Source organism: Drosophila kikkawai, chromosome 3L, assembly GCF_030179895.1.
Source record: "Drosophila kikkawai strain 14028-0561.14 chromosome 3L, DkikHiC1v2, whole genome shotgun sequence".
NCBI classification, from domain to species: domain Eukaryota; kingdom Metazoa; phylum Arthropoda; class Insecta; order Diptera; family Drosophilidae; genus Drosophila; species Drosophila kikkawai.
Window position 1 is genome coordinate 15238028 of NC_091730.1, and position 59131 is coordinate 15297158.

Below are 59131 nucleotides of genomic sequence, written 5' to 3' on the forward strand. Positions count from 1 at the left end.
AATTCATTTGCGTATGTGAGAAGGGCCCCCCTAAGGATTTTATTCCCATTGCAATTACTTTACTTAAGAATTCAGGAAATTGAGAGCTCTTGAATGAGATTTATTATTTAAATTTTGCCAGCTTTAGAGAAAGACAAAAATAAAGGACTTGAATTTACTTGGGCTTAATTTTGACAAAGATAAGCTTGTTAATTATTTTAAAACCAACAGAAAGCTCAACATTGCTATTAAAGATTCTTAAAAAGTAAAGGTTTTAGTTTTCCACTTATTCTAATAAGATCGCAACTAAGTATATTCCCTTTGCTTAACTTTTAATATTTCAATTTAATCCCAGCCTCAATGCTCAAGGCTTTTCACTTTAAAAACAAATCGCAATTCCAGGAAGGAAAGCTCAAGAGCTTTAATATAAATAAGATATTGACCTTTTTTTTGGGAACTTCAAAAGGACTGTAAAGTCTGCGGAGGAGCTACTCTCTGATTGCTTTGACAAACTTGTCAAGTTGTCGCTCTGCAAATCCAACTTCAAACTATGGATTTATCTGGGTACTGGCAACACAGAAGGAATGGCACGCACTGTAATAAATAAAATCAGGAAATATACATAAAGTTCGCAGCGAAATGCCATTTCGTCAATAAAATATTTACAGACAGCATCGAGTGGCAATATGGCATCCGTAAGAAGAAGAACCCCACTCAAACCCAAGCACTCGGCCAGTGACAAATGTTATGAGCCCCCAATTACCTTCGGCATTAATAAGTTAACGCGTTGACGACGTATCTCTAACACATTTCGTTACGCAATGGAATCTTACCCAAGTCGGCAGAAAATATACGAATTACGTATACGCAGCGTGTGAGAGGGTGTGGAAGGGGCCTTAATGCCAAATTAAAATGTTTACGTGACTTCATTACATATTTGCTGTTTTGCTGAAAGGCACAGCTTCTCCAGCTACCAAAAATTGGCTGTCGTATTCCCCCGACATCTGCCGTGGAGGCAGGCTTCATTTTTCGCCGACTGCCGCCGAGTGCGTTTGTTTGTTTGTCCCGGGATTTACCACTCGACTTGACTTGTTGGCAAACATTTGGAGTAAATTACTTCGCAGGAATGGCTTACAAACTGCCAGTCGTTTGAGTGAATTTGCAATAAAAGATGAATAAATTAGCCATCAATTGGCGAGCGATTTTGATGCCTAGAAAGTGCTGACAATTTGTCATATTTCTAGATAAACAAAGTTAGCTGGAAAATGTGTAAAAACATAAATATAAAATATTTGTTATTATTTAAAAAATATTATTTATTCGGTGACATATTCGGTACTTATTCTAGTATCAAATAAATTACCATTACTATGGAAATATATGGTTTCCCTTTAATTAATTTATAGCTTTTATATTTCCTATATTTTTGTAACATCTCTAACCTCCACTTTTTGCGTTTTGAGTGCAAACCTCAATCGAAATTCAAATGCAGACCGCATTCGCTGCACTTGAATGGAGTTAATAAATGATTACCAAGCTGCAGATGGAATTTCATAAATTTCTATTAAGCGCCGAATTTGCATTATCGGATATAGTTTAGTTCGTGATTTTGGCAATAATTACATTTATGGTCTGTCGAGCTGCCAAAGCCTGGGTAAAATGCTCTACTGAATTAATTAAAATCTCAACCGAGAGAGCAACCGCAACAATTTTCGGCTGTGTGTTCCTTTGGCAAACATTAATCATAAGCCATAAGTGTGTGTGTGTGACACAAAACAACAAAAGGTAATTTCACTTGTGTGCCGCCTCCGTTTCATCTCAATTTTGGGAAAAGATTCTTGGAAAGGGCAACTCCCAGGGCGATCGAAAATGTGAAGGGTACAGAGAAAATTATAAATTGAAATTTATTTAAGAGAAGGTGAATAACATTTTTAAATTGTTTGGTTAATATATATTAATATATATTACCCAATAAAGAGTATTTTTAATGGAATAAAATAAAACAAGAAAAACAGAAGCCTTAATAGAAAAGTTCCACATATTTATCACATTTGTTCTATATTTTATATTCCTTATTTATTTTAATATTTTAAAAGTTTAAATATTTATTATACATTCACTTTTTTCTCAGTGCTTCCCACGGATACTTCAAATAATATTCCCTTCAATCGCTTCTCGAGGACGTGACACACACCAGTTGAGGAATCAAAGCCAGATTTACTCATTAATAAACATTAGCCCAAATATGTTTTTGTGGAAAATTCCCTAGAGGCGCGCTAAGCTCATTAATTTTGAGGCCAACAAAAAGGGAAACAAGCTCAAAAAAGAGTCGCCAGTTCTGTCAGCAAGCCTTTCTTAAAACTCCTCCATTTTGAGAATTTCTCTTTTGTGACTGCAGAGCAACGTGCGCGGCCTAGGGCATTCGGCAGGCTATAAAATATTTAAAGTGAATCCAGTCTGAAAAAAAAATAAATAAAAATATGTTTTAAGAAGCTGCCGGCGTTCCCCGATTCAGCCCGAAATGATGTTGAAATGTTGCTCACGCCATAAAAAGGGATCAGCAATGGAGTCGTCATCAGGGCCTTGTGGCATCCTGCCATCCTTGCCAGGCCCTGGCCAGTCGGGCGAGTCAATTGGCTTATGATTTATGCTGTCCATTAAGCCGAAAGCGGCTCATTGGGCCTGCGGTTCCACGACCCCAGTCCTCGACCCGTAACTGACGAGGGATGAAAGTGTGGGTGACAAACTGGTGACTTTAAAATGGGTCCAGGGGACCCATTGTTTCACTGCGGCAAAGAACACTTGAAGCCGTAGGCCTGTGCCAGTGTTAATGTGAATTTTATGACATAATTAGGCAAATATTATATTGGAAGGAAATAAATTCAAAGGCTACATCTGTTGTTTAACAGTTTTGTTTTATTTATACTTTGTCTGGGCTTTTGTTTTCTGGTTTTATGCGAATTTTAAACACATTGAACAAAATATTTTCTGCACCTTATTTCTTTTTGTATATTAAATCCTTGATATATTTTATGGCATAGGTTTTTTTTACCATAGGAAATGATTTGAGGAAAATAAGGCAAGTAAGATAAATAGTATCAAATTTCCGTCGTCACTTAAACTCTTCCTACAGCTATTTTTGTAGATTTTTCTCCTTTCAAATGTATGTCCTAATAACCAGCTAAAATTCCTTCTCAAGTTTCCATAAGCACTTTACATATTCCAGAATTTTTACTTGGCATTTTCTTATTGTTATTCTTGGTATTACAAATTTTATGACATAATTGGGCAAATATTTTACCGTCTGCTATGTACTTTACATTTATTTATTTTCCATTTCATATTGCCCCTAAAATATATTTCCATTTCAAGCATATTGAGTTACCAGGAAGTTAAACTTTACATTTGCTCACTTGTTGGCGACTGTCCATTTTATTTCGCTGAATTTATTATTTGAATTCATGGGATATAAAAAAGTAATGAAACGAAAAGCGAAAAAAAAGTAAATTAAACAACAACTTGGAAAAACAACTGAGAAAACTCCCCGCAGGCCAGCGACGGTGCCGAATTATGCAAATAAATTTGCGGTAGTTGATGTCAGCATAAAAAGTTTGCCCCAAAAAGTGTGCAAGGGAAAGTTGTAAAATTGCCAAAGAGCGCCGTTAAGTATGCAGTAGATTAACACACACACATGAGTACTTGGAGCAACAGAGCGCCAATTAGCTTTCTCTTTAGCTCTGCGGTTAAGTGTATAATTAACTTTATGCAGGAAAGTCAAGCCAAGCCAAGTCAGTCAGAGAGCAAGATGCCGACAGTAGCAGGTGTGGAATCTCACGCCGGAAGTCTCTCTCCCGGGTGACACGGCGAAAATGATGATAATGGTAATTAACCGCAGGAGAGAGCGCCAGCAAACAAAAGAGTCAGCCAGTCGGAAGTGGGGAAGTGACTTTAAGACTGGCTTTAATCGATGAAGCAAACGTCCCTGAATTAATTTCAATTTATGGCGTTTTATATGGCGGATGCTAGATAGCTTCCCCTTCCTCCTCCCTGTTCCCGTTCCCGTTCCTTATTCACACTTGGCCCAACTTCCGAGCTGCCTTCGTGGCTCCTTCATCAAAAGATATTACCCCAGTTGCAAAATTGCTCATTGTTTACAGCTTGCCAAGATGTTGAAAGCATTTTCGAAAATTTAATTTCGATTGTTGACCCAATGGAATGTCGACCACGAGAATGCCAAGCAGGAAGCTCTGCTCTGCTTCTCGAGTGGAACTAAACACCAGGCGAGAGACTGCTGCTAGAAATTAAACGCTACAAATTTCTATGCACACTCACATCCCCGGACATAGCCAGACACGTGCCAGCCTTATGTCGTGACGACTAGCAACACAAAAAACTTTTCATAACTAAAACACAGAAAAGGAAAACTTTTTGTTTTTTAAAGCGGAATGACTTAGTTTCTGGGAATTTCAAAGAAGATTGCCAGGGGTATTAGTCAAATAGGGTAAGAAACTTTAATAGTTGTGGCTTTAAGCAGAGTTTTGCTTGAATGCCAAGACAAAGTATTACATATTCTTCCTTTAAATAACTTCTAGAGTTACAACCTTCCCCTTCCCTTCTAAAAATATTTGAAGGCTTTAAAAATACCTATGCTTACCTTGTGTCATTGTCTCCAAAATGACACCTTGGCAGAACTCATTTTAAATGTCCCATTTCGCCCACTCTTTTAGCTACTAATTCGATTTATGTTTAGAATTTTTATGAGTGTGGCGCAGTTGCTGGAAATTGAAATGAATGTTCTTGTTCTGGTACTCGCTTGGCATTTCCATGTGACTCTTGTGGGTGTTACATTTTGTTCTTTGCGCCTTTAGGGCTTATTTATGCGGTTTATTTATAATTCAGTGCACAGAATGGATTGTGTTGTCACACGAGGCGTATGCGTAATACTTCTGGCAACGAAACAAAATGGTTTTGCAGAAGCTGATTTGAAATGCAAGGATGCCTTGAATCTTATTCCTCTCAGTCTCCCCTCCCAAGTGTCAGTCAGCAATAGAGTTAATTTTGATTATAAAATCCTACAGAGATTTTACACGATCATTGTGATTTATTTGGTAGCAAATATGTACAAATATTTTCAGCTCTATTATATAATTGACTCAAATTTCTTGGCACTGCGGCCTTCACCCCTTTTTAACTTTACTGAAGGCAAAAACCTTACGGCAAACTTTCCAGCGAAACGAATTTAGCTGCCATTATAATTAATTTTGCATGAGCTACCAGCAAAACTTGCATTTGGGACTAATTTGTAACTTTTATCCAACACTTTTATCATTTGATTTAGCGAATGAATTACTGAATTACTCATACGCCCCGTACAACAGTCGCCAGCAGCTGCAGGGCTCACGCGTTCCATGATTAAATTATACGACGCTGAGCATTTAAATTATGCAGCTGTTGCTTTTAATTAATACGCGCCTAGACGTCAAGACTAAGGTTGAGAAAAATGACCAGGGCCAACACAGTGGCCGTAGTGCAAAATGGAAGGAAAACAATTGAAAAATGTGAACTGGCTTTGCCAAAGCCGGAGAGGCCCCATTACGCAAATTTCTCCAAGGTACCAAGGAAAAGCCACCTGCCTTGTCTGGGAAATGGGAAAAAAAACTGACCACAAGCGAAATTGCTGCGGATGTGTGTCAAAATGCACTGGAAATAAATAAAAGAAATTCTCAAAATAAATTTGGAAAGAAATTAATGTTTTATTTTGACGAAGCTGTAACAAATATTATATACACTAACTTTTTATTTAAATTCAATTCTGTCATTGGCTCCATATTAAGTTCAGTGTAATGGCACCTGACCAGCTTACCAATAATCTGAAGGGATGTTGCCTGCCCAATGCAGTTGCTGTTAACATTTATCACCGCCGCAAGTAACCCTTTTTCGGAACTTGTAAAACTAGCAGTTTATACGCAACGCATCCTTAAAGTTGACATTCTCAAATGACCGTTGTTTACTCAACTCCTACGTGATGCCTCTCCTTTCATTTTCAATGATGCCCAAAACGCATGCCAGCCAGCAGCCAGACTATCCAAAAATCCAGATTGATTTCGGCAGACGTCCAAGTCCAAGTCCGCAGTCATTGACACGCACACGGGAGTGTTGTTTGGTTCAAGGACCTCCCAAAGCCAAAGTGACCGCAAATTTTGCGTGGTGGCAGGCTACGCCTCCGTTTGAATTAATCAACTGAACAATTCGGTTTTATTGTTATTATGTCCGTGACCCGATTTACGCATCCGCTGCTCCCTCTAAAAAGTAGAGCCGAAAAATAAGAAAAGAACTAACTTACTCAACTTGCAAATGACACAACATTTCACTTAGCAGCGGAACATGACAAACGGAGGAGGAGCAGCTGTCGAGGACGAGGATGAGGTTGGTCCTCCTTAATGAGCTTTTGTTTGAGCGGAGCAGGAAAAACACACCCAAGTTGGTTATAGCAAATGAACGGCAACAGCCTTGGGCACTGCATTTGGGGTGTTTTTTTTTTTCCTAAGCGGAAAGATACAGTCAAGGAGGAAAATTTGTTGCTCAAGGACAAGACAAAACCTATTTGGAATTACAGTGGTGAGCAAAAAGCTTCTGAAGAATATGATAAAAGAAGCAGAAGAAAAGCTACAGGGCTTGTATAATTTAATTTGTAAGATCAAACAATTTAATTTTACGAAATTTAATATAAATTCTAGATTTTAATAGTTTAAAAAGTTTTTGGTTTTGCCCTTAAAAATCTCTGATCTGCCAGCTCTATTACTTGAGCTGGTCTTCTTCGCTTAAAGTTTCTGCTTAACTAACCACGGACTCTGGAAAATTTGTTGACATTGGCCGGGCACTAAAACTGAGGACTCCCAGCTGCAGGTTGTTGTCTCTTTCCATCCCTTTTGCAGGCGCCGCTTCCGCTTCCGGCACCATCTTGCGGTCGCTCGCATAAATTAGTTCCCTCCTCTGCTCATCTAATAAATTTAAATCTTTGGCCACCCGCCCGGGTATTAAAGCAAATTTGGGGGTCAGCAGCACGTTGCTACCATCAACCGGAATATTTACTGTCGGATTTCGCTTCCTTATTCTTTATGTTGTTTATACATTTTATCCGTCGAGTTTATATTTGCCTTTTGTGTTTGCCTTTTCAGCATTTTTAATTCGTGGAACTCATTCCTGTGGCTTTGCCTGCTTGTGACAATCTCGCCCACCGCCTGTGTTGTGTTATTTTCTTTATTTTACTTTTGAGATTTTCCATAATTTTATGTGCGGCCACGCCTGCTGCTGCCCGGTGTATGTTCTATGTTATTCCTGTTGGAAAAATGTCCTTGTGGCCGTAAACGCCAAACGCCAACGCCAACGCATCGAATAAAATGCAAATCGAAATCGCCACGACTTATTGCCGCCTGTTATTGTGTAAATTATTTTGGCTTCGGCTGTCGGATATTTGTTACATCCCCGACACATCCCGAGGGGCGCAGGGCACGGCAATTCTATTTTATACGATTTATATAGCTTTTTGTTTACAGCATCGCTTTAGGTTGGGTGTGCTCTCACTCCCCATTGGTTTTTTAGAGGCGTTACGCCGCTGTCCACCGTTCAGGGGCGGTTGTATGTATAAGCAGGAAAAAGAGGGGTTGTGGAAAATATATCCTGAATAATCCAGTGGTAAGGTAATTTGGCAAAAGGAAAGAGTTAGGAGGCTGCGCCAATTCTTCGCTAGACATTTGCTGACACATTTCTCTCGATTTCTTTTCCAGAAAGAAAATGTTTAGCATTCAGCTGACGTTTTGTTTGTAAACAAATAAATGCACTTCTCCCATTTCTGGTTTCCAGATAAACATGGCAGCTTATTCAGCATAGTTTGGCAATCACATTTAAAGATTTAAAGATTCATTAACATTCATTTGGCGATTGAGCAACGTGATAAAGCTTAGTTTCAGTATTAACAAGTGAATTAATTTTAATATTCAGATCATGTTAATTAAGCTTAGATTGGTGAGGGAATAATTGCAGTTTTTCATTAAAATTTGTATTAATATTATTAAAGCATTTAATTTTCATTGAAAATAATTATTAAAGGCCTCTATATGAGGCTGCCCACATTATTACATCAGCCACAATATGAATTCTGCAACATGGCAACAATTTCGATTTTGCGAATAAAGTTTTTGCGGATTCAGGTCATTCAGGAAAACCCCTGCTTAGGCCACGTTGATTGGCATGAACAATACGTAATAATATGTGCGTATAACGCAAAATTGTGGCCAAGCTGTCAGCGAAATGCCCACGCATTCAGAGCCAGAGAACAGCTAAATAAATAAAAACGGTGAGAGAATAAAGCAACACATTCAAATACTCTGAAATATTCATTCAAATTTAAATCAAAACGGATTAAAACACTCTTAAATCCTCAACAAATCAACTTAAACAGAATACATGGCCTTGTGTAGTTGAAAATGCCATTAAATCTGTTGTTTAACATTTTACAAAAATTCTTTTTAAAATTTTTAGCAACCCATATTTACCTTTGTTCCGAGAATCTCTCCTCTATTTGCTTTTCCTTCAATTTCCACATTTATTTCTTTATTTTCTATTCACTTTGCCAAGCTCACAATACTTTCATATACGCTTGCGCTTCGTTTGCCAAAAAAATCCCTTGTTTTTTTTTGTTGAACTTTTTTAGCTTTATTATTTATGGCTGCAGATATTCGCGAAATATGCAGCGATAAATTGTTTTATTTAATTGAAAAACATGCCAAGCGATGTAAGTTTTATGGCTGTGGAGCACCAACCCTTGATACACTTTCGTGGAAACCAATAAAATAATGGTACTTGATTTCAATTGGTTTTCATCAAGTGTTTTCAGTTGCATCATTTTTGGTGGAATGTTATATTTGATGTATTTTTGAGCATGAGTGATTTTTCACATTTGTTTTTCTTGAGAGAATTTAGTTTTACGCGTAATTAGAGCAGATCCGCCAAATCTAATCGCTGCATTAATAATTCACAGTAATTCATTGCTTCCTCCGCCAGTCAATAGCCTCTTTCCCTCTCTCTCTCTGCCTGAGTTTTCCCCCTTGATTTGCATTTGGCCTGGCTTTTCCAAGCTTTTCCCTAATTATGCAGTTTGTTGCAGTTCCACCCACTTCCTGCAGCTGCCGGGGGAAACTATGGCGACCGGCACTTTGCCTTTATTAGGTATCAGGCACCCCTCAGCCACCTTTTCCCCGACAAATAAGATGAAAAACGTTGGCACATTATGAAATATTTGCTGCGCATTTCCACTGGCCAATTTGGTGGCTCGAAATCCGGAGGCGTTCGCTGCGGAAACACTAACGAGAAAAGTCGGTCACATGGCACTAGTTTTCAAAGCTGATTTTTCGCACAATTAAAAGTTCAACTAATTTTGAAATTCCCAAAATTTGTATGCCTTCCTAAAACTTAAGTTCATCTAAAAATTCATAAAATCCCTCCACGTGCCTATAATTATATACTATTTTTTAATGCATTTTGTAAGCTAGTGTAATTTCCGGTGTCGTGGGCAAACAACATTTTGATATATCTACATTTTTGCGGCGCATCCTTGGAAGGCCCGGCATCATTTAGGCTGATTATTCGCAATTTTGGGTCCTGCACTGCAGGGCCTGCCATCGCCTAATTGTCGTAGGCGTACAGAGGGTAGCCTCCGCCAGCAGCATTACAAATTCAATTTGGCCAAAATCAACAAGAGAACAGAGGGCACTGTGAGAGAGGACGACTGCTGTGTGGGGCTGACAGACGACGTCTTAAAGGATTAAACAAGTAGAAGCAAAAGTGATTGTCATGCGCCAGGAACATGGCAGCCAGGCGACACTTTCTACAGTTTCCAGTCTCACTTGGGGGAGCACCAGCAGCAGGAGCAGCTTTTTGCCTCATTTGCATAAAGGGAACCGGCCATAAATTCAGGACACAGACGCAGACGGGTCGGCACTCGTCTGAGCCGCCGCCAGAATCTCGGAATCTCTGGGTGTTTGCCTGACAAATGGCCAGCTATTTGAGGCTAGGTAAAAGACTAGGATCTACAGGCTACAGATTGGCAGCTGTTTTTGGGTTTAGTTTAACCTTAAAAAAAATCTTTATTTGTGGCTACACTTAATTCACCTCTTGCTGGGTTTCTTTTGGGAATTTTCAAGGATACTACGAAAGAAATTTGCCTAGTTTAAGTTTTAAATCAGCATTTATGGCTTGAGTTTAAGTAAAGGAAGCAGAAATAAATAACTGTGTATTCTTTAAACTTCTAAAGGATTTTTAATTAAGTTTTTTATAAGCTAAAGAACTCTTAATTTAAATTACTAAATGTCATTTGTGAATAGATGTAAAGAACTTTAAATTACAATTCATGTGAGCCATTAAAAGACCCCATAAATTAAAGTTTGTCTAATCTATGAATTACTTTCTCTCTCAACTAAATTATCCTTGCAAAAACAATGATTTACAACTACCAAGTAGACACATAAATAACGCATTAACCCAGGCCACAGATCATACATACTACATGTAGTATTTAGCTATACCGTTGCCGTGACATTATTAAACTTGACTTGGCCACAACTCTTTATTCATAAATAAAAGTTTTTTCTAATCTGTGAACTACTTTCCCCGCTCAGTAGTAGCTCAAACGATGATTTATACATGTTACTGGCTGACTACTTCGCAGTATTACGCATACGCCACGTGGCCAACGACAGTGCATAAATTAGTTGAAGCCATTACCATTACTCCAGGTGCTCCTGGGACCTGTATCCGTATCCTTGTTGCTTTCCATGTCCTTGCGCGACGAAGACGCCATCTGTTGTCGCAATTTGAACTGACCTTAACCTCGCCGCAAGCAAGAAAACTGGAAAACACGAAAAGTGAAAAGTGAAAAGCGAGACGCGAAAAAGGAAAAGGCAAAACTCCTGACGACTGCGAAAAAGGATGTCAAAGGAAGAATCCATCAAAACATAAACAAAGTCCAGCGAGAACAGCTGTTGGCGCCCAAGGAACAGCTGTTCTCGCAGGACGCCTGCGCCAACTAATGGAAACTAAGAGAGTCCCTCCCAGGACTAAGAGAGTCTGCAAATGTCTTTGCTAACGAGTCCTGACTTTGCCAAGTGTCTTTGCCTGGTGGAACGCAAGGATATGGTCCACAGGAAGCAGTTGGCAACGCAGCAGTAACTGGCAGTTAACTGCGGCTACTGCTCCTCCTGGCCGAGGTGCTGCTGCTGCTGCGGCCGCACAGTCTTCATTTTCGCTCGGTGACGTTCGCATCGTCGTCGCTTCCTCGGTTCGTTCCCAATCAAAATCAAACATAATCCTCTGCCGAACCAGAACAGACTACGAATTTTCCGATTTTCACTGCAGTCGAGTCAGTTGCGTTTTGCGTTCCGTGCGCTGCGGCTGCGTTACTAGCTTGAATTTTGCAGTCATTTAATTTCAAAAATTTTAAAATATTTTAAAAATATAAATAAATTTGTGCTTGAATTTTATATTTAAGTTTAAGGGAGTTCAATATCAAGTGTCAGAAATTCTGACTCAGAATCTAGGAAAAGTAAACAAATTATGTTTTTTTAAGACGTTCTAAAGTTTTAAAACATATTTTCTCTTTTCTTTTTTTTTATTATTATTTTCTATATTTTAAATCTTTTCTTATCTAATTTCTAAGTTTTACAAATAAATATACTGTAGGAAATATTAAAAAAAGAATCAAATACTTGTATGTTAAATGATTTTAAAATAATTAAAAATTTTTAAGGAAGAAGAATTTTATTATTAAACTAATTAAAGTTTGACATATTAATGACAATACGTATTTGTTTAAATATTTAAAGATAACGTAATACAATTTTATGTAATCTGTCATTCGATTTTTAGGCATAAAAAGTAAAATATTCAAACTAATTTAGGTTTATGTTTATTTTAAATGTTTTAAAAATATTTACCTAATAAATAATAACTCTCCTGTATTTTTTTTAGACCATACAACCATTTTCCAACAAATATAATGAACAACCCACAAAGTAAAGTGTTTTAAAAATAAACCATCAAAACAATAATGAACCCAAAACAAATCAAATAATTGTGCAAAACGCCTGCCAAAATGCCAAAATGCAGGCAATGTGTGTGAAAATAAGCAAATAATAAATACTAACCGAAAAACTGAACAGATTCAAATCGTAATAATAATGCACCATCGGGCGAGGGCAAATGTATGTTGCGGAACAGCTGCTTGAATAATTTGCCATAAATCAACGATAGGACAACACTTTGGGCCCTAGTTTTGCTGTAAGTGTCAACCGCTTGAATTATTTGTGAGACAATAAATTACCCAACCTATATCTGGGCAGTGCTATAAATATGCGAGGGTCTCTGGAGAGCATTCAAGTGCTTTTTATTTGTAAATAATTAAATTGAGGGGTAAATTGGACACGAGGCAGCACTGGGGCCAGGGCCAATTTCCAGAAATCAAACCTGATCAAGTGGCTCTCATAAATTTTGAAGAGATTTAAAGCTGCTACCGAAGGCTCCTTGGACATGAGAGCAATTGAACGCTTATCAATACAATTGCAGTCGTGTTTAAGAAGCGCATTTAGTTTGGATTTTCCGGGAATTTATCGTCCTTCTTCGTCTTAATGCCTCCGTCTAGTCAATTGGGCACTGCGATTGCTTGCTCTAGTCTTTGTCAATTTTTCGCCGGAAAAATTAATGGAGTGTTGAGGCATTTTCTCCGCTTAACACTTACTCCTCAAGTGGAAGTTGCCAGATTTTGACAAAGGGCATCACAGAGATGCCAAGGGTTCGAATACTCCAAGCTACCCACGCCCACGTCAGGCACGGCAGCTTGAGACCAAAGGGAACCCTTCAAGGATGACTCGAGCCTCGAGCTATCCCTTTGGCAGTCCATTGTCCCCGTGATTTCTCTATCATCGGAATTCTAAGCGAAAGATAAAGAAAGGCGCACAAAAAGTGACTTTGCCCTGGTCCTTAAACAATGCAAACAATCACCAAAATGGCACTAGGCAAATACGAGAGCTGACCGCTTGCACGTGACAGCGCAGGACATAAAAGGGAATTGCAAACAGCCAGAGAAATAAGTGTCGCAGCGAGAAAAAAAATATGTATACAGAGGTCCTTGAATCAATGGGCAGAAAATATGTTGAGCTAAAGTAAATATTAATTGTCAGGGCTTAGCGGTTGGCTTTCGTAGTATTTTTTCTGCCTAGAGTTTCTCAACATATCTCGCCATAAAGTTGTATCTAAAAAGTACTTAATTACACACTTTGGTGTGATTTAATTCAGCGTAAATAATTTCCAGCCTAGACAGCTTAATGTTTCATAAATCCAAGGTTCAATTTGTGTGTTTGCTATGTATTTTTCAAGGGCGTGCTAAAAATCTCTATGGCATCACATTTACAAAAATTTAATCCCCCATCGCTATAAGCTCTTCATGCTATTAGATACCAAAACCCAAATCGAAATGTGTTACAGAAAAAAAAAAAAAACAGAATGTGCGATGTGAAAAGCTTTGTCTGGCCATTGTATTGAGTTTGGCGAAATCTGTGAAAATTTGTGAATGCCAATAGCAAGCTCTTCCCCAAAGTAAACAGAATACAATTTTCCGAGAGTAGATTTTTGCACAAAACCTCGACAACCAACGCAAAAAATTGTATGTTTTTTATACAGAGCAACAAGGTTTTACAGAGATATTTTCATACTGCCTTAGAAAATCTACATAGATGCCCCAAAAAACTAATCAAAAAAGAAAACAAAGTCATCTGTCAATTTGTTGAGAAAACAAATAAGTAAAAAATACAAACAAATTTAATTAAAGGCGGCTCCATGACGCTTTCAATATGTCAGACTGTCTGTGGAGATGACTTTGCGGGGCAAAATGAAAACTTATCAAAGTTTCAGCTTTGGTTTACTTTCACTTCCTGCCGCTATAATGGGATAAGATTTTAATCAAAAATCAGTTAAAACTTTCGCCAAGTCGGTGGAAACTGCTTCGTCAAAGTTGTTAAGACACTCTTTGCTAGTCCTGCTTTTTTGCCCGTAATTTCCTCTATAAATTATAAATTATTTTCCAGCTCACCAGGCGGCGGCGACTTCTGCTGCTGCTTCTTCTCTCCTAGGAGTAAACACTGGGCCAAAACTTGTCTGATTTGCATAACGCGCGGCGGCCTATGCGGCGTATGCGTAATAATGATCGAAATCAAGTCTGACGATTTGCCTTATTGACTCCTCCGATATTACTTTATTTGCGCAGTCAAATTTTCAGCTCAGATTTCCCTCGACTTATTTCCTATTGGGGTGAGCGAGTGTGTGTGTGTAGGTGTTGTGCGCTGTTGTTGTTTTCGCCTTTGTTTCATGCACGCACAAATATTTCCTTTACGGCCTTCGTCCCTCTCGTGTTTGACTTCGTAATTTGAGTTGATTTGTGATAAGCGTGGACTGCTGATTTCGATTGTTTTTGCCTCCCATTCCCATCGAATTCTTTGTCGGATTTTCTAGGTTTTTTTTTCGTGGGTTGACCTGCCTTGACATCGCTGTGAGAGTGTGTGTGTGGTGCCTGCCTAGTTGTAAGCTATGCTTATTTTTTATGCTCGTTTGCCGTGATTGGAGAGAATACGGGGGAGGTACTTACTTCTGCTTGTGTTTGTGTTTTTAGGGGTTGTGCTTGGCATCAGATTTGTATGAAAATGATATGCCAAAAATACCAAAAACAAATCCCCCGCACGTAATGCCAATTACATTAAAATTACTTTCAGCGTTCGTTGCCAGAAGCATTTAAGATATGGCAAACCAATTGAAACATTAACTTCGGAATTTAATAGGTGATAAGATTTGACCGAAGGCTTGGCTCGGTTTTCTCATTTTTAAGCACTCAAAATAACCAAGGAAACCCCATTTAGAACAGATATCCTGAAACCCTGGAGAAGCACTTAAGATTGGCAAAACCAATTAAGACATTAAATTTGTAAAGAAATGTTTCCCTTAAGGGATTGAGAGCAAAGAAAGAGTCTAACTTTACTTCAAAATTAAATGATTTTACATTCGGAAAGGGAAAAAAGGGTACATGGAGAGGGTAATTTAATTTAAAGATTAACTTAAGAGCCTCTTATCAAAGCTACTGGCTTTTACGACTTGGGCCATTTTTGTGTCGTTGACATTTTACAATTTATTATCTTTAGTATTTCTAATAAAGGTTTGCTATCTACATTAAATTTCGGTTTGCTATTTCAAAAAAATACTTTCTTTGAATTAAATATCTACAATAATATTAAAATTTATTATTATTAAATAAACATAATTATAAGCAATATTGAAATGGCCAATCGAAAGGCCAATACAATTTAAAGGCAGCTTAGGAAAACTTTAAATTGCGAGCACATTTCCATTAAAGACATTTTTTATTTAAAGCAACTTTAAATTCATCTATATAATCCCTTAAAGCTAAATTTTTTCATACTTAATAAGTGGTCTCACATCCCGAAATGCACTGTCCTGGCAACGACCAAAAACCATTCGAAAAACTTGAACTGCAACTGCCAGTTATCCGCCGACGCAATTGCCTTGAAGCGAAAAAAAAAAAACCAAACCAGGCATAGAAAAGTTGACTCCTGTTTCGGACTTTCCAGCCAACAAAAATTTATTAACAAACAGCAAGGCACACCAACACCAAAAAATAAAAGAGTACAAACTTTTACCAACAACACAGAGATTGTGACAAAAATGTTCATGGCGAACACTTGAGGCGCTTTACAACATCAGCAGAGCCCGGGACTGAAAACAAACAGAAACGCCGGAATATTCGCGATTTAAGTTGGCATCATAAATTCAAAAAAAGCCAACGGAAAAAATAACAAGAGGACGACGACTCCTGCATAATTTATGAGCGCTCAAGTGGAGTGAGGCTGCAAAGCAGCATAGTAAAATGCAAACAAATTCGCTCAAAGCCAGAAAAACTGCCTCAAAAGATGGCAAAAACTGTGATTATGATTTGCGACAAGGCTCCGAGCTGCCACTAATTATTAAATGTGGTAAGAGCTTAGCCCAAAAGTAAACTGTGCTGTGGTCTTGGCTGTTTTTAAGAACTTAAAATGCTGAGAAAACAAAGAAAAATCAAAGGATTCCAAGGAATTTTAAAAGATTTAAAAGAGCATTTGGCAAGGAAATGTTAAATCGATATATTCAATCAAAAACCTATTGAAACTTTAACAATTTAATTACTTAAACAAAGTTTATGAACAACGTTTATAAAGCATTTAATTTAAGGCAACAAGCTCAAATAAAATCAAAATGAAATATATAAGAAATACAATTGCTCCTTTAAGTTTTCATAGGCAAAGTCTCGCACAAATCTTCCTTGGGAATGATAAATATTAAGCAAAGTTTCTCTAGTTTGTTTTATTAGTAAATACTTGGCAAAACTATGTCAAATCCTTCAAAGCTGGAATAAAAAAGAAAACCAAACAAAATTAGCCAACTTTATTTTAAACTACTTCAAAGGAATATAGAACAAGCAAAAGATATTTTGAACGCTGGCTTAACTTTAAGGAATCCCCAGCTGCCAGTGCGGGTCGTGAGAGAATAAAATGAATTGAAAAGGACATGACCATGGCACCTTAATGAAGCTGCTGCGTCAGCAGAGCCGCAACATTTGGCAACAGCGAATGGCCATTAAAGTCCCTGGAATGTGTCCAATGAATTTAACAGTATGCCAAAATCATTTCGTCCCGGTTTTTCTTTTTCTTTTCCGCCCTCCTCATCACAGTTTTATGAGACGAGAGTCGTCCTGGCAGAAGGTGCCCCGGCACTAAGTGCTCCCATTAGTTGCCGTTGCTGCTGATTATAGGATATCCCCGGGATCTACCTCTGTCCGGCTCTCTCTTCCTCTTTCTCAACATCAAGTGTCGCCGTAATAGTTGCCTTTATGACAGGACACGACGGGTTCTGGCACTTGGCCAACTTGGAAGGGTTTCCTTTTGGCCACCGAAAATTTCCAGGAATAACCTCTTGCTAACTGCTTTCGGATAGCATAAATGTCGCTGCGCCACAGGGAAGTGACCCAACACGTAGAAAAAGGGGACATGGAAAAGCGGAATCCATTTAAATTACATTTCAATGTACGGCTACGACTACAGGCATGGTTAAGTACTTTCATGCCAGGCACGTAATAGACAGCATTCTGAAACTGCAAACGCCTCTCTCATTTATTTATTGCCAAGCAATTGCAGCAATCAAATTGAAAGGAACAAGACACCAGACACACAATAGTATGCCATGCAGAGAAAGAAATTTTAAGGGAAAAAAGATGATGTAGTTTATGAAAATATTACAAAATTTAATTAGAGAAAGTCATAAAAATCTGTAAAACCAGTTGGCTTTTTGTTAATGTTTTAAAAACAAGTGCAGTCTAAACACTAATTTCTACGCCCCCTAAAAATTTTACTCCTTAAAAATCTAGCTCTAGAACAATTGCAATTATCTTTAAAGAACTTAAAGTATTTATCCCCATTAAAAATGTATTTTTTAAGTATGCGAGAACAAGTTTATACTGAAAAAAAGGGGGGCTGGCTGGCTGTTTGGTAGGTTTGGCTTCATCGGGCCGTGTGCGTGTACCATTTTGGCTTCGTGTCAGCCAAGTCAAGCAAACAAATCATGGTTTCAGCCCCACAATCCTGGGCCTTCTGCCTGCTCCTCAGCACCGTGGAAAACTCCAAAGGAGCGCACAGAGTTCGCAGCGTGAAAACGCATCGCCAACTGTCAGACACTTTGGCATAATTGGGTCATAAAGTAGTCCAAGGATCCCAGAGCCGATACATCGATGACGGCTGATGACCTTTTCGAGTGCGTGCTTCAATCCGATAAAGCGCAATCCGGCGCATAATTAAGGCAAAGAAAACAGCACGATAGAGATTTTCATGGCAAAGGCATTCCAAGAACTCTTATTCGGAGCAGAAGAAATGGGTTGAATAGACAATTGAACATAAGTACTTAAGATTTAATCAAGCTCAGAGCAGTTTGTAATTCAATTTTTAATTGGAAATAAACTTAAGGCATCCACAAAAATTACTCATAAATTTAAGGTCTTAAGGTCTTGTTTTACTTATGGTTTCACTTACCGTTAATCAAGAATCGCTTTGACCTTCACTTGACTACAATTTCCTAAATACAATAATCTGCTTTAATGATTGTTTTACCATTTCTACAAAACAAACTTTGCCATTGGCTAGCCCCCAAAGTTAATTGGCTTCTCTTGGCTCCTTGGAACTATTTCCCTATTTTTTTTGTGGTTTAAGGCCTTGGCGATACGCGGTTTAATGGCCTATCGTTCGCCTATAATTAGCAAACAAAATGAATCAATTTATGGGAGCAACTCAGCTCTCTCTTACTTTTATGTAGGCTTTGGTAAATATTTACTTGTTGTTCGTTTGCGTTGCCAAAGAATTATGAAAGTTTGTCACGTTTATGGGCAGTAGTAAAATTGCGATTAGTGTAAATAAAGAGCAATGTATTATTTACTCAGTGGATTGAATGATAACAGAATATATAGGGTGTTGCTTGGAGAGAAAACATTTAGAAATAATTCTAAATAAAAATATACAATAAATAAATTAAACGAATCAGAGTTGAACTTGGTTTTTTAGTTATTATTTAAAGTTCTTAGAACTCAAGTAACGAACACAGTTTTCCCCACAGCCCAGTGACAATTTCTTGGCCAGAACTAACCCCAAACTACATTAAAACATTACAGGCAAATTTCTCAGTTTTGTCAACAACAAATCTCCTAAGTGCGAAAACATGTTTCTCAAGCACCAACTTTAAGCCTTTCGAACTTGAAGTCGTCAGCAATTTGTACAAGTTAATGGACACCCTGTGGACTCTATGTGTGTGTGTGTGTGTATCCTTGTGTTTGTGATTGTGTCACCACCATCACTCACATAATTCAATTAGCCCGCTTCGTCCTTAATTACAACTACAAATGCATGGGGGCAAAGGGCAAGGATTCCTGCCTGGCCCAGTCACAGTATGTCCACGCCCACTTCTGCACAGTTCATTGTAATTTTCTGTGGTAAAATGCGTAAAATAATTAAAAAAACATAAATAATGTTATTATCAACAAAGCGAGATATAGATGGGCGAGAGGGGGGCGTTGGAGGGGCGAAAAGTTCGCAGAAGAATGAGGCAAAATTCGACCACCCATTGTCCTTGCCTTCGAGCTAAGTAGATTTCAAATTATTCCATTAGTGTTGATGACATTTGGCGAGAGCTGCGAACTCTGCGACGACGGACCCTGATGATGATATGTGAAGTGCTAATGCCGCTGTCCATCCATCCGTCCGTCCGTCTGTCTGCCGAAATTAGCCGGGCAACTTAATTAGGCAAACTCCGGGGCCCCCTGCTGGAAGTAGGGATGGTAAAAAAAATATAAACTATCTATATATATTGGAGTTTGGTTTGTTTTTTTTTTGGAAAATGATATACATAGTTGTTTTTACTTGATATATTAATTTTTATATTATTTATTTTATTTTTATTACAAGGATATGAAAAAAAAAATAATAAACATGTAAGATCTTGGAAACTAAATATCGACATTTATTTTTATATTTTCCTATGAAAATAAAGGCACTTTAGTCTTAATTATAGTTAAATTGCTAAGGTAAAACTTTAAAATTAATTTAATTAAGGGATCCTTATATATTTTATATATTTTTATATATTTCCACAATATAACTTGTCATACTTTCGATATTTTATTTGTACCGATATATCATCACCAAACATCCCTACCACATCCTTTAAAGGCAGCACTCCCTCAGTCTGAGGGGGAAATACCATACAATTTGTAAACACTCTATCGCCCCGACAGCGATGACGACAACTCGATCCGATTTGCAGCTGAGTCAGACAAATAATCACCCGAAACTAGATCTCAACGGGGGCTCAACTAAAAATTAAATGCAAATTGCATGCACGAACGCACCAGACTATGTGATTTATGCGGCTACATAATGCAGACGAGGAGGCACACAGCTCTCGGCATTTCGGCATCTTAGCAAATGAGCGGCCATCAATCAGCTGGGGGACCTGGGACCCAAAAATGAAACAAAGACCGAGGGAGACCGAGGTGCGATAAGCTGCGATAAGAAGAGTGAGGCCAATTTTCTACCGGAGGATGGGAGATTAATGACACAGGATTCTGCTCGTGACAGTGTCATCATGAAGTCGCATCCTGCCGAATATTTATTTACCCTGTGAGGTGGATTATCAGACTTAATAAACCGGCATTTGTATTACAAATCGGTATTTATTTTTAGCCACCCCGCCATTGCCAGGGTAACCATTTGGCCCTAGACTCGTTCTCTCGTTCTTTCGTTTTCTTTTCCGTTCACGGTTACATTTTGTCATAATTTGTTTTTTCGCCTGACAGGACAGATAAAAAGCTTTCCCAGCAATTGATTAAAACTGACAAAAAAGACATTCACCAAGACAGTAATGTTTTAAAGCCTCTGGGAGGAGGATAAATAAGGGAGGGACATGGCCAGGATAATAAATTAACTATGGCTGACACGTAGGCACCATAAACTTCGAACTGCTTTTCACTTTTCCACGCCTATTTTCCAACGGGAGCCTCAAATTTTGTCAAGTGGTCAGCAGAAAAGACCCAAACCCCAAGCATCGCAATGGCTCATGCAAAATTAACAATCTACAGACGCCCACCCAGAAAATTCACCGAGCTAAGACGGTTTTTAAAATACTCTTTCCTTTCAAAAAGAAATATATTTTTCATAGAACATAAAACCATATTCTTGGAAAGCCTCTGCCTTAAGATAAGGTATTTTCAAGCAAAAGAATTCAACTACTTGAATTGTTTCTCGGTGTACGCAAAGTGGGCTCTGGGCCACCCACTCGTGTACTTGACCTTGCTGGCTTTCATTCACTGAAGATGTCGAAGATGAAGGGAGGACCGAGAGAGCAGGCGGCTGAGCTATTTACAGCTGACTTGGCAGTATTTCTTTTTATTCCTGTGCAGCCGCAGGCAGCTGCAGGCTTTTAATTTTTTACAGCTGCTATTTAAAAAAAAAAAACGAAAAAAAGAAAACAAAATAATGGATAGGGGTGAGAGGGAATGTGAGAGTAAAAAGGCCAACCGAAGGCCCCTCATCTGGCTGCGCCATTATTCATATTTTGACAGGCAGCCCCTGTTGGACTGTTGGGGCCCACGCGGCGTATGCGTTTTATTTGCTTTCATGATGAACTTTCTGCATATTTTACGTAGGCCAAATATTTTCCCAGCTCAGCTCCAGTTTAACCCCCACTCCGCCTCCGTGAGGGGTTTTCGGGTAAAGTCCCCTTCGAAAACGAGCAGCTAATGCGCGTGAAAATACTTGGCAGCCGGCAAACCGGGGAGCCCGAACCCGAAGTTTGAGTTTGAGTTGTTAGCTTGATCTTTTTGTTTGGTGTAAAACGTGGATTGTGGGTTTGTTGATTCTAGCCAGAAGGGGAAACGCAAACGCAAAAGCAAACGCAAATAAATGCCTGGCAAAGGGTCCTGCGATTCAGTCATATTTCACGGGGTTATGGATAGCAACGAATGGAGGGGCAGTCGGATCGGGTTAAGGGAACATTCCCCAATATTGACACCCCCCACAATTTCCTGGATAAAATGAGATATTTGATGAACTTATCTCTGTTGAGTTGAATGAATGAAAATCTTATTTCTGGAATTTATTTGTGGCACCTGTACAAATTGTTTATCTCTGAAGATATCTCTTCAGTTCTGGGATTAAGATATACTGCAAAATAAATGTGGTTTAATCTTGGTAAAGGTATTGTTTGTACTTTATTTAAGACTCTATTTTTAATGCCTTATTTTTAATGACATTTCTTGTAAACTTTTTTTATTACGGGTCTAAGCCACCACTTCAGGGGGTCTTAATATCTAAAGATATTAATTTAAACCCAAACCAAGCAAATATATTCCATTGAAATTATTCAAACAGTCTGACAAACTCGTTTGCTGCTCAAAACTTTTTGATATTCGATAAAATCTAGGCTTTTATAAAGTGAAATCTTGAGAAATGTCTGCTTAATACTTTATTTAATAGCCAAAACTTCTTGGCTTACCTTTTTCTCAGACAGGCACATAAGATATGAAAAGCTTGAGTGATTTCAATTGAAACGTAGAAAACTCTTATAGAAAAGAAATTCGTATTTGAATTTTGCTGTTGACCCTGTGAACTGAACTCGCCGTCTATTCTGCCGAGCTGAACTCAGCTCAAATGTCACGAAGGCCCCGAGGCAGCTGACACAACACATTTGGGCTGACGAAAACGGGTTCAATCTTAAAGTTTAGCCCCCAAAAAAGAAATGTAGTTGAGACAAACAACCGCAAACATCTGTGGGGGCGAAACATTTGCATACCGAAAGGGACGAAAATGAGGACATGTGTTTGTGCCAGGAATTGATAAGGACACCCACTCACCAACAGGACTCTCTTTCTCTTGCATAATTCAGGCGGCAGGAACAATGGACCAACATTGATTTATGCACAACTGTCTTAAAATTTGAATATAAATAAATAAAACGGTGCCGGGTCCCATAAATAAATATGACAAACACCTTTGGAAATCTCAGGTGTCGTCTGTGTGTGTGTGTGGTTGGTTGTCCTTTGTGAAAGCCAAGTGGAAATGCATTTGTAGGCCAAAATGTTTATTTAATGAGTCGTTTCAGGTTAATTTACCATAATTTATGTGCGAATGGGTTCAAAAATGTAGAACATAAATAAGGCTTTGGGTCCAAAAAGGAGTCCCTTTTTCGGGGACTGGCGCTCATCTGCCATTGAGTTATGATTACGGGACGTCTAATGCCACTTTAAGTGTGGCCTTCATCTTGGCGCATCCTGTGTATCCAATAGTATCGGCCTCGGACTTGGCCCTAATTTTATTTGCTTTGGTCATGGCAATTACATTGTCCGACATATTCCATTTCATGTTGTCTATTTTTGTGCGGCAAATGAAATTAACACAGCATCAACTGGGCCCCGAGAAAGTGGGGAGGGTGGGCATAAAGCGCGGGGAGGAGGGCGGCAAAAAAAAAATAACAAACCAAACATACACGAATGAAAATGAGATGCCATTAAGAAGGGCCAAGAAATTTCTGGGCGGGGTCGCTGCGGGTGGTGAAATATCAATGGCAGAACAGCGGGAACTGCTGGTGCCAGGGGAAAGAAAGGAAAGGAAAGGAGCAGCGGCGAGAAGCCTGCCAGAGCCACTGCTACTGCTACTTATGCGTGCAGCCCACACAGAAACACACAGACAAACCCCAGGGGCTCAAGGACACTGAGCAAAAAGCAGGGAAAAATTCGAGAGAAAACTTAATTTGTTAAATCACAGAGAATATATTCATTTTGCCAATAAAATAACTTAGTAAAATCAAAATTAACCTTTAAAGGTCATCAATAAAAGTATTTTCTTAAGAAAAAATAACTTAAATTAATTTTTACAAATTCTGCAATCCACTTACAGCCCCCAAACCTTTCTCTCCGTGTACCTATCACCATACACATGCCATATATATGCGGATTCCTTCATTCGTTTGGCTGTCAGGCCGTCTGCTGTTGCCGCTCGGCGCTGCTCATTCATATCCATTGTGGGGGAGAAAATGCAATCAAATTACTTTGATGTTTCCATTAATGTCGTTTACTTTAACGCTGAGGAACAGCAGTAGGAGCAGTAGCAGCAGCAACAGTAAATGCGGCAAAAGCGGTGAAAACAGCATCAACTGCCACACAACTGAGCTGGAATGATAATGTTGGAATCATCTGTTTTGCAGTTTGGCTCCTTGGAATGCCTCATTTGATGTCTCTGTTTGTTCGTATTTTCAGTTGTTGTTGCAAATCAGGGCCTGGCTGCCTTGGCATTTTTATTGAGCCCGACGGGCGTCTCGAAGGACACAGTCTGTGTCCCCGGGCCCTGCTGTGGCTCTCGACAAGCAATTCATTTGAGTTATTATCTTGGTGTATCAATGGGGACCGCACCGGGTTTTGTTCCCCCCTTAAAGTGCGGTTTTTAATGTTTAGTCAAGCTGTGTGAATCCCCCCTTGAATATTCTGTGGCAAAATCTCTGTGCAAAGTGTCATTTCCGTTTTGGTTTTTATGACATTTCTCATCGTCGTCGCCATTATCTCAACCGTTTTCTTTTGTTTGCCGAAAAAGCGGAAGCAAACGCATTTCCTGCTACCGGTTCTTTGTGGCTCAAAATGCAAACAATCCGAGGCCAAGGAAAATGCAAGACGCTGGCTAAATGTGTTTTAAAAATTGCACCGCAGCTAAATGTATTTATTGTTATAACCATAAATTTAATAGAAATGAAAAAGCAAACAGAAGCGAAATGTTTTTTCCAATTATCCTGTCAACGCGCCAGCAGCAAAGATTCGCCTGAGCAAATTTACTTTTCTCGAGATCAAATTTTTAATTACTCTTTGCCATTCGCTATTTACATAATTTCATTTCGTTTTCACACCTCCATTTCCGCCCCTGACCTTGTGCACACCTTGCTGAATGGGTGGGTTGAGTGGGTGGTACTGTAAGCTGAGTGCACTGACAGTCGTCGCGTACCCACACCTCCGTTTCGACCTTGTCAAGGTCCCGTTGCGCCCCAATGCCTTGCTTTAATGATAGACGACCTCTCAGGATCTCAGAACTCGGGACTTGGAGGGGGTTGTCGTTCGTCTTCAGGCGACCCACTGAAGCAATGCCATTCCCACTTTTACTTCCACTTCCATTCAAAGTGCCTGTGCCGGCAAAACAAAATGGCTAAGTAAATAGGAAAGGCGGGCGGTCCGGTCAAGGGAGGCGTGGCGGCTGGGTTCAACCAGCCATGCACTCGACAAGTTGGCCAATTGTTATTTTCCCGAACAGCCGAAAGACTCGTAATAGCAACAGCTATTTATTATTATTATGGAGCACAAATGTGGCCAAGATAATAGTAATTCAGAGGGCTTTGAAATGTATGAAATGTATGTACTCATTAATTAATTAATTTAATATATTTATTATAATTTATATAAAATTCTACTGTTTTATATATGTCGGCGAGTTGGTTGCTAAGTGCAAATTTGGAAAGCTTGTTGCTATGGCAACAGAACTATTCGGCATGCTCAGGTATTGGTAGCCTGTAGGTGTCGCTGGCGCGCAGGCGCAATGACAGTTGAGTCGGTAACAGGAGTGTTACTGAGTGAGGTCTGTTCGTCTGTCGCAACAATAGGAGAGAATGAGAGAGACAGCTTGAGATTGTCTAGGAATGACATCTGAGTGAAAAGTAAGAAAAGGTGAAAGGGCCACAGGAAAAGTGGCGTGATGACAGATTCGATTTGACTGCGCAGGCGAACAGAACTCGCTGGCTCGACTACGGTTAAATTAAATAACGGATATCTCCGACATCAGAAGTGGGATTCACCATAGCCTCGCGGGCATTCTGATAAAGTGATTTTCGGTCGATATTAAATTCAGTGGCGCATCGAAGGCTTGCGCAGCCGCGTGGTGCGAGACACCGGAGTCGTGATAGGCAGTCAAATGCACTGGTCGCGTGTTGAGCCGGACGGTTGCAAGTGTCATCAGTGTCGGCCAGAAAATTTGGGGAAGAATGGAAGACAACAACAACAGCACACTGGCGGAACTGCGGCTGAAGTGCGGAGAGCTGGAGTGACGCACTTCAGGCGTGATAACGGTGGTCACATTGCATCTGTGTGCACGAGATGGGTATCAGCGGCTGCGAGCGGCAGCATCAGCTGCATGTAGAAGCGAGTTGATTTGTGTGATTCAACAGTGACAGTATCGGGTGAGCCCTTTCCAATTATTCTTTGATTTGGGAGCTGAATTGGCTAAAAGATGGGAATAGAGATGTGTTTGATTGCAGTGTTGTTTGCACATCTGCCTTCCCATTGGCGAGCCCTGTGCTACGATAGGTTGTGCTTAGACTATCGGAAGCAATATTCGAAAATGGTTTCGGACAGTGGCCTTTGCCGCTTATGTCAGACCCTGTGAAGGAAAAATGTTTCTGTTGAAAAATAATTAATTTAAAAAAATTACGAGTTGCCGTCTGTTTGGTCTGCCGTGCCGTTTGGTTTGAAGAGTGCATCTTCTACCTTCATCATGCAATTGTTAAGGCGTTTGGAATTTATCATGATTATTTGCGATAGTTTACATAGATGCATGTTAATCATGGCAAACTCGGAAGAAAAGGCTTTCCGAAGGCTGAAAGTTGTATTAAATGTGTTGACTGTACCAGGGTTGCCATTTAACGTTACCAAATGTGGGTTTCTTGAACCTACTACGCAGTATCTGAGCTATGAGGTGTGCGGTGGAGAAATCAGACCCAATTCCTAGAAAATCCTTACGTTAAAGGTCCGTCCTTTTAATCGGTGCAATTAAGAGACCGTCGTAAGACCATTTATTGAATTGGTGCCTTATTTTCAAAAACGTGTGCCTCGATTTTCTCAGATCATGAGACAGATTCTTCGGCTTCAAGTATCTTTAAGTGAAATGACGATATTCAGAAATTGGAACGAACGTTTTTAATATTATTACAAATGAGCCTGTAATCGTTATTTGTTGGTTCGAAACATCTGATCAAATTTGAAACAGATATAAGCTCTTGTGGATATGGTCCAATGCTAATACACCTAATTAATGGAGACCCTTATGTTGGTGGATATATTGGTAGAACTATGTGTCTTGTGGAGTCCAAGTAGCCTTTGTATGAATTGGAAATATTGGTTGGCGTGCAATTATTCTGACATTTTTGGCATTGTTTGCTCAGATGAGAGTTTGTAGTCTATACTTATTGCAGATGTAATCATTTCTAAAAAAAAAATTAACTGAAGTGCATCATAGAGTAGAGGAAGAGAAAGCGCAAGGCAATTGTGGAATTCTTTTTGTGTCCAGAATTCACATGACTGATTTAACTCCGATAAATAAAAATAAATTGACAGAAAAACGTCTGAACTTAGAATGAAATCTCAAATGACCGACTGATCAACTTCAGGATTCAGGATTTATTGGTATAGTTTATAAACAACTAAAAATAATTGAAATCAACTTGAGTTACGAAGAGGGATTTTAAAGAATACAGAGAGGTGTGAGGCAATGTTATCTGCCAGTAGTGTCCCCTAAATTTTGTTGGATAGTTATTAATCAAGGTTATAAATCCGTTATGTGTTTGGGTTGGAAAAAATAGACTCAGCAATATTTATCAGAATTGTTGGAAATGACTAAGTTTAAAGATTGTTGAAAATTGTATCATGTGTAAAGTTGTAAAGTAGTCATCTGGCTGGATACCAGGACCGCAGAGGTGATGGGAAGATGCTCTTGGCGGGGTGCAACTTGCGGCGAACTGCACAGTTAGTAGTGCAACCAATGCAAGCCCTTAAGAGATGCCAATCGGACCCACCCTTTGGGCTTGATACCACCACATGACACAGAGAAAAGTATAAAGAAAGAGAAATTTAAAGCTACGTTATGCTGGTTCGGAAAAGCACTAGTTTTGATAAGGCAAGATTAATTTAAAATGAAAAATGAAAATGGAAAATATGTTAAGAATGAGAGAGAAAGGAGAAAGAAATGAAGATGGAAAATGAAAATGAAGATCGGCACCAAACAGAGTTTATAGAAAAGCTTGATGGTGGCTGATATGTTTTGAGATATCTGTCAAGTAAGCGAACTTTTATAAGTATGCGCATGAGTTTTTGAGGGCATAGCCAAATAGACAAAATAAGCAATGACGTTGATTGATTAAAGATTAAAGTTGATTAAAGATTTAGACGACTCAAGTGGAGATGCGTCTGATTCCCATGTGGGGAATGATGATATGGATGGCACGGTTGATGCCTTGGAATCCCAAGAGGGGATATAAAGACCGCACCATAACAGAAGGAATTGTTATGGCGGGGGTCAGTGGAGACCGCACCATAACAGAAGGAATTGTTATGGCGGGGGTCAGTGGAGACCGCACCATAACAGAAGGAATTGTTATGGCGGGGGTCAGTATGTGGGTGTAAAAGGAAATACACCAGTTGATAAAGCTATGTAATTAGAGAAGTCTGAATTGTAAATTATGATTAAAATGAAGATGTAATTTGTTATGTTATCATGAAACCAAGATGCTTATTTTGTCTAAATGCCTCAATACTCATGTTTAGAAAATTAATGAAATGTTTGTTAACAATAAAATGTAACGAGTACTGAAATTTTAGAATACTGTGATTTAAAGTTAACACACGAGGACGTGTGATTTGTCAGGAAGGCCGTGTCGGATCACATGAAACAGGGCCTACTTTATTCCTATGGTCAGAATATGTGAAGCGGAGCCTTTTGAAATACGAAAAGAGCTTGTACTCTATGGTTTCGAAAGGTTATCCTGCCAAACTAACATTTGAAGACACTAGAAGTGTAAGCGAGAGATCGCCGACTGAGGCACTCGTTGGTGGAATCATTTATAAGGCTGTGAGGGTCCAGAGAGACCGTGACGCAAGAGGTGCGTGTGAGCGTTGCAAAGTGTGCAGCAAGAGCCTGTATAAATTGATGAAGAGATGTTGAGTAAGAGTTGTGGTACGAGCAGAGAAAGAAGATACAGATTTGGTACGAGAAGAGAATGAAGTGGCGAGAAGAAATAAAAGTAAAGCTTATTTGACATGAATAAAACAGATAAAATGAAATGTTAAGTTGAGACCAAAGAGAGAAAAAAGAGAGAATGATAAATGAAAATGACAGTTATGTTTAGAGCTATTAGAAGACACGTCACGCGAGGACGCGTGAATTGTCAGGATGGCCGTGTCGGCGAGTTGGTTGCTAAGTGCAAATTTGGAAAGCTTGTTGCTATGGCAACAGAACTATTCGGCATGCTCAGGTATTGGTAGCCTGTAGGTGTCGCTGGCGCGCAGGCGCAATGACAGTTGAGTCGGTAACAGGAGTGTTACTGAGTGAGGTCTGTTCGTCTGTCGCAACAATAGGAGAGAATGAGAGAGACAGCTTGAGATTGTCTAGGAATGACATCTGAGTGAAAAGTAAGAAAAGGTGAAAGGGCCACAGGAAAAGTGGCGTGATGACAGATTCGATTTGACTGCGCAGGCGAACAGAACTCGCTGGCTCGACTACGGTTAAATTAAATAACGGATATCTCCGACATATACAAAAATATAATCATTCAAATATAAGGAAATAATATTTGTAATATTCTTAATGTCCCCACCATAGTAAGGCCACAGTAAAAAAATCCAAGCTTGTGTCAGGTTAGTACACGACACACGTGGCTTGATTTGTGCTTATTGAAATGGGCGTTTATTTGCTTAATAACTTAGCCCTGGCCAAGGCCATGAAATAGATAGGCAATTACCAAACCCAATAGATGACCAAATTGCCGACAATCAAATGTCTATTCCAAGTCCTGCCAAGGACCATCTACTTCTCCATCATCATCCTCATCATCGCCATCAGTTTCGGCTTTTTGCCACTCAATTAAGGGGAGCATTGTTTCAAGTTGCAACTGCTACTGAAACTACTTGTTTCTACTCCCTACCGAAACTATTTGCACATGTGCAAAAGTTTTCGCTACAAATTGCTGGCATTCAGTTCGACCATTATGCCCTCACTCCCACTTTCACTCCCTCTCTGCCCGCAAACTTAGGGCCAACACGTTTCAATTTGGCCACAAAATATGCATCACATTCCCTGTGTGTGTTATCTCCGTTCGGGGTCCGTTTCATCTGGCTGTTTATAATGGCAACAAACTGAAAGCTAAGCTGAAATTGTGTCAAACGGTGCAAGGGGTTAGTGTAGTATACGATATCAACTCATGTGTAATTGCATTGATAAGTCTACTTTTGTATTTGCGGCCAGTGGCTGGCCAAAATATTTGGTTGGCCCGAAACAATGGCATTAATTATGGCTTCAATCTTAGAGAGCAGAGCTAAGTTTAGTTTCATTTATTTCATCATTTAAAAGGCTTAATAGGCTTGATTTTGGAGTTAAATGGAAATATATTAGAATAAGAAAAGGGTTTTTTAAGCATAAGAAGTATAGTATAGTATGAGTAAGGAAAGAATATTTTAAATAATTCAAATTAAATCATAACTAACTCAAAAAGGCAGTTCCCTATTTCGTTGATATATCCTCAATAAAAACCAGACTTCCCTATTAATTCCTAATTACTTCGAGAGTGCAAAAACATGTATTTACCCTTAATGTCTTTGCAAATTCATTAAAATTCAACTGACAAAAAGGTTTAAATATTCCCAGTACAGCTCATCATTTAACAAGCTTAATACATTGCCTATTTATAAGTCTAAGTCACATGATCTGTCTGCTCGAATTGAAGCCTCATTCTATATAACAATTGATTTTGCCAGAGACAGAAATTCAATTTCGTCTGTGAATTTCACTGCTTTGCATACTTAAAACTCTTTGAGACCAAAATTAGCCCGCAGCTCTCACTCACTGTTATTTCCATTATTTCAACAATACGGCTACGTGGGAGAGCACCTTGTTTCTTATTTCTTGAGAAAGACTCACTCAGACTGCATGACGTATGCTTGATATGCGAAATTCCAGGCGACAAAGCTGAAATAAAGCGAGTCGCATTTTTTTTTTTGGTTCGTTGTTGTCTGTCTTTGCAAATTCCATGGAATTTTCTTCTGCGGAGGCGAGCAATTTGGCAAACGAACAATGACAACTTGATGACATTTGAATTATGCTGGCGCAGCGTGTGTATTACAAGGTCGCGGTTAATGCGGCCACATGTGCGTATGAGTAATTCGCGAACCAAAAACAAAAAAAATTGTCTAGAGAACGGGAGTCGCGTGCGGCGAAAATATGTCTCTGGGATCTGTCTAATTACATTGGCCAACAACAAAAAAAAATTACTGATTCTTTCTACATGGAAACTTTCTCGAGAACACAAGAAAAAAACTTTGACAGGAAATTTGTAGGGAAGTCAGACTGACTGACATCCTGGCACAAATATTTACAGATTGTAACTGTATTTATGTTTGTCCCCTGCCCACTCGACCCAGTCATTCCTCCCCTGCGGCTAGACATCGCCAGTTGTTACAGTCATGACTGGGCAGCTTGCGTTCATGTGTGCGTAAGTGGCATCACCATCAAGTCATCGTCATCGTCATCGTCATCCTCATAGTCGTCGTCGTCGTCGTCGTCGTCGTCGTCGTCGTCGTCGTGACAAACAGTTGCAATCCCCTCTAGCGTTTTGATGAGGCACGGAACCCCTTCCTGCCCCACACACACACATCCGACAAAAGTGCAAATTGGAGGAGTCACAGAGGGGCCAACAGGGGTTAAGGGTGCTATCATACTGCGTGCGCCAACAGAGAGAGAAAATGTTACCTGAAAGCGTAAAATATTTGTTCAGAAATAAAGGCTTAAAAGTTAAGGGATTCCATTTTAATTGATTTCCAAAATACAATGTAATTTAATTAATTAAAATTGAGCAATAATTATCATCATATTTTTCTGGAAAGACAAATATTTCGGGAAATATTCCCTCCTCCCCATACTATTCCTTGCAGTGTGTCCTTGACTGTTATCCTTCTCTCAAGGCACTTGAGATCCTGTTGATGCATAGAAAAGCTGCGAGCGTTAATGGCATCGCTGGAAGAATGCTGCATACTATAATTCTAATCTCTTTGTTTTTCTCCTGCATCTCATAAGAGGCTCTTCGCTCATTAAATTCCCTTTCCCGTCAGCTTTAAGGTTTTTACTTTACCAAATTGTTGGAGAGTAAACAAACATTCCTTCCAGTTGGCTGGCGAAAGCACTTATCTTAAATTTGATCAACTCTAAGGGAATGCCCCAAACCCGTAACCGAAAACTGAACCGAACCTCCCGCCAGCTGTCCATCTTCACACAGGAAATGGAGTTGGGGCATGACTTTCATCCCCCTCGATATAAATTTCACTTCCTGCTGCTGCTGCTGCTGTTTTTTCTTATTTTTTGGCTAACCATTTAGAAAACAATTTAAAATAATGCCACTGCAGAAAGGCAAAAGCAAACAAAGAAGCGAATAACGAACAAGTTTGCTTACGTGTACAAGAAAAATGCAAATAAAAGAGCGTAAAACAAACAGCGGGCAAGGAGGGTGGGAGTAGTAAACAGGGGCAGCCGAAGCAGCGCAAAACAAGCAATCAATAATCAATATGGAGTAAATATTATTTTGAAGAGCCAGTAAATAGCAACACACTCGCTGCTGGCTTAAATCAAATGCTTCGGAGAGCATTCAAAAAGATTTCCCTCTCGGCTTGAATTTCATTTCGCTGGAATTGTTGGCCATCGTGCTGCCTTGTCCGGCTCTCCAGGACTCTGGGATATTCCTTTCCTATCTGCAGCTGCGATTTGTGTGGCTTTCTGCTCTGCACTGTGGGCGTGACATAACTGGTTTATCAGTCTAGCAGAAGGAGAGGTCCTCCCACTGGACCAAGGACCATGGAGCACGGACCACAAGGCATCCCTCTCGCCATGCGGAAATCAGTTTTGATTTCAATTTCTCTTTCACCTTTCCCCACATGATGATGATGTCCTTATTTACGCCGCCATTGTTGCTGCCGTGATCTCCGTGCCAGGCCGTGTCCAGTCGAGTGTGTCCTTTTCGAAATGAAAACGTTATTCAAGCCTCCCATTAGACTGCTTTTCATGCGCAAAATTAAGTTCTTGGCAGCAGCCACTGATTGTAACTAAACGGAACACTCAAGAAAATATTGTTTTTCTTACGTTTTGTATATTAAATTTATTGCTTTAGTTAAAAATATATATTTTTGAGACATTTTAGGATATATTACCATTAAATATAAAACTTTAAGGTGTTAACATCCATCTTTAAGTAATAAAAAAATCATAACTTTCCAACTTTTGGCTTATTGAAAGATTTATCATTTCTATTTAAATATAAAATATATATCTATATAAGTTTTACAAGTAATAAATATAAAACTTATATGTATCCAAACCCATTTCTAAGTAATAAAATCACCATAAATCCTGAAACTATTGGCTTATTGAGAGTCATATCTTTTCTATTGTGGAAAAGCCCTTGAGTCTTGTACCTTTTTTTCCACTCCACACCATTCCCTTTCTTGTGTAATCTGTTAAGCTGTCAGCCTGTGTGCGTCTGAGGCAACCACAAATGGCATTGGCATATTATTCCTTGGCATTGTTTGCAAAAATTATAGCATACATCTGCGGGCAACCGGCAGCTGTCATTCATTAATCATTCCATTTGTCACCTCCCCACACGCAGGACGACGCTGTCCGGGATGAATGGGTAACCATATATATAGCCACTATATATTCGCAATTGATATAAAATTGTTTCCGCTGGGCAGCAGCGGTTTGTATCAAATATAACGATAAAACGACCAACCACGAAGATTGCGTGGAGTGTTATGTGGTGTATATACCATATATATTCCTGCATAACGGCGTTCATCAAGCGGCAATTAATTTATATAATCGAATTATGGCACGGCACGATTTTAATTAATATTTTTGGTCATTTGTATTACAATTACATCAGTCAAACGAGCCAAAATGATCAATCAATTAATTTCAGCTCCATTTGACATGGAGCGTCACATGATGAGCAGCACTCATTTTTGCTAATTCTAGTTTACCGCCTTCCCCCACCCAAAAGAAGATTCAATTTCCCAGAAGAGTTCAAAATTTAATTTGCGCCACTTGAGAACTTAATTTGGCAAACAGCAAAAGCACCAGCAGCCTGGATAAATTAACCTTTGCCTCATTTGCAACCACCCAAAAAAATAAAGAAAAATAAGGAAGAGAAAAGGAAAATGGAAATTTGCAAATCAAATTACTAAGCTTCCTCACATTAGCCCCTCTTTTCGTCTCGGTACGTTTATTTTCTCAGTGCACGGAGAGAAATAGTCCAGTCTATGAGAGTCCCGAATTTATTTACACTTAGATTTCTGCAAAACATTTGTAATTGTGGAAATAATTAATGATCTTTTGAGTATTCTTGAAAAGAATTTTACTACAATTTTATTTTTATTTTGATTAATTTATAAATAATTAAGAAGACTCTCTAAATATTTTGTAATCTTAGGAATTGTGTTAATTAAGAATTTCTTGAAAACAATCTTAGTACAATATTTTAGAACTTGGATTTATTTAAAGTGTGTCGAGATTTTAAATATATACCAACCTTAGTAACTAAACCATAATATTTATTGAAATTTACATATACTTTCTGTATAAAAAAATTTATAAAGAATTTTCCTCAGTACCCTTGAGAGTGTATTCCTTCGTATCTCCGGGTGTGTTTCCATCTATGCATATTTAAACAGTCTGCTGGCTTTGCGGTTTCTGCGCCTCATGGAACGTGTTAATTGCAGCCACATTTCGCCCATCACGTTGCCACTGCCTTTCGCTTGCCACCCCCTCCGCTGAAACATTTTCCGTGCGCTTTTCCGCTGCCGCTGCCAGCTGCAGCCGCCGCCTAACAAATGCAATTAAAATCTTTGCGCAAAGAAATGGCTGTTGCCAGAACAGAACGAGATATGGTGGAGTAGGTACCAGCGGGGTGACAGATAACATATTGCCCACGTCCGAGAGAAATGTGCATGGACAAGAGCAAACTACAAAAAAAGATTTTTACACAAAAAAAAAAGGAGAGCAAAGAATAAATGACATTTATCTGCACTTCTTTGCTCAGGCCACGCTCTGGTCATACAAATCTAATTTGGACCGCACACGAAGGCAGGGAAACTGCTCCAAATACATTTTAGATTCGCTTTCCCCTAACTAATCCGGTCAGTTGTCCCTCAGTTCTGCGGTCTGAGCTTAGAACCCTAGAAGTTTTCTTATGACCATCCGATGAGCTCTAGCAGTTGGCAATTTTGGTTTATTTATTGCTGACATTAGGACTTGATTTTACGGGATTTTCTTAGAGCTTTATTGTTGAAATTATATTAAGAAAATAATGTGTTTATTAGGAATTGAATGGGTAAATAAATAACTAAAAGAAATTACCTATAAATCTTTGATTGAAATCTTTAAAAAGGATATGATATAAAATGTAATATGTGAAATATAACCAGTTTATAGAGCTAAGAAACTATATTTTTATTTACCCTTTAGGGTATTCTTTTAGCCTTACTTCCTGTCAAGTTGTATTTAACATCGCCTCAAGTGCACTTTTTCCCGCCTCCCCGCCTACTCCTGGTAATTAAGCTGCAAGTGGCAGCTGCCTCTCGAGGCGTTGGCCAAGTGGTAACTATTCTCAACACGAAGTGGACTATATATATATTTTCCGGCTATTCACTAATCGGCTTAGGGCAGCCACTCGATCCACACAACCACAACATAAAGCACAAAATACACACAACACAAACACCGTCAACATCCTGTGTGCATCATGCAATATTTAATCACATTAGTTGTAACGGGCTAACGGTCGTATACGCAACAATTTACAACTCGCATTAATTATACGTCATGTTGGACAAAAGTCTTACCTCTCTCCATCGTTCCCTCTATTCACAGGCAGGCGCTCCTTGGTAATTAATTATTAATGCATCTGAAGAGAAGGCAGTCCGGCAAGGCTGTCCTTGGCAGCGACACTGCTGCACTGAATGACGGCCAGCAATCACAATAGACGATAGACGATAGCAACAACAACTGGTGGCAGTGGTGGTGGTAGTGCTGCTGCTGCTGCTGCTGCAACAACTACTGCAACAATGGCCAGTGGCAACAATGAAACTGCGCCGCTCTACTGCGGCAGCGGCATGGATAATTTCCATACAAGGTAAGCGACTTTAGCCAATGTCAATGTCGAATGCCGGCGGGCAGGAAAATGCGCCTCAAGGACAGGGACAACGACATCGACGACGACAACGACAACGACAATAACAGTCAGTGCAGACATATACAAGCCAACAAACAGGACGAAACAACAACACCATTAGCCGCTATGGGGACGACAATACGGCGAATCGTTCAGAAATCGATTATCGCCTCGTCACCCCGGCCATTATCCACGTTTTCATTTGATTTATGCACTGAGACACAAAGTACAAAAATATGTGTAAAATAAGCAAAAGAAAAATGCATTTCCGCTACTTTTGCTACTTTTAGATCTATTTCAAAGTGTTTTAAGATCCCCAACAATTTCTAAGAGCAATAAAATATATCACATTTGATTCCTTAACCTACCTTCAAGTATTTCTTTCACTGCAAACAATTTTCTCGGACGATTAAATGACACAAAAAAAATAACATCAGCAAAGCAGAAAACAGATTTGTCAACAGCAAGGTCAACAAATGATGGCTGAAATCAATTTAATTGACCATTTCCTATGGGCCATCCCTGTGTCCATCTGCTGCACCCATAAAAAAAACCAAACCCCGGGGCTACAAGTATTTATATTCCTTGCATGCCAAAAGGTCGTAAAAGGTGATGATTAAAAGAGGCTCTAAAAAACTTTATGGAGGTATAGAAAATTCAATTCTTGGCTTCCTGGCCGAATCATCAGGCTGAAATTTTCATAAATATAAGGGGTAATAAATGTGAGAGGTAATCATAAATAGTAAAAACAATTGGGTAATAAAATTCAATCAGGGTCGAGCCTATAATGTGAACAAACATTGATTAAGGTGAATTTGCTGACTAAAACATAATTCTAGGACATTGGGGAGCAAAACAAGGTCTCTCCTAGAATAATGTTTTTTATTAGGAAAGGAGTAAATCATTAATGAAACCTTATGTGCTTGAATAATATATTAACTTTAAACAGTTTTTGTATTTAAATTATTTATTTTATAATTAAACTTTTGCATACTTCTCTTGATTTTCTTTTAAACTTTTCCCAAAATGTTGGGAAACTTTGAAATAATTAACCTTTAATAGCTTAAAGTGGCAATAAATTCATTATTTATTAGCCCAGTTAAGCTTGAGATTTTTTGTGACTTGGGCCATAAAGCTCCCACGCTGTCTTTTGTCCTTATTGATGGACCATAAAAATGTTCTTTGGTTTATTAGGTCACTTGTTCCCCGTGCTCAGTTTCATAGATGAAGAATATTACCCGATTGGGTGTACATAAATCATTGATGATCATTTATTTGCCGTGATTAAGCTGGTTGCTGTGTGAACTGCAAATTATTCACTCTACTGTTACACAGCACTCTGGCCATTCTGGCTTAGCTGTGTGTTGGCCTGGCCAAATGCTTTTAGTTTTAATTAGAGCCAGTCTGGGCAGCATTAATGGCCACAAAGTGGCTCGCCACAGCATCCCTGAATGCCTCGGCGCTGGGCGAGTCGCTTTAATTAAAGGTAGCCTTAGCGGTAGTCGGAGTTTGAAAGATGACTGTATGGCAATTAGATGTGTATCCAACACTTGGCCATTTACTTTTGTGTCAAAGACGTGCCAAATTGCTGGCGACGTCTTTTCCACCGAGGGCGACACTTGACGCTGTCACGCCCCAGACAGACAAACCACCCACCGAGAAGCCCAGTCTCTCTCAAAGAAAAGCCCTAAAAGCCAACCCACCCATCCATACATTCGTCTCCAAGCGCCACTCAAGCGGCAAACAACAAGAGAAGAAACGAGGGATCGTGCCAAAAACATAAAGAGAAGAATAACTTTTTGGCACAGAAGCTGGAAATACTCTTGTCTTTAAGACTATATAAAGTGAAATATACATATATGTATTGTATAGATTGGACTGTCTTTTGTGTCCACAAAGATTAGTAAATTTCATATATGTTAGACCCAAAAAAATTATCTTATTAGTGATATTTCCTTATTGAAGGTTTTCCCCTGGATTCATTGATAAATCTATCTAAAAAACCTATATCCCTAAATCACAATTAAAACAAACTCTTGAGCAAATGAACACTACCCAATTCAAGGATATTTTTTTGGCAAAAAGTGGAATTCAAACGCCAATGTGTCACACAGTCCCACATCGAACGAAACCAGCACACATTATATAGCGGCAAGGCGCAAAAGTGCAACCCTTCCCCTGGCGGCAACGTGACGTATACGCAATATAAATGGCAAGCAAGAGAAAGCGAAAAAGCAAAAGGAAGGAGCAAAAGTTTTTGGCGAACACAAAAATAAATAACGAATTGGAAGGAAAACCCGCAACAAAACACGCACAAAACAAGCAATTAACATAAATAATAAAGAACGCACGAAGTCAGCCCCTTTTGTCAAAGCCAGCGAGAAAAGCGAGAGACGCGAAAAAGGGCCGAAAAGCCAGAAAAACCGAACACCGAAAAATGTGGAAAATTGCTTTTGGCCGCTTTTTGCGGCCGTGTATTCCCCAAACAAATGAAACTGAGGCACATACTATATGCCACTGACTAACTGAGTGACTGACTGTTCACGTTAAAGGCTTCTCATTCTGATGGACAGGCAGGTGGCTGCTGCGGCTCCCAAAAGGTGTGTGAGGTGTGTGTCTACGTGGCCCCGAAAAACAGCGAAATTGAAACGCTTTCCGAAACGCCGGGCGACACTTTTCGGGCAACCCTCATCTCGGCGCAACTCTTGGGGAATTTACAACTCCATTCATCAAATTCACAAAAACAAACTTTCCGAGGCTGCCACACATTCCCCTTCGAGTTTGTTGTCGCTGGATTTTACCTTTACCTTGGTCAAAATCCCAGACTCTGTGTCCCCTACTCCAAGAATTCTTCGCTGAGTCTAATTTATGGCCTTTGATAATCCATGTTGATGAATGGCAACGGCAGCAGCAGCAGCAGCAGCAACGACAACGACAACGTCGACGACATGAATGAAGTTGAAGTTCTGGAATTGTTTTGGACCACCCGTGCCCTGCCCTAGAACCAGGCTTGCGGCTCAAAGTTATTGGCCCAGAAATCAGGCAGAGTCAGCTGTCGAAATGAACCCCCAATAAACCAAACAAGCTAGGCAAATAACCAAGAAATGTTACACAGGAAAAATGCATATCATTTTAGGTTTAAAGGTGACTGATTGATATGGTTTAGGGGTTTATTTTTTAGGAGAGTTCATTAAAAATATAAAAGTTCTTCTACAATATAACAGAATTTAAACTAAAAAGTTAAATTCTTGTTACACTAAAGTATCCTTTACATTTTGCCTCTGTGCATAAATCCTTTTGAAAGATATAACTACAAAATCGAAAGTTTGCTGCCAAGTTCTTCGACATTGTTTTTGTTTTCTTGTTCACCACCAAAAAAGATAATAGAGACATTTTTCCAACTCCCTCAAGCTTATTTCCTGGCTAGTGGAATGGTTTTTCAGTTGAATTTTTGGACTAACATTCGTGGAGATTGCAACAGGGTGTGTAATGGAAATTTTGTAGCCATAAAAACCATTAGCAGGAATTTCACTAAAAACTTGCCCACAAATTTGGCTTAGATTCTTCAATAAAACTGTCATTCCGGCCCTAGAGTCCCTTTGGTTACAGTTTTCTAAATTTTTTTCGGAGTAAATGGGAAAATTCGTACGAAAGCTATAAACAATTTAACTAAAGTCCCTGGCACTGACAGGAACAGGAACAGGAACCGAAAAAAAAAGGAGCAGGAGACACAAACGTGTCACTGGGGCCGGGTGTAGTGTGTGGAGCTGCCTGCAAGTTTATTAAACATTTTTTTTTTTGCTGCCAGTCAACCGCAGGGCTAAATGCAGGATATACTCGCAGGACGCAGGATGCACACGATTCACCCCCGGAGGCGTTAGAGTGTCGTGTTTGTGGCTCTCGCCTCGCATTTTCCTATATAAATTTTATGCTAAGTCTAATTTGTTGGCTGCAACTTGCACAAAAGGCAAAAAAAAAAAAGAAGCAGGCAGCTGCTGCAGAGGGAAAACAACAACAACTGGCTTAAAAAAAAGGCCAAAAGGCAAAGACCAAACGAAAGCGTTGAAAGCTGCTTCGGGTTATCCAGGGAAATAGGGTGAGACACTGGGAAAAACAAGAATTTTTTGTGAGAAATTATGAAGATTCTAACAAAATTTTTTGTGTAAACAATTATACAAATTTTTCTTCAATCTGTTAATAGAAATTTTCTTAAATTTAAATAAATAAAATAAAAGAGAATTATATATACAAAAAATATATATTTTTAGGGACCAAGGAGTGAATTTTTTCCTCCTTTTTTGTTTAGTGTTTTGTGGCAAATTCCCCAAAAACTTTGAGCGGCTGCCCGCCGGAGAAATTTGAATCCTATGCCCCTTTTTTCCCCCTTTCCTTTTGATTATTTTTCTCCTCTTTTTTTGGCTAACGAAAAACTAAACAAAAGCCGGTAAAATGTTTATTCCAGAACGGGAGAAGGAGGTGGAGATGTATGGCCCATGTGGGCGTGACTGGGCTTTCGCCTTAGGCCTCGGTGAGTTTATTGCCTCAACTGCTGCAAATGCTGCTGCTGTTTGCCAAGTCAACGGAAATGGCTTTTGGATGGTTTTATTGCCTGTTGTTTTGGCCTAAAAGAGAGAAAGAGAGAGTCTCTAAACGTATAGAATAACAAATTGGTTAGGGCTAACTAGAGCATAATAACCGAAACATAATTTGCCAAATGCCTTCCACCCACTCACTAGATTTCGATTTGTGTCTTCATTAGGCTTGAGGTCTAAATCTACTCCTAGAAGATTACTTAAACTAGAATTATAGGCTAAATGAATTATTTATTTTAAGCCAATGCAAAATACTTAAAATACATTTATTTCGTTTCAATGGCCTCCAGAAACTACTCTTCTTAAATATTAACTAATTTAATTAATATATTTTCTTCTCTTGCAGCTACAAAAACATGCATGGCTATGTCTCCCTGGTGGTCTGCATCCTGGGCACCATAGCCAATACGCTGAACATTATAGTGCTAACCCGCAGGGAGATGCGTTCCCCAACAAATGCCATACTCACTGGACTGGCCGTGGCCGATCTGGCTGTAATGCTGGAATATATACCCTACACCATACACGACTATATCCTCACGGATAGCTTGCCACGCGAGGAGAAGCTCAGCTATAGTTGGGCCTGCTTCATCAAGTTCCATTCGATCTTTGCCCAGGTTCTGCATACGATATCCATTTGGCTAACAGTAACTCTGGCCGTTTGGAGATATATAGCCGTGGGTTATCCCCAGAAAAATCGGGTTTGGTGCGGAATGAGAACAACTATTATTACCATAACCACCGCCTATGTGGTATGCATATTGGTGGTTTCTCCCTCGCTTTATCTGATCACAGCCATAACCGAGTATGTGGATCAATTGGATGCCAATGGCAAGGTTATTAACTCCATACCCATGACACAGTTTGTGATTGATTATCGGAATGAGATAATGATGAGTGTTAGGGCGGCGGCTTTGAATGCCACGCCCCCGAATCCATTGGCTTTGAATGAAACTCTCTGGTTAAATGTGAGTTCCTTGGTTACATCAACAACAACGACTACTATTGCGCCACCGGTATCTACCCCCTCGCCGGTGGTAAGAAATGTCACGGTATATCGGTTATATCACAGTGACCTGGCCCTGCACAATGTTTCGCTGCAGAATGCCACCTTTCTTATATACGGGGTTGTGATTAAGCTGATACCCTGCATAGCACTAACCATACTATCGGTACGTCTGATCCTAGCCTTGCTGGAGGCCAAGCGTCGCAGGAAGAAGCTCACTAGCAAACCGGCTCCGACTGCCTCGAGCAATGGCACCAAGTCCGTGATCAATGGGAAGGCAGCGGACAGGCCAAGGAAAAATAGCAAAACCCTTGAGAAAGAAAAGCAAACGGATCGCACAACCAGGATGCTGCTGGCGGTTTTGCTGCTCTTCCTCATCACTGAGTTCCCGCAGGGCATTATGGGTCTGCTGAATGCCCTCCTCGGCGATGCCTTCTTAGTCCAATGCTACCTTAGACTGAGTGAGTTTGAGCTTTTTATATATTTTAGTTTTTTAAATAATCTTAACAGTAAAGTCAATGCCAACGTATAACCCTCTCATTTCCCATCTCCTGTTTTCCCCTTTAGGCGACCTGATGGACATTTTGGCCCTCATAAACTCCAGCATCAACTTCATTCTGTACTGCTCGATGAGCAAACAGTTCCGGACCACCTTTACCCTACTCTTTCGTCCTAAATTTCTGGACAAGTGGCTGCCAGTAGCCCAGGACGAAGTGGCAGCCGCTCGAGCAGAACGATCAGCGGTGGCTCCGACTGTCCTGGAGAAGGGTATACGCAAACCCCAAGTGGTGACTGCCACCACCACCACGAACATCACGCAGGTGACGAATCTGTAGCATAGGAATCGTGGCCACCGTGGCAATCGCAGGACTCTGCTTAGTCGTCTGCTGAGTGTCCTGAAGCGACGCAGAAGAGAGTCCGGGGCAGGAGGAGGTCCTACGGCAGGACCCGTGGCCAGCGTAGAGCCGGCAGCGGATCCTTTGGCCTTGCAATTCCAGGCGATTGTCGTGGTTGTGGACAAAGTGAGCGGGGCAACGGATCATCAGCTATATACGGCTGACCAAGGTCGAACTGTGACGTAGTTACTGGGTTAAAAAGGAAATCCATGATAATAGATTTGTTGTAAGGAAATCCATGTAAAAACTGAACTAGTTGTGTAAGATAACCCATTATAAACACGGAGCATTGTAAAACCTAAAAATAACACTAGACTGCAAAGTTTGACATACTCTGGAATTGGAAGTAGAGTTTGGTGTGCTAATTTGTTCTAAAAAACATTTGTTGTTTGTCGGAGTTTAATGGTTTTATAATTTCTTTTAAAAAATTTGAAGGTTCTTTTAGTAAATTCCCTAAAAAACTTCGCTACCTGAAAGCTACAAAATATAAAGTAAAAAACATTAAAAATCAAAAATAAATTGAATTAAGTAATATTTATATTTGTTCAGAGCATAAAAACTACCGACATAGTGTGCCCTGCCAAATATGTTGTCTGTTTTAAGGAACCTATGGGGCACATACTTGCTTTTGTTTCATTATTAAAACCGTACAGCTACGAACAGGTTATGGGCCCAGACCCAGATCCCAAAAAAAAAAAAACTAAAAACAAAACAAAAACTTTTTTGGTCTATAAAAAAAATGGAAAAGCAACAAAACTCGTTGGTGTGCGGGAAGAGAAAAGTGAAAACAACTTTCGAAACGGACATTCGCATCGCGTTTAAAAAAAAACAAAAAAGCGAACGAGAAAAAAAAAGTGAGTGGGAATATAAACAATTAATAATGAAAAACTAAATGGAAACATTTATAGCACTAATAAGGACTAAGAATGAACTTGAAACGTAGTTTTCTCTACAAACATCTCCTTTTGCGAAGGATTTAGCCTGCCCCAGGCATTAATTCCTTTCCAGTCGTTCCATGCCTGGATGCATCTTGGTATACTTCTTCATATGAAGGCCTTTTTCTCCCTCCCCCATCGGTACTGATGTAAATGAAGACATCGTAATAATCGGAAAAAGAATTATAAAATATCTTACAAAATGTTTACAAATATTCCAAAAATATTGAAAACTTTCGAAACTACTATTTCTGTGACTGTCAGCCTTGATTGTAAATAAATACTGCCGAAACGTATATGAATTGTAAAGGTTTAAATTTTTTTTTTTTAATTTTACACTGCTCCGACTGGGCTTAAATGAAGAATTTTATTATTGGAACTGAAAAAAATTTAGAATAAAACCGAGGAAAATTTAGTTTTACCCAAACTAAAATCTTAAAACATTCTATTTAAACCTTAAATCTGGTTACAGATTCGCACCAAAAAATACTTTCAAAGTCCAGAGAACACATTCTGTGTTGGCTGGTGTTATAATAAAGCTCAGGCTCATCACTCATACGCACCATTGGCTTTGCCTCTACTCGTCTTCACAGTCACAAGTGGAAGCTGTAAAAATATTGCGTATACATTTTCACATACATAGTATATATCTACACGTTTCATCTCTGGTGTATATATAAATCAAATCATAAATTGAGCTTTGCAGCTTTTTTACAATGCAGTTTCATGTTGATTACATCTGAATAAAGTATGCAATGCACGTGCTCACTCACACACAGAACTACGAATTTTTGGCAACGATTTAAGCAGAATATATATACCTATATCTATAGAAAAGATATCTTGTACATATATAGCCAAACAAGTTGATGTCCGTATGTATATATTAATAGCAATTAAATTTAATTGTATGCAGAGAAATGTCTTGCAAATCTTTTGATAGCCTTAGTTGAGCCAATTTTGAATGCAACCATTGGATGGAATCATATATGTAGAATCAGTTGCAGTGAACTAGGTTATACTTATAATGAGAAATTCTTTACGGAATTAGATTTGGGCTGTGAACAAAATTATATTATTTGTATTTAAGTTGATCTCCTTTTTGTTTGGAAATTCACACACGTTTTGTTGGGAATATTTTAAGCCAGTTTCACTGCAGCTGAATGAATGAAAATGATCCAATGAAACAATGCATAAATATTTGGGCCTTTTTTCATTTGTCAAATAAAATCGCAAGGCCCTGCGACAGACAGACAGCTGCTTAAAATGACAAATGGCCAACACGAGCGAACGAATAAATTATGACGATTGAAGTATTTGCAATTGAGCCCCGACAAATACTTTTCAATCTCATTAATAATGAACAGATAAATCAGCCGCAAGAACTACAGATACTTTGGAACATATGTGGTATCTATAAATAATATAAATAAGTACACAAAATACACACAAAATACAGATGTAAATGTAATAATTTGTTGCTTTCACAACGATTGATTTCAGCTGTAAATTGAGAGAAATTACTCGAATAACTCTACATTTAATTAAATTATAATGTTGCCACTTTGCTTACTGAAAGTGAGCATTAATAATAAATATAAAATAGATTAATTGTTGTTTGTTATACATTCAGTTAAGGATAAGTGTGACTTAAGCTACTCAATTACCAAAATGAGAGCAAGAAAAATGGTTTATTAGCGCGTAATTAAGTTTTTATATAGCTAAAAGTTAATGAAAGGCTCACTGAAAGGTATTAAGATTTATGCAAAAAAAAAAACATTAAATAAAAATTAAACTAAATCTATGAAAAGCTAAAAAAGGTGTTTCATTACATATTTTTTTTAGACAATTTATACAAGTTTTTCAATTATTTTTAATTTAGCCCAGCAACAGACCGAATATAAAGTTTACTGACAACATATTTTAGCCAAGTTTAATTTGCATTAGCCAGAAAATATGGCGAACCGCAGGGAAAAGTTCAAAATACAAAACGAACCAAAGAAGAAAAAAAGAGTCCAAAAACAATAAGCATGAGAAATGGGCCACAAAAGTTTATGGCCCACAAAGCAGCTACCAGAAAGAAGTGGTGCTACAAGATGAGAAATGTTGGCTGCCAACTTTTTGCTGTAGTTCTTTGAGTAGTTGTGGAAATAAAAGATTACTTGAGATTGCAATGGCGCTGATAAGCCATGGAAATGGTTGTCTAAAAGACAAGTTAGTTGCGGTCAAGACTCGAGACGCTAGACTCACACAGTAACGTTTCACTCTTGGCTTTAAGGCCGAGTTCAGGGGAAATACAATTCAGTAACTTTTCAACTTTTTCAGGAAGGAAAGAGAAAGGCATTGAGTTTTCTCGCGGATCCCTTTGACCGTTATAATGGGCTTAAATATAATAATGATAATTATCCTTAGAACCCTTTCATTATCTGGAAGCAATACGGTAAGTACGGTCCCTTTCCGGCTTCCTCCCTTTTTCAGGCGTCCGGCTTATTGAATTATTAACCCATTTAAAGGTTGGTTCCCCTCTCTAATCCGTGTAATTAACTCAATTGACGCCGACCTGGGCTCAACTTGAGCTAATTTCTGGCCCAACTCCCGAAGCCAACCGATAAGTTTACAATTTTGTAATTAATGCCCTCCTTTTGACAGCTACAATTGGCCACGCCTTCGCCGCGGTAATTCGGGTATCGTTAATTTGGCCGTGCTCAATTAAATATGAATTCGCTGAACTTGGCCTTTGAATAACTAGACTCTCTCCTGCTCTCCTTTGGCCAGGCCATAAAATGCAGCAGGGCGGGACCAGCTTGCGGCACTCATAAACACATTTTATCGAAGGCAGTTAGGCCAGAGACCGTGGCGGAGGTGGAGGCCAAAAAATGGCCAAAACTTTGGCCATTATTCGAACGTGCTGCGACTGGGTAAGCCAGAAATAAAAGCAATTCGATTGCAGGCCTAGAAATCAATAGTCTGGCTGGGAAAATCATGAAAGAATGCACGAGAATTGAGTTAAATTAAATCAAATTAAAGTTTGGGGGGAATTTAATTTATCTTTGCAAAAGTAGCAGCTGCTGAATTCTGATTAAACAAGGCCATGAAAAATAATATAAAGTTAATAATAATAATTATAATTATATATATTATTCACCTGTTGAGCATACACACATACGCTAAACTTCTAGCGCTGCGATTGCTACTGGCTCTCCTTCAAACTTTCCGCATGAAATTGATTGAAAAACTTTGCACAGAGCAAACTCCTCCTCAAAGGGTTCGGGTTGGACCCTTCTTTGCTGCAACATCCCACCACTTCTCGCGTGGTCGTCTCCCTTTTTGGCAACTGGCATCGTGTGTGCATTCTCTACAATCCATTCTCCTATCTTCCAGCTGCACGTGCCAGTGGAGGAGAACACTTGGCCCAAAAGGTCTAACAGGAGCAAGGAGCCCTATCCCCCATCCCCACTCTCCAAGCTCCCATTTGCATAATGGATTTGAGTACAATTAGCCGGCAGCTGCCACTGCCACTGACATGACTTCGAAACTGGCCCCAGCATTGGGTCTCTTTCCTGATTTCTCTGCATAATTGCTGGCAATGTGGATATTTCTGGCAATAACAGTCGTAGAAAAGAAAGGCAAGGAAATTTATGGCAGCTAAAGTTGGTTTTTTAGCTGCAATTTCATGTGGGTTGTATTATTCTCAGAAGCTTTAAATGATCTCATATTATTTTAAAATGGGTTAAACAATTACTTTATAATTATCCTTTTAATTTAATTTGTAATTTTCATTGCAGTTTCTCATTTCTACTTTATGTAACCAATAAAAGCCAACACTGATTCATGTAGCCATGAACTTGATGCGGAAACCCAAGCCACTGACAGCAGCAGACACACATTGTAACATTCCAACACTGCAACTGCAAAGGGACACAATTTCATTGCGAAATGAAAGGCAAAAACCCAAAAACCGCATCTTATGTGCCTGGCCTTTAGCCCTCTTCGCGAGGAGCGCTGCGAGGAGAGGTCCGCTTCATTAATACCTGGCATCGTTTCCCCTAATTGCCGGCGCTTTAAAAATACTTTTCGCAGCTTGAAAGGATTGTGGACTTTTAGCAGGCACTGTTTTGCAAATCCTTGCAGCTTGCCAGGCCACCCGACACCCGACGTCATGCTGTTCCCTGCTCTCTCTGAAGCTGCAGCCACTACGCATCTAATGAGCCTCATTAACGTAATTACGTGATGTTGGCAATAACTGGCAAAAATCCTTCCCTCTTGATTACAACGATGATGAGTGTGTGAGGGGTCTGTGGGTGTGTGTAGTATGTGTATGGTGTGCGTATGGTATGCGCATGTGTTCATACACTCCATTGCTTGTAAGGATAATCTCTGTCTGCAACCAAAACACATCTTCTGCCAAGTGAAATTGAAATTCAAAGTTATCCAAACGAACGCCCAAAGATTAGTTGTTTATTTATGAACATCATTAAGGAATCAAAGCTTATTAAAAAGGATTCAGGGAAGGCAATTAGAACCATTTATGACTTAGTGCCACAAAGGATTTAAAGTCTAAGCTCTAATAGAATAACTAATTGGGTTTTAAAGATTATTTGGGGTTAAATAAATTTAAAATTAAGGAAACTTCAATTCCCAGAAATACTTTAAACTATTCTCTATGAGTAAAGTGAATATACAAGTCAAAGCTAAATTAAGCAAGCGCTCTTATCCCCATTTGTATACCCCTAATAAACTCGGTGATGTGTTTCTGCAAAAACTTTTACAATAACTGAAATTACTCAACCGAAAGTAATTCTTCAAATGCACTTTGCAGCGCATTATAGGACCGAAAACTCAAGGGTACTTATCCGCAGGCTCATAGTAAATGGCAGCCAGACACACACGTGTGTGTGTCTTTGGAGGATCCGATTAAATGGCTGGAGCGGAGAGGAGACCTAGCAATTAATCTAATGGTAGACACAGGACCTCCTGAGCCTAATGCATACGCCTAAATAATTCAGGTAGAAATCAGCTTAATGTTCTAGTCTGTGTGCTGGCCATCTCGTATTTTTCTAGAAAATTGAAAATTACATACTTTGGGATATTCAATCTTTGTCAAATTACTGCAGCGGAGACAACATCAGCAGCAGCAGCAGCAGCAGCATCTGTCCCGACACTCGGCTTACATATAATTGCTTTTTTCGTAGCCTTCTAGCAAGAATTTTTCACAGAAAAAGGTCCTTCCCTCGCCGTGTTTTCCATGTAACTGTCAATTGTCAGAGTCTGTAGTTGGTGGGATTTCTGTTTTCGGTCAGCAGATTTGTGTCCTGGGCTTTGGCGCCACGCTCCAGCGCCTTGAACTGTCCATTCGATGCATTAGTTTGGAAATATTTTCCTTTTGAACTCCTCCGCACGAAGGAAGTCTGCTTTCTTTACAGGAAAATTGTGAGAAATATAAGTATTTTTTTTCTTTGGCTTACAATTCTTTAGTGTTATTGAAATACATTTATTAAGCTAAATTTAATATATTTCAAAGAATTATAAAGTTTAAAAATGCGAATACTTTAAAGAACAAAACTGACTTCACTTTTACCCAATAGTTATTTGCGTGACTATGAATATTACTTTATCATTAGAATCTTTAATAAGATTTTTTGAGAAGCTAAAGGAACTTACAAAAAAAGGTCCTTCAAATGATACCCAGTAAATATTTTAATAAATATTGTATACAATTTAGTTCGTATTTTTATAAAAATATTATTTAAGTTAAAATTTACCTAATGGAGTATATAAAAATCTCTGAAACTGCAAAATATACAAAGTAAATCAATTGAATTACGCCCTTTGCCCTTTTCTGTGAATGCCAACAATTATGATGAATTTCTGACAACAATTTCATCGGTAAGCAGCATAATTTTATTAACCGGAATTGCCGCTGATAAGTTCCATTCACATTTACCTTTATTTCATTCAATCAAAGAATCAATATTTTTGATTGCTTTTGTTTGTTAAAACCATTTCTGATAAATCTGTCCCTTCTCTGTTTTTTCAGTGTCAAGAAGTAATTCTGAGTGATTGAACATTAAAATTAAATCTTTCCGTGTCAAGACCACCCTTCAATTATTCATGGAGCGTAATGCCCTCTCCTGGCTGCTCTCCATTCACCTGGATGGCAATTAATTTCTTGCCACTAATTCGAATAGAAATTCAAGTGCCCTGATCGGCTTACCTAAATGCCATTTCATTACCTGTGTTTATCCGACGAGAAACAAAATGAAACATGAGAAAAAACGAAATTTATGGCCATCTGAGCGGGCCCCAAAAAAATGTTTGATGTAAATAATTAACAAGCCATGACAGAGTCCAAAGAGTGCGAGGGGATTTTCGCCCCATAGAAATCCCCAAGCCATGGCCTAATGTTTCCTGCTTTATGGGCCATGGCAGAAGTGCGCAAAAAAAAGGCTGGTAATTGAGTGAAATTGCCACAAATAAAATGGCCAAGAATTCCCTTGACTTCACTATGGTTTTCTCTTCCTTCTTTTTTTTTTTTTTGGCTTAAACTAACGTCGGAAGTGCGCGCACATAAATTAGTCAAAGTGTTGCCAACTTCCACCCCCAGGATTCTGTGTGTATTTTCCTTTCTTGTTGGAATGCCAACAAAAACATACAAAAATACAATACAAAAATCTATACAAACCATGGAGAAACACTTCTGGGAGCTTAACTTTTCCTGCACCCAGCTTTGGAGCTAGTTTCTGAATATTAAATAATCTATTTCAACTCGCTTTAAAGTTTCGCCCTCAATAATTAATGAATGCAATTTTCCAAACAATTAGTTAATGCTGTTAATTCCTCGATTAATATTTGATCAATTCACTTGATGAAATGTTAAATTTTTAAAGAAATTTCCCGAAACATGGCTGTATTTCTGTATTTCTTGGCAACCGTATGCCATCCAGGACCACTTCAACAGTTTTAACTCGTTTCCCAAATCCACCCACGTGTTGCCATACCAATTTCGTTAGACATCAAAGCAAAATTCGCCATAAACCACATTTAAAATAATTGCCGATTGAGGGAATCACTACGAATGTATGTCGATAGAATCTTCTATTGACTTGGTTTGTTTAATTTGTGATATTTGATACTTATTTCGGGGGGATGGGAGGCAGAGCATGACAACATATAAACACTAATAAAAATAGGAAAAGCCGCAGAACAAGGAAGGAAACTGCCAAACATCCAAATGGAATGTAAGAAAAAAGGAAACTCAAAGAAATAGAAATAAAGACTGCCAGTTGGAAATGATTGGATTATTTGTGTTCTTACCAGCTTATTGCTTCCTCTTGGCTAGAAATTCTGCAGCTTAGAGTTTTATTTCGAGCACACAATACAATCATTTCTTTTCGTTCGATTACACTTTATGGCGAATGCAATTTTCCATCGAATGTTAAAGCCATTTGGAATTGCACTTCAATCGAGCATTGAATGGGGAGAATGCCTCATTTTTCGCCATATTTTCCCATTCAACTTTCCGACAACCATCCATCTTCTTTGTGGGGCCAATCAAGAGAGCTGAAAAATCAGCTTGCCACTACCACTCACGACTACTACTTACTACTCGTGTTGCCGTCTCAATTTGCATAAAGCGAGCAACAAGCTGCAGCAACTTCCACAACAGCCAACAGCAGCAACAACAAGCTAACAACAAAGCCATTCGGCGTCATTTTTAACACCTGTCAAGAAGCCGAACAACTCACACACATCCTAGGTGAATGTGCACATGGAAAAAGGAAATATTTATAAATAAAAAATATGAATTTATTACACTAAAAATAGTTTTCTATCTAACTAGTTATTATACTAACAAAGTTTTAAAGTAAAATTTAAAACTGTTTAATTCGATTTACGATTTCGTTTTTTTTTCCGTTTCAAAACCTTTTTTTAGTAGAAATGTCTTTATAAATATATTTAAGATGACCCTAAACTATTATCTCAGAGTATCCCCGTTATAGTCATATGCAGAGATTTTTGTTGCCACTTATGTCGGGTGCGGTGCGAAAATTTGTTCAACATCTTGTGACTCAGCCAACTGACGGCATCTCAACTTTAAGTGCTCGAGCATAGAAAACATATTCAGCCAGAAAAAAGTGAGAGAGAACAACAACTACAATGTGAAGTCTGTTAGCAAAGTTTCTTGAAACTTTTTCTCACCAATGGCAGCACCAGCACCCGCACACACACCCTTCCCTTGAAAAAAGGGGCATCAACTACAAAAATACCCTTAATTAATCTGCTCGGGTCGCGTAGACAAAATAAATAAGTTTGGAAAAACAAAAGGCAAAGTATTCCTCCTTTGGCTTCTGCCATTGACCAGCCGTCAGTTAGGGAAAAAGTTTCCATTCTCTTTGAGAATTTTTAAAATTAATTGTGCAAGGTGCAGCGGGGCGTATGTGTAACAATTAACTGGCTTAATTAAAGCGATGCTGTCATGGCAATAGCCAACCGTTAGCCGCAGCCAACTAACTGCTGCTGCTGCTGGCACACAACAACAACAACAAAAAAATGGAGAAGCTTCAAAGTTTTCACTTAGCTCCTAAGTGCTATTAGAGAGATTTTCCACCCAAGGACTCTTTCGGTGGCATGCGTTGCATATTACGCATACGCCGCGTGCGAAGCGGGCAATTTGCCAAAATATGCACATAGATATGGAAGAGGAAAAAAATAGCACACTCTCATAAAGGGAGGTAAGTGTAAAGCGACATATATAGTAGAGTCTTCTATGGCATGAAAGCCTTTTTGTTATTACTCTTTTGTGGCCAACGTTCTTGTATATCCTTCTAACGAGAGCTAATAAAAAGTTTTTATAGATTTTTATACGGATTTATATCTTGTTTTTGACTTTGCTGGTTAAATATTTCTCCATTAATATGGGGAAAATTTATTAATCTATTATTTGGTACATTTTTAATTGCCTTGCTTAAGTTTTAATTTATTTAGTAAACATTTATTTGGTAGAGCATTAAATATTCGACTTATAAACACTATATTATGCTACATTTTTTATATTTTGCATTTACCAGTGATAGCCTTGGTAGCACAAAAAATCTCAAAAAAAAAGAGAGCGGGCAGAAATGAAATCTGTACTATAGCCTAGATGGAACATGAGCTTCATGGTCCTCCTTGCCCATCCTTTTCCCTCTTTAAACATCACCACAAGCTGTCCCCGCTCGTTGACATTTCAATCGCCTTAAGTTGTCATGGATTTCGCTACCCGCTTTCCCTTTTATCTGCTTGTTTTTAAGCGGCTGCAACGGGGGCTTAAGCAATATGCATAGATTGAAAGTGGCCAACAGAGAGTTGACGGCTTTTGGCTTTTTATTGCATAAGCCGCGACCCGGCTGGGGATTGGGATAATTTGAGATGGAAACTGTGATGGGATATGTGGATAGAATTATTAAATTAAATTTAAAAAAAATGTATAATTAAATATATCTTGTAGCTATCAAATTAATCGACAAAAGTATCGTAATTTAAAATTAAATTAGTTAATTAAATTTAAAAAGTATACATATAAATATATTTGATAAACGTTAAAGAAATATTTCGTTGATTAAAGAAATATATCGAATTTTTAGCAATATTATCGATTATTTATTTTAAAATATTATTAGGTCTCATTCTACAAAAATGCTTGTAAATTAAATAATTATAAGAGGCAAAAATAAATTATTTATAAAAATATATAATATGTAATATATAATAAAAATATATTATATAAAATGTTACCAATTAGAATTACTTAGAAAAAATATCGATAAATTATATAAATTATTAAACCTACTTTTTGCCATCGCTAACCTCGACCTCGATCATGTCGGCCTTGATGGGATATATGTAGGCTTCGGTGACCGGTAAGGGATTTGCCCAAAAAGGCAACCAAAAATCGTTTTCCCTTGGCAAATTTACATAACAACTTCCGCCATTTCCGCTTGCGTTTATTTGTTGCTTCGCCATTTTGCCATTACGGCCATTGTAGTTGTGTTGGCATTAGTGTTTGTGCACCTGTTAAGCCCGTTGATTGTGGGGTTATAAATGTATGTTTGTGTGTTTTTCGATGGGATGCTGTTTTGACTGCAACCAAAATGTAATTTGCACTAGAACCTGAATTCGTTGCGGTGCGTACAACACACATCATCAAATTTTTAATAGTTGCTAACACCACCCACAAATGCACACAGCAGCTGGTCTTAATTTGTTTGCCTTACACTGAGTCACTTAATTTCAAGTTTATGTTATTTTAGGTGCTCTTAAATTCTGTACAAAACCAAATTGTAAATTGTATTAAAAACCATTTTTAATTGTTATTGAGAAAGTAGGATACAGGAAATAGGTCAAGGTCTCTTAAATATAAGACTAATATTTACTTTTGATTTAAATCATCTACCAAACATCCTCTTTGATTTAATATGTATTTATGCGACAAATATTCAAAGTACTCCCAAAGCTCTAACACGCTTTATATAGAAAAACCAAAACACTCTTCGTTGGCGGCCAACAAAATCCATAATTCCGAATAAATTGTTCGAAGCCTATTTGCATTTGTCACCATGCCCATGCTTTTGGCCCAAAATTAGACTTTTGGGCGCCATAAATAATGATTGCATTGGTGGTTTCCCGGACTGAAAACAAGTTTAAACAAAAACCACAACAAGCCAAACGAACAGCGAACCTATTACCATAAACCACTTGCCAGATAATCGCACCTTAAGCTGACTCACAACAAAATGCAATAACCTTAAGAAGGACCCAGCGAATAAATGAAAACAATCCAAACGAGTCCTTGAACTTGGTCGTCGTGTTGGGAATTCTGTTTACGGCCAATTGCTAGGCAGTGATGGCAAAGGTACTAATAAATATTCTTACCTAAAAAAAATTAAGGTACAAGCTATACAGAAAGTTTAATAAAAGTTAAGTAAGTATATTAAATAAATTTATGGAATATCGATATGTACGAATCATAACAATACGTTACATAAATTAGTGATCAAAAAATAGTATTTATTAAACTAATTATAATTTCAATATTATCAAATAATCTACTAAGATACATATTTCGTTAAGTACCTTTAGATACATTATTTTTCCCCCACAAGTATTGTTTAAATAACAAAAACTGGAGCATCTTCAATAAATAATTCGTACCCCTTTGGTTTAAATAATCTAGAATAGTTTCAGTAAAGTCTAGAGTATTATTATTAAAAATCTAGTTACCTTTTCTTATAGATAGCTACCATCACTGTTGCTCACCTGACAGATGTTGCACGGTGGATGTGGCAATAAAAGTTGCTCGCCACTTGGTCATGAGGTTTACTGCTGACTCTGGGACACGCAAAAGTCCGTGTTTGCATGTCCACTCCAGTAATTCGCTGCAGTTTGGCTGGATGTCTTCCGATTTTCCACCTGCCATTTTCCGCCATTTCCTGGCCTTCATCGAAGGTGAAAGAGTAGAAAAAAATGAGAAAAAAACTAAGAAAACGAGAAGAAAAAAACGGAAACTGCAAGTTTGACCGAAAGTTAAGACAGGGAAAAGTAAATTAAAATCGCAGCACGGAGGTCCTTTGGCGCCCAAGTCAGGTGTCAGGTGTCATCGGGGCTCTTAATTAAACTCGATTCTAGTGCTTTTTGCCGAGCCCAATTAGTTGGAGGCAAACTATTTCGGACGGCCCACGCTGCGTATGCTTAATATCAATTAACTGCCACTGCAGCAGCTGCAGGACAAAGTGATTATAGTTAAAATTTCAATTACGGACTAACTAATTAGGCAACTTTTGGCCCCAAAAACATGCATTCTATTAACAACTGCAAGCCAAACTTTTCATGCGCAAGGGAAAGATGGAGGGCAGACATTGGACAGAGTATATCTTAAAAGTTTGCTGCCGCCAGCGTGTGCCTAAAATCAATTGAGAATTAATTAAGCGGCAGACAAAACTTTGATGCTGGCGGCATTTTTCAACAATTATGCCAAAAAGGTGAATGAAGATGAAAAGGCAGACAGAAGTGGATGACCGTATTTAGGGATGGACAAATATCGATCAATAAATCGATAAATCAATCGTATAACAATTAAAAGTAAATTTTAAACCAATTAATATTAGAAGAGTTAAGTTATTGGGAACTTTATAGCAATAGGATGAACATTTTGTCGATAAGATATAGTTAGAGATTGAACAATAAATCTTATAAAAATTAAAATAAATAAATAAATAAAAGGTCGATAATGTGATAAACATCTCAGCAAGATACCCTTTGACTTCAGCCTAATAAAAAAACCTTTAAAACACTACTTAAGTAATTTATTTAGTTAAACCCTTTTGTTTATTTTTACTAATAACACTTAATCTCTTGTGTTTATATAATTTTACAATAATCTATAGAGTTTTTTACAATTTCTTCGATATACCTTTAATTTTAGATAACTTTCCTTACCTCTCAATATTGACTGTTTCCTTCCAAGCTCAAAATGAAACCTTAATTGATAAAACCGTAAGCTTTCAATCAATGTAGATGAGGAATTTCTATAATTCGATTATACGAACGAGCACGAACTCAAGTGTCGCCTTACATGGTACTCACGAATTAATTATCTCAATATTGTATTACACTTAATACACAGGCAAATCCCTGTCGAAGTCATTGCCTGTAGCTTCATTTATCTCCGACTCCGGCTCTGGTCCGACGCCGCCTGTATTTAAAGGACCATTAATTTACATAAAATTCCCATAAAATGCACTCGCTGAATAAGAAACTGTGCTGAGAGCTGGCTCAGTCGGAGGATTACTGGGATGGCATATAAAAGTCCCTCAATTGAATCATCATTAAGCATTCACAATGTGCTAGCCGTGTCTTTTGGCACGACAACGAGAATTCCAAAAATTTACATTTGCATACCCAAACTATGCTCAAAAATTATTCCTATCCTGTCCTGTCTGTCTGTTTGGTCAAACTAAATAAACCCTAAATCCCAGCTCAGCTTTTACCTCTTTTCTGGCCATTTATTTTGCAATGGCAAGTGGGTAAATAACTTTAAAATTTTCAATTAAATGTAGTTTGCACAAAAGTCTTGTCGTTTTGTGTGTTAATTGGAGAATGTTCATGGCAAATGGTGAAAGTCGAAATGTAAACGAAGGCATAAAGCAGAAAGTGACATCCGGAGAGAGCAAAAAATACACTCTTTAAATTCAACAGAAAAGTTTCCAACTTAAAAGCGCACCAGATGCCTATTTAAGCCTATCTATTTTACAATAAAAATTAATACTTTAATGTAGTAAATTGTGTATATATTTAATTTTGTTGTCTAAAATTTTCCCTTTACCTTTTTTCTGGCATTTTTTGCTTTCCTGATTTATGACACGCTTGCCTGGCGAAGGGCAATAAACGTTTGTTTACTCACTACATCCGATAAGGATAACCCCTGGCCAGTTAATTGCCAGCACGAGACCTATTCCCCTGACTCACTCTCGCATCCTTATTTTTGCCGTGTCCTTTATCAGCGTTCATTATTCACCGGGTGGAGGGATTTGCAGTGCAAATTTGCTGCGGAGTTGAATGCTCTGATAAGGAGTAATAATAAAAACACACGCTGTTTACCAATTAATTGTAAAATATGCTAATTGCCACTGAAAGTCAATTTGATGTTGATTTTTGCTTTTAGCCGGAGGCAGAGACAAGACCCAAAAGTGGCTTATCGGTATTTGCACAGGACCTGCTTAAGCAGTTGCCCATTAAAATCTAAATTAAATGCTTTGATTGCCATAAAGTAAATGACTTGCCTTTTGGGCTGAGATTGCGTTATTTATGACCGTCCCGAATCTCAATCTGGGGGCCTTAATTAGATTATTTGCCCGCTCAAAGGTTGCTCTGTATGGCCAGACTTCATTCCAGTTTCGGCCTACGTTTTATGACACATCTAATGAACACACACACACACACACACACAGCAAATCCAATTGATCGATGTTGGTTCCCGTCATCAGTCCATCGACCAAAAACCGCAATCATTGCGCTTAAAACGAATCAATTAGAGTCCTGTGACCCGTCCCACAAGTCCTCCCCTTTGCTGGTGATGAAAGTTATGGCCTGCGGAAACCATTTCAATGTCCAGGCGGTTACGCAAAATTTTTGGCACTAAGCCTGTAAGCTCTGCGTGACCATTTCTGTGTCATGTTTCTGGTTGTAATAAAGCTGATTAAATGCGAAAATTCACAGCATACCAGAGTTAATGCAGGGGATATTCAAGTGACGTGAAAGCTATGATGATGATGACTCCATGTGGAAAATTATAAAATAATACAACAAAATTTAATTATTAAACATTTTATGCAATTAAAAAAGAAATAAAAACAATAAAGGAAGCTAACTTCGGCACGCCGAAGTTTGTATACCCTTGCAGATTGGTTTTGATATTTATATTGTAAATTATAATGCCGAAAACAGACACTAAACAGAGTTTCATAACATTTTTTCTATATTTATTATGTTTACAGTTTGACAGTTACAGTTTTACATTCCCAGCCTTACATTTTCTCTACATCTACGGATCGCTTCTATGGCAGCTATATGATATAGTTGTCCGATTTCCATAATATTGTTACCAAAATTCTAAAATAATACCAAAAGCTCATGTCTCAAAGAAGATGAAAATACGTTGAAAAACAACGAAGTTATAATTTTTTTCGATTAATTTCCCGGTTGTTCCTTTGGCAGCTATAAGATATAGTGGTCCGATTTTCATAAAATTTTTACCAAAATTCTGAAATAATAAAAAAAGCTTATATCTCAGAGTAGATTTAAATACGTTGAAAAACAACGAAGTAATAATTTTTTTCCCATTTCCTGATCGTTCCTATGGCAGCTATAAGATATAGTCGTCCGATTTTCATAAAATTTTTACCAAAATTCTGGAATAATATAAAATGGCTATATCTCAAAAATGATGCAAAAATATTGAAAAACAGCCAAGCTATAATTTTTTTTCTAAAAATTTATCGAACATTTGTATGGCAGCTATATGATATAGTCGTCCGATCCGGCCCGTTCCGACATATATAGCAGTGAGAGTATATAGAAGACTATATGCAAAGTTTCATTCAGATAGCTTTAAAACTGAGGGACTAGTTTGCGTAGAAACGGACAGACGGACGGACAGACGGACAGACGGACGGACAGACGGACAGACGGACAGACGGACATGGCTAGATCGACTCGGCTGTTGATGCTGATCAAGAATATATATACTTTATGGGGTCGAAAACGTCTCCTTCACTGCGTTGCAAACTTCTGACTGAAATTATAATACCCTGCAAGGGTATAATAAAGGTGAGGATTTCCAATACTTGTTTACTTGTTTAGATAAAAGATAATATTAAAATAACACTTAGAAACTGGTGTTGAACATGGTAGGTAAAAAAATATTCTGCAATTTATTAATTTTAAAAGATATTTAACAGATTCTGGCATTAAAAAATATTGAAAGTAATAACCTAACTTAATTTTTCTACACCTTATCTTTGCTATCGAAAACATCCCAAAACTTCCCTCATTTAATTCTAATTTTAATTTTTTAATCAAAAATAATAACTCACAACCAAACATGACATCATAAGTAGCCTGTTAACTATATATATTCATATTCCCTCTTTGCTTATTCCTATGATAGATATATTTTTCTAGACCAAACAGTTCATTACCATTTTTGTTTCGCTTGTTTGACATGACAACAGTTTAATGTCATCGATCAATTTAAGTGGGCTTTTCGGC

General features: G+C 38.5%; 1 protein-coding gene across 1 annotated transcript; it reads left to right on the plus strand.

Annotated features, from left to right (window-relative positions):
• Positions 1 to 11447: 11447 nt before the first annotated feature.
• On the plus strand, positions 11448 to 43623 carry MsR1 (Myosuppressin receptor 1). Its single transcript, XM_017167382.3, has 6 exons — positions 11448 to 11578; positions 12004 to 12312; positions 35598 to 35859; positions 40837 to 41957; positions 42064 to 43246; positions 43301 to 43623. Exons 3-5 carry the CDS (start codon positions 35792 to 35794, stop codon positions 42330 to 42332), a joined length of 1458 nt encoding a protein of 485 aa, XP_017022871.1. The 5' UTR covers positions 11448 to 11578; positions 12004 to 12312; positions 35598 to 35791; the 3' UTR covers positions 42333 to 43246; positions 43301 to 43623.
• The last annotated feature ends 15508 nt before the right edge of the window (positions 43624 to 59131 follow it).

Excerpts from the sequence above, each read along its gene's own strand:
- MsR1 (XM_017167382.3), top strand. The coding sequence starts at position 35,792 with ATGGCCAGTGGCAACAATGAAACTGCGCCGCTCTACTGCGGCAGCGGC. Across the intron at positions 35,860-40,836 it reads ATGGATAATTTCCATACAAG|CTACAAAAACATGCATGGCT; the intron begins GTAAGCGACTTT and ends CTTCTCTTGCAG. Across the intron at positions 41,958-42,063 it reads CCAATGCTACCTTAGACTGA|GCGACCTGATGGACATTTTG; the intron begins GTGAGTTTGAGC and ends TTTCCCCTTTAG.